This window comes from Nannobrachium achirus (assembly GCF_963921795.1).
Source record: "Nannobrachium achirus genome assembly, chromosome: 13".
Lineage (NCBI taxonomy): Eukaryota > Metazoa > Chordata > Actinopteri > Myctophiformes > Myctophidae > Nannobrachium > Nannobrachium achirus.
This window is the reverse complement of record NC_137833.1, coordinates 6,089,937-6,162,025: the sequence shown is the minus strand read 5'-3', so window position 1 is coordinate 6,162,025 and position 72,089 is coordinate 6,089,937. Positions and strand designations below refer to the sequence as shown.

Here is a 72,089-nt window from a genome sequence, read left to right as displayed (position 1 = left end):
TAACGTCCGTAGCAGTAAAACAGTTAACCACTTTCAACCTGGCGTCCCTGTTTATAATAGGCAAAGGTTTACAAAATAAAAAGCAGATTGACGAGCTCTTAAAGGAATAGTTCACCCCCAAAATGACATTTTTTCTATTGATTACTCACGCCATGGAGACTTGAGTTCAATAATATTTTTTCGTATTTGTCGCATTCTTAACTCATACAGTGCCATCCGGCCACAAGGGGCGCTAGAGTGCCAGACATTTCTCCATAGACCTTCTTTATAGCTTTCGTCGACCCTCTCCCAACTGGCTTGTGTTTTCACTCCAGTCAATGCTATGGGTGACGGGAGGAGGAAGCTAGCTGACACGTAGCCAAAATGCTAACCCATTTAGAAGCCCGATCTAAAGCTATTTCAGCCGCAAAAAACTTTCTCTTTGGGTCTGGGAACACAATCCGGAGAAAATCCTGTCTAAAGATGTGATTTATTATTGGAGTGGGCGGCGCGATGCGGCCGTTAGCGCGAATACGGCCCGTGGATGGCCGAGTCTAAGTCCCGGGCATGGATGGACGTCTAGACCGGGGCTTCGTTGAGGCCTCCGATTAAATAATTCATTTTATTAAATATCCCGGACATGTTCGGGATAGGCACCCTGGAATACGTCCCGGTACCGGTACCGAGGTTTTTTTTGGGGGGCTCTAAACTTTATTTTAAACCATTTTCAATGGAATAAATCGTCGGAGCATCTAGCGTCTCTCGTTGGTGAGCGCTGGGCGAGCCGGGACCACCCACGTTGCTCCAAGCAGCTCGGGGTAAGTAAAATAGCAAATAAAAAATTGTTTTTGATCCCGAATATCCCGAACATGTTCGGGATAGGCACTTAAAGGGTTAAGACAAAAAATTGATTATAGTAAATTTACCCCCATTGATTTCAGGATGGAGACCCGAATGTCTGCCTTAGAAAATGATTCTCCATTGGGTCTCTTTATGCTGTGTGTGTGTGTTCCTTCAGCCGGGTTAGCTTAGCACAAGCTAACGCTTAGTGACTACTCCTTTCCGCGTTTTGAGCTTGTAGATCAGCGATTTTCGCTTCTTGTCATACACTGTGATTTTTGCAAAGACACTTATTATTTACGACGCTAATTTCGTTGACTAAAACTATGACAAAAATGTCGGTCGACTACCTTTTTTCACTGGCGAAAAATAAAAATAAAAGCTAAGCTACGATGACTAAAACTAAGACTACAAAGATCACTAAAACTAAAATGGAATTTTATTCAAAAAACATCCAAGAACGTCAAGATTTGCTGTTAACCCATTTAGGCCTAGAATTATTGAATGCTTTAACCAGTGAAAAATAGCAGATATACAAGCTCACAGCGCGAGCTTGTAGATCTGCTATTTTTGAAAAAGTCGTGAAAATGTGTGCAAAATCTTTGAAAATATGTATTTTCAAAGCGAACGTTTGTAACTCAAATTTTGCTTCTGGGTGGTCCCTGGAACTAGATATTTTGAAATGGGGGTCCGTGGCCAAATAAATATCATTTTGGGGGCCCTTCACATGAAAAGGTTTGAGAACCACTGACATAGTAGTCTCTCAAGAACAGACTAACTGAGCTCCAGTTGAGTGAAAAGGACCTTTTCTTTGACGATGGCTGGCCAGATTGCTGACATAGAAACATGGGTTTTTTTCCAAAAATCTTAGAAGGATTCAAAAGAGACTTATAGAATCGGGTCAAAATTCAAATTTTCACGATTTTTCAAAAATAGCAGATCTACAAGCTCGCAGCGCGGTGTATATCTGCTATTTTTTTTATATTTAAAGCATAAAATATTGCGTCATAATGTGTTCAGGCCTAAATGGGTTAAAGATGAACACTGGATGCATACGGTACCTTCTCCGGTTCCTTGCCCTTGCAGTTGACGCTGACGCTGCTGCTGTTGGCTCGGAGCCAGTTGAACTCCTTGAGCATCTGGACGGCCTTGGGCCCGTGCTCGTAGGGCAGGTAGAACAGCTCGGCCAGCAGTGTCAGGTCCTCCAGGGTGAGGGGCTCCGTGGTGAACAGGGGCTTCTCGTCCGGCCCCGGCACGAACGGCTCCTGGGGGAGAAAGCGGGAGAAACCAGCCACAAACATCTAGCCGGGAGATGTTCCGCCGCTTGCGTCAGTCAGGACAGCGAAATAAAGGGTTGTTCACGAATGAACTGGCGTACATTATTTTTGCTTTGAATGAACAATTTCTGTTTAACTTTTAAGCTTTGTAAACTAAAAAAATCAAAGCCTATTGTTACTGAAATATACAGATCAATCTAAAGAAATTAGAATATTGTTTCTCTATTATAAATCCTAGTTTTGTGTGGTTTCGTGTAATATTGTAATTTTTTGAAATATGGACTTTTGATATTCATGACATGCCATAAAAATTCAAAATCTAAACAAAGAAGGTTTGGAATAATTCACTGCATATGCTGTGCAATGTATCTAGAACATGTGAAAGTTTCAAAAAAGATATGAAAGTTTCAAGAAAATATTCTTTTTTATATTTTTGTAGATTGATCTGTACTATAGCCAGTGAAAATAGCTGATCCACAAGCTTGCGACACGTTGCACTGTGGCGCGTCGTGAATTTGGAGATCGGCTATTAGGCCTATATACACACAAACGTCAGTAAAGCGTACCTGTTTGAGCTCCTCTTCGGTCTGCATGGGGGCCACGTCGCTGCCAGAGTCCTCCTGGATGGAGTCCTCAGGGGACTTGGACTCCTCCTTGTCCGTGGTGTCCATGGGCCGGGGGGCCACGGCCTGCTGGACCTCCGCCTCCGGGTCGGCCTTCTCCACCACCATCTCCATGGGCTCCTCGTCAGAGTCCTTCTTCTCAACCTCGCTCTGGGAAGAGGAGAACATGATGACACAAGTTGAAAACATTCACGTGAAGATCTTCAGTTTACAGTTTTTAGGCATTTAGCAGACGCTCTTAATCCAGAGCGATTTACAATAAGCAAGGTAATACATCAATACATCAATAGCATAGAAATATCAATCTAGAAAAAAATAACATCGGTAGACAAAGCACCTAATCAGTAAAAAAAAGTTTATATAAAACCGAAAAAGAATGCTATCTAGCTTTCATGTATTTTTTTTTTTACTATAATTTTTATCCCACAATTTTGCAACCCATTTTCACCCAGTGCCAATTGCCTATGTAATCCTGGGCTCTGCTCTCCCTCTGCCGCGCCTGGGGAGACAACGGACTAACCTCATGCTTCCTTCAGTGCATGGGTAGTCCTGATGACGCGGAGGGAGAAACACGCCCCCAGCACCCACAGCGTCCCCCGGCGGGAATCGAACCCAGGACCTTCTAGCTGTGAGGCGAAGCGCTAACCACTGCACCACCGTGCCCCCGATCTAGCTTTCATGTATGGTCATGCTATGGGCTTAGGTGGAGTCTGAAGAGGTGAGACTTCAGTCCATGGTGGAAGCTAGGGAGTGAGTCTGTCATTCTAAGAGCGACGGGGAGTTTATTCCACAGTTTGGGGGCCAGGAGGGCGAATTGTCTAGGACGAGTGGATTTTTGTCCTGGGGTTTTGGGGATTCCAGATGAATCCTCATGTTCTCAAATCAGAAGATATCATACGAATGACAGTCCTGTTCATAAGTTCTATTTATTATACACCTTGTTTGTAAATGTCGTTTGTGCCATTTTGTTCTCAAAGTAGGGTCCGGGGGAACCCATTGGGGTCACAATCACTTTTAAACATGTTATCCATTTATATGTTGGCTATTCAAACACTAGCAGATGTACAAGATCACAGCGCGTAACTCGTGCCGTGCATGGCTCTGGGTCTATACGTACCTCTTGGTGTCTCTTGGCCATGGGGTGGTTGTCTGGGTGTAAACGTACCTCTTGGTGTCTCTTGGCCATAGGGTGGTTGTCTGGGTCTAAACGTACCTCTTGGTGTCTCTTGGCCATAGGGTGGTTGTCTGGGTCTAAACGTACCTCTTGGTGTCTCTTGGCCATGGGGTGGTTGTCTGGGTGTAAACGTACCTCTTGGTGTCTCTTGGCCATAGGGTGGTTGTCTGGGTCTAAACGTACCTCTTGGTGTCTCTTGGCCATAGGGTGGTTGTCTGGGTCTAAACGTACCTCTTGGTGTCTCTTGGCCATAGGGTGGTTGTCTGGGTCTATACGTACCTCTTGGTGTCTCTTGGCCATGGGGTGGTTGTCTGGGTCTATACGTACCTCTTGGTGTCTCTTGGCCATGGGGTGGTTGTCTGGGTCTATACGTACCTCTTGGTGTCTCTTGGCCATAGGGTGGTTGTCTGGGTGTAAACGTACCTCTTGGTGTCTCTTGGCCATAGGGTGGTTGTCTGGGTCTAAACGTACCTCTTGGTGTCTCTTGGTCATAGGGTGGTTGTCTGGGTCTAAACGTACCTCTTGGTGTCTCTTGGCCATAGGGTGGTTGTCTGGGTCTAAACGTACCTCTTGGTGTCTCTTGGCCATAGGGTGGTTGTCTGGGTCTAAACGTACCTCTTGGTGTCTCTTGGCCATAGGGTGGTTGTCTGGGTCTAAACGTACCTCTTGGTGTCTCTTGGCCATAGGGTGGTTGTCTGGGTCTAAACGTACCTCTTGGTGTCTCTTGGCCATAGGGTGGTTGTCTGGGTCTAAACGTACCTCTTGGTGTCTCTTGGTCATAGGGTGGTTGTCTGGGTCTAAACGTACCTCTTGGTGTCTCTTGGCCATAGGGTGGTTGTCTGGGTCTAAACGTACCTCTTGGTGTCTCTTGGCCATAGGGTGGTTGTCTGGGTCTAAACGTACCTCTTGGTGTCTCTTGGCCATAGGGTGGTTGTCTGGGTCTAAACGTACCTCTTGGTGTCTCTTGGCCATGGGGTGGTTGTCTGGGTCTATACGTACCTCTTGGTGTCTCTTGGCCATGGGGTGGTTGTCTGGGTCTAAACGTACCTCTTGGTGTCTCTTGGCCATGGGGTGGTTGTGTGGGTCTAAACGTACCTCTTGGTGTCTCTTGGCCATGGGGTGGTTGTCTGGGTCTAAACGTACCTCTTGGTGTCTCTTGGCCATGGGGTGGTTGTGTGGGTCTAAACGTACCTCTTGGTGTCTCTTGGCCATGGGGTGGTTGTCTGGGTCTAAACGTACCTCTTGGTGTCTCTTGGCCATGGGGTGGTTGTGTGGGTCTAAACGTACCTCTTGGTGTCTCTTGGCCATGGGGTGGTTGTCTGGGTCTAAACGTACCTCTTGGTGTCTCTTGGCCATAGGGTGGTTGTGTGGGTCTAAACGTACCTCTTGGTGTCTCTTGGCCATAGGGTGGTTGTCTGGGTCTAAACGTACCTCTTGGTGTCTCTTGGCCATGGGGTGGTTGTGTGGGTCTAAACGTACCTCTTGGTGTCTCTTGGCCATGGGGTGGTTGTCTGGGTCTAAACGTACCTCTTGGTGTCTCTTGGCCATAGGGTGGTTGTCTGGGTGTAAACGTACCTCTTGGTGTCTCTTGGCCATAGGGTGGTTGTCTGGGTGTAAACGTACCTCTTGGTGTCTCTTGGCCATAGGGTGGTTGTCTGGGTGTAAACGTACCTCTTGGTGTCTCTTGGCCATAGGGTGGTTGTCTGGGTCTAAACGTACCTCTTGGTGTCTCTTGGCCATGGGGTGGTTGTCTGGGTCGGGGGCAGCAGACATGATTGGCTGCTGGAAGGCCCCGGTGACGGTGGTGGCGCTGCAGAGAGGAGGGCCACTCTGCGATGACGTGTCCACTGCAGAGGTCTTGGCAATGCTGTGAGGCACCTGTCGGCCTGAAGGAGAAGAAAAGCAGTGTTGATTTAGACAGCAAATTCCGGACGCTTCTTATCACCTGATGGGGGGGTAGTTTCCCCCGGTTGGACGTAGCTCGTGGAAGGAACACGCTATTTCAACTGGTTCTTTTCCCCTCCATCAGGCACCCCGGCTGGCCGGGGGGAGGCAGTATAGAGACCGGGATTACTGCATGTTTTCGTGAGGGTATCTATCTACCCTAGGGGACACAGGGAGAACATGCAAACTCCACACAGAAAAGGCCCTATCGCCAACCTCACCTAGGATGTGGGCCCCCGGCGGGAATCGAACCCAGGACATTCTATCTGTGTTCTATCTGTGAGGCGACAGCAATACCGCCTGCGCCCTAAAATGTATTTTGGCGGGCCTTGGTAGTGTCGTAATGGCTGATTTTACACTCGGTTGCATGCTGATGCGGATTTTAGTTCTACTGGATCTCTTCTCCACTAGTCCCCCCCTAACATTTTAGTCTATTTTTTTTTTTTGTTGTCAAAATTGTCAATATATTTTGTCTCAGTTTTAGTCATCATAGCTTAGTTTATATTTAGTTTTAGGCAACAAAATTGGCTGAAGACAAGCATAGCCTGCCTAACACGATGTTGCGTCATCGCTCTCTCATCTCAGCATAACAGAAAGGATAGCTGTAGGCTATTCAAGAAGAAACACATGTAAAGCCAAACTAAAGCAAGAGCTATGTGAACACAGCAGAAGCAACAGGTGGCACAGAATGTGGAACCACAGCTGTGTGGAAAGTAATAAACCTGACTTACTGTTAGGCCTGTCACAATAATAGTAATCTCAAATATTTGACATAATCGCAATAACTTTGTCATAATCGTCATTATTGTTTCCATGTTGAAAGAGGTTCGTATATTTTCAAAAATAGTGGAAATAGACAATCTACAAGCTCACAACGTGTCCCGATGCAATGTGAGCTTGTAGATCGGCTATTTCGATGTTCCTTTTTAAGTATAAAGTTGTCAAAATGTCAGTAATTTCTTTGTATGTTTAGGTTATGTGTCATATCTGCCATGTGCAACTTCAAAGCCTAAAAGCCAAAAGGAAATGTAATTGTCAACGACAAAAACACAATTAAATCGTTAATCGCAATTATTTGAGTGACAATTAATCGTAAAATGTCATAACAGTGACAGCTCTAACTTACTGTTGTACTGGTGGGGCAGACAGAACTCCCCCAGCCACTCGGTCAGAGCCAGCTTCAGGGCCAGCTGGGGGCTGTAGTGCATGTCCGTCTCCAGCTCCTCGTCACTGCCTTCGTTCTCCAGCTTGATCTGGATGGACACCGTGCTGTCCTCTCCGTCCGCTGGGCCAAGACAACAAGAGAAGAGAAGAGAAGAGGTCAGGAAGATATGGAGAGAGATGCAGCCCTTTACTGCTATACCACATGATCTATGTGAGCCTAATTATTGGTGCGGTGACCATTACTTTATCCACTTCAAGATGGTAACCCAGTGATGTCATTACGTGCGCATCCCACATCAAAAACTCATTCAAGTCACCCAGGGACTCATTCATGTCATGGTCCTGGGGTCCCGGGGATGCGCCTCCATTGGAGTCCATGTTAAATTAATTTACCGCGTTGCGGTAAAAGAAAAAAAAAAAGAAATTCCACAGACACCACCATTGTTCATGGGTGAAAGCATACTACTTTACCCTACGTTAACAAATAAAATCCACATAGAAAGTCTTAAACAGGCAATAGAAACGTCAATGTTTTGATTCCACCGACGTCCGACGCCATTTTGCACGCGTACACTTTATATTGAGGACTCATAAAACTTTTCTGGGACCCATTTGAATTACCACCTGTGGGTCCCGGGACCCATTACATTGAAAACCTAGTAACATCACTGGTAACCACATGAACCCTAGTCTTGCGTAGCCAGACAAACTATTTCACTATCTCCGAATGCAATATAAAGTCAGGAACTACACCTCCTGAAATCCGAGTAGCGGAAGCTGGCATTTCCGTTCACGAAAATATATTTTAAAATGTCATTTCTGCTAAGCAGCAAGCTATGTATGCTTAGATGATTTTGATTTATATTAGGATAAATTTTGCAAAACGATGGGATCCGCTTTATCGCTTAACCCCCGGCTCCACTGCGAGTGTCGCGTCAACCTCAACTCTGGAAACGCTCCCTTTTTAATCAATGAAGGGTGCTCCACTGCCGAGGTCAACGTCCGACGCCAAATTCGCCCCGGTTAATTTTTTGACGCCGTCACAACACAACACTCCCGGTGGAGCCCAAGCCTTACTCATGATCACAGCTTCCGTTCTCCAGACGGTATGACAGCGCGAATTGCGCGAATATGACAGCGTGAATTGGATATTCGTTAGACCAACCCCCACCCCCTGCGCTCATTGGAGAAGCCGCAATTTTGGATCGGTAAACTGCAGATTCGTTTACTCAACACCAGACCAGACCAGAGAAACAGTCCACTCTGAGAGTGGGCGTTTCTACGGGCTGGAACCAGGCTACAATGTCTCTAGAATATATGAAGGTTTCAAGAAATATATCTGAACGTTTCAAGAATATTTACTTTTATAAAATATTCTAATTTTCTATGAATGATCTGCATATAAGGTTTAAGAGGTTCAATTCACAGGTTTAAGAGCTTTTTCATCGTCGTACTCACTCATAACCACGTCCTTGCGCACTCCGTTCATGTTGGACTTGTACCAGGTGGCCAGAGTGTGGATGGCCACGAAGTTGGTCTCGAACTCGCAGTTGGGGTTGGTGAGGACCCCCTTCAGCCGGGGGATGAGCTCCGTGGAGCGGCCCTTGTAGGGGCCCAGGAACAGCCTCTTCTGGTCGTAGTCGTTGGCATGGATGTTGTCCCAGATCACCGGCGCTCTGCGGATGATCCTGGTCACCTCCTCGATGGACTCCACCGTGATGTCGTTGGACACCACCTTTGGACCTGGGGAGGAGTTATTAGATTAATATGCATCATCTGACCACGGTGGTTCTCAACCTCTTCAGGCCGCGACCCCCAAAATAATCATATTTTAACTGGGGACCCCCCCCACCCTGACGAGCACTAAGAGTTGAGGCATTACATTTTGTATAACATGGTTCTATCGTGAAAATAGCAGATCTACATGCTCACAACGCCTTGCGTTGGCCACTATATTTTTGACAATTTGGCCAATGTTTAACTTGTCATTTTAGAGGTATTAAAAAGTCCTTAAATTGTCACTTTTTTTTTGCTATTTTTGAATTGGAATCCTGAAAAGTTACATTTTCATTATGTTACATTCAACATAAAAAGACATGTAATTTTTTTTTAAATACTTGTCATTAAGCTGCGTCATCTTTGCTCTTTTGGAATTGTAACAGCTGAAATCAATAATATATCACTATTCCAATATTAACCAGCAGGCCGCATTAAGTGAAGGTGGCCCCTGGGGTGCCAGTTGCCCATGTATGCTCTATACACTTAAAACTTTATGTTGGTTTGTTTACTGTTGAGTGAGGAGACAACGTTGCACATTAAGCTAATCATCTGGGGACCCCCCCCATAGAGTTGTATGCATCCTGGGGATGCTTAGTTTAATGAGTCCTTTATTAAAAACATGAGTCAGGGACTCAGGATGCAGGGCTAGTAGCTTCACTGTAAGAAGATTAATGCGTTCCGTCTCAGTCAGCATTATGACGCTGCTCTAACTGAATTCCACAGTGTGATCCTCAGACTCACCGGTCCATAACACCTCCACTCCAGGCAGCAGCTTCTCCCCCACGGTGTGGAGGTAGGGCGACTGGGCCACGTTGGGGTAGCAGAACGTTCCACAGTACTCTGCATGTCAGGCAAAAAGGGAATACATTATTATTTAGTTTTAGGGCAAGGGGTCTTCAACGTTTTCAGGCCAAGGACCCCTTAGTTGAGAGAGACAGATGAAGCAGGGACCCCCACAACCTTTTCACAGATTCCATATAGTTTCATCGTTTGACAGCACAATCATCAGTGTATGTTGGATTCACGTCAATTTGTGTTTTCAGATATTTAACCACTTGAACCGTCAATACTTAAAGGATTACTTCACCACTTTTCAGCCTATGTTCATATAATAGGTCCTCACTAATGTTCATAATAAAATAGCAAAAAAAAAAAACTACTCTGTCCAAGTCTCTTAGGAGAGCTGTGTGAAGTTCAGAAATCCATAGTCTTGTGACATCATCAATGGGGAATCCAAGCTAATAGAAAAGGCAGGCTTTCTATTCCTGAAAAGTTGCAATGTTAAAGGGGAAGCTATTGTTCTCACGATAATAAAAATCTAAAATATATTTTCAAAAATATTGTTTAAAAAAAAAGATCTGTCAAACGATGATGTCACAAGACTATGGATTTCTGAACTTCACACAGCTCTCCTAAGAGACTTGGACTGAGTAGAATTTTTGTTTTGCAATTTTATTATGAACATTAGTGAGGACCTATTATATGAAGATGGGTTGAAAAGTGGCAAAGTCCTCCTTTAATAAACTTGACCTTTCACTCGGTAGTGCTCTTTTTTCCCCTCTACACCAAACCTCTTTGCCGAAAATAGCCGATCTACAAGCTCACAACGCCTCGAGGCGTTGTGAGCTTGTAGATCTGATATTTTTGTCTAACGTTCTCCAAATATGGACGTTAGGGTTCAAGTGGTTAATATAAAAAAGGAGAAAAAAAAGTTTCTATCTCACAAAGATTTGGAGGACCCCCTGTAGTAATTCTGAGGACCCCTTAGGGGTCCCGGACCCCCTGTTGAAGACCCCTGTTTTAGGGTTCAGGCCCAGCGTTGATTTGGTCCACAAAAACTGTTTCTCAAACTTTTACATTTTGATTTTAAGGTCTCCCCTTAACTCTGACAGGGTACAAATGGAACCAAATCCAAGGTCCCTGGAATCCACTTTGAGAACCACTGGACTAAAACTTTGTCAAATACCTTTTTTCATTGACGAAAACTAAATAAAAACTAAGCACTGATGACTAAAACTAAGACTGAATATATTGACACTTTCGTCAACAAATATAAACTAGACTCAAATGTTAGGGAGGGCCAAGTGGAGAAGAGATCCAGTAGAACTAAAAGACAAGACATTTCTTGTTTGGTTGCGCTCGGGTGTTGCACTCTGAAAATAGTTTATCTACAAGATAATTATTATCTACAAGCTCACAACGCATTGTGAGCTTGTAGATAACTGCTATTTATAGCTTGCAACTAGTGTAAAATCTGACATTACGATGCCATCGAGGCCCGCCAAAAAAAAACATTTTAGTCTACTAAATCAACTGTAGAATTAGTCGACTAAAATCTTATGTATATTTGGTCGACTAAAACTAAAAACCTTTCAGATGACTAAAATATGACTAAAAGACAGTTTTATTCAAAAGACCATGACTAAAACTCAATCAAAATTTGCTGTCAAAATCAACACTGTTCAGGCCAAACTAGGGCTGTCACGATTATGACATTTTACATGACGATTAATTGTCACTCAAATAATTGCGATTAACGATTTAATTGTGTTTTTGTTGTTGACAATTACATTTCTGACATATTTGACAACTTCATACTTAAAAAAATAACATTGATAGTGGAAATAGCCGATCTACAAGCTCACACCGCGTCACAACGAGATCTGCTATTTCCACTATTTTTTTTTTTACTTAAAAAAAATATATGAACATTTTTCAACATCGAAACGATTATGACGATTATGAAAAATAATCGCGATTATGTCAAATATTTGCGATTAGACGGTTATGTAATAATTGTGACAGCCCTAGGCCAAACGCTTAAGCCATTTAGAACGGGTACACATTTTGTGTTTCATTATTTTATGCTTTAACTATTGAAAAATAGCAGATCTACAAGCTCACAGCGCGGCACCGAGTGCCGCGCTGTGAGCTTGTAGATCTGCTATTTTGGAAAAATCGTGAAAATTTGAATTTAGACCTGATTCTATAAGTGTCTTTTGAATCCTTTTTGAAAACCCTATGTTTCTATGTCAGCAATCTGGCCAGCCATCGTCAAAGAAAAGGTCCTTTTCACTCAACTGGAGCTCAGTTAGTCTGTTCTTGAGAGACCGCTATGTCTGTGGTTCTCAAACCTTTTCATGTGAAGGACCCCCAAAATGATATTTATTTGGCCACGGACCCCGATCTCAAAATATCTAGTTCCAGGGACCCCCCAGAAGCAAAATTACAAAGTTACAAACGTTCACTTTGAAAATACATATATTCCAAGATTTGCACGACATTTTCACGACTTTTTAAAAAAAATAGCAGATCTACAAGCTCGCAGCGCGGCACTCGGTGCCGCGCTGTGAGCTTGTATATCTGCTATTTTTCACTGGTTAAAGCATTCAATAATTCTAGGCTAAACGCTTGAAGATCTGTAATAAGCACAGCCGAGGGCAGTGAGGTTCATACCTGTGGGACAGAAGAGGAAGTTGGGAGGTTCTCCCAGGTACTGGAAGATGTCGTTAGTGAGGGACACCTGGGCGTGGGCGAAGGAGCTGAACACCTCCCTGTCGGCCGGGCACATGTTGTGGTCGATGTCGTCGAACAATAAGGCAAATGACTTGCAGCCAAACTGAGAAACCTGAGAGAGAGAGACAAACGGGAGGTTGAGGATAAAGTAAATGGCAATAACAGAATTCCAATTTGCAATTTAGGCATTTAGCAAACTTGACATTTCACTCCTTAGTCTGCTGTTATTCCCCTCTACGCCAAACGTTTTTTGCTGCAAGGCGTTGTGAGCTTGTAGATCTGCTATGTTTGGCTAAAGTTCTCAGGATATGGACACTAGGATTCAAGTGGATAATATAAAAAAAAGGAGAAAAAGGTTTCTATCACACAAAGATTTGGAAGACCCCCTGTAGTAACTCTGAGGACCCCTAAGGGGTCCCGGACCCCCCGTTAACTGGCTATCTAAATTACATATCCTTTGCATAACCCTGTATTGTCATCAAGGCTAGGGTCAGTGCTATGTGGTAATCTGAAGAAGTGAGTCTTCAGACGATGGCGGAAGCTAGAGAGTGAGTCTGCAGTTCTAATTGCAATGGGGAGTTCATTCCACAGTTTGGGGAGCCAGGAGGAGGGAGAAGAGTCTGGGACGAGTGGAGCGTTGTCCTGGGTGTTTAATGAAGGTTCTGTCAGCTTCCCTGTGTTGGCTGATCTGAGCTATGTGTTAAATTACATATTTTTGAGCGGTGGTAAACCACTCCATAGAGTGGCTGTGCGTGTGTCTGTAGCCTTTTTCCTCAGCGTTTTGCCATAGCAAAACGTGTGTGTGTAGCATAGCCTGTTGTACATCCTAGACTCAAATCCTAGTCTGAAGACGTTATGCAAGCACGACCACTGCTCACTTCACATTGGGTGTGATTTTTATGATTATCATAAAATGCGGTCTTGCCTGGTCAAGTTTCCTCTTAAGGGTAGAAACCTCCTTCTGGTTAGAGAAGGTGATGTCCAGGCCTGGGGAGATGGCGTAGATGAACTCTATCCCATACTCCTTGGCGGCGGTGATTAGAGTCATGAGTTGCTCTAAAGACAGTTGAACAGATCAAATCAGTTATTGGAACTGCAGTTATAGCAGAGAATGACAGTGAAATCAAACAAATACAAAACGAAAACCGTTGCTTTAAAATGTGGTTGACTTTAAGACTCAAATAAGAAGAGAGAATCACCTGCTTCTTCGACCGAGTACAATTCTCTCCAGAACATTCTGTGTTTGTAATCGTCTTTAGGAGCATAAAGATATGTGTTCAGCCCCCATTTCTGTTGCCTGTGAGAAGAAAAAAAGGTGTCCAATGTCGATATAAAGCAGAGAAATCACCTGAGAGTCACTGTGGTGCAGTCAGTGTAATACAGGAAAAAGCACACGGTCACCATACCTTCTGAATAACTCCTTCCGCTGTTCCATCGTCCATGGCCGACCATAAAAGCCTGCGTCAAAACAAACAAAAGCGTCAATACAGTCTCTCTAGAGTCTGCTGACATTCATCAGTTGTCTGTTACCACTGGCCCTGTCTGGGGTATAATAAACTGGGCCCACTGGTCACACCTGCCCCAGAGTGTAAACTATTGCTTCTGGCTACTTGCCCCTGGGGTATTACTATTAACTGGAGCTGCTGGCCATTTGCCCCTGGGAATAAACTGAAACTGGGACTGCTGGACAGGACACTTGGGGGTGTAAACTGGGACTAACTGGCCACTTACTGTACTAGACTTACAGTCTAATAGGCCTGGACAAGGGGGCACAGCACTGCTGAAGAAGAAAGCTCCTCTCTGATATTCATATCCAAAACCGTTCGTTTTGCATTTATCATTTTTTTAAATGATTTAAACTAGTGAAAACAGCCGATCTACAAGCACACAACGCCTCGCACCGCGAGGCATTGTGTGCTTGTAGATCTGCTGTTTTCACTACTTTTGTTGCGTCGGCCTTGTCTGATGAAGCAGGGCTTTACTTCGCGGGAAAACGTACACATTTGAAACTTTGAGATACAAGGTTTTGGCCTGACAGTGACGATATAAAACATGGATTTTTATAATAATGATGATGAACAGTCCTATTGATTTGACGATTTAATTATTACTAATAAGGATTTACAGTACATTAATTCATTGAAGGATTTAATTAATGATTAACAAACACTGCTATCTCTCTCTCTCTCTCTCTCTCTATCTATCTATATATATATATTTTACATTAATTGCCTTTCATATCAGGTTCAGATTTACTCTCATCGCCATCTTCAAATAATAACCCACCTGTGACCTACTACCAAAAGCCACAAAGAGATTAATATTTGTTAACGGACCACTGACTGCGCCAGACAGTGATAGTGTCACACTGCAGTGTCTTTGTGCTGCCCACAGGAACAGATAGATCTACAAGCTGTCAACGTGTCTGACGTGTCGACAGCTTGCAGATCTGTTCTTGTATTATCGGCAATAAGCTCCACCTCCTCCAACAACAACAACAACAACAACAACACAAGTGTAGATTTGGATTTGATTGATTGAATACTTATTAAATAGCGTATATTGAATAGCAGTTTGCATAGTAAAAGCACATGCCAGTGCAATTCAGATAACAAAGTCCACTTATACAGTGGTTCTCAACCTGTGGGTCGGAGCCCCTAGGGGGGTCCCCAAATGATACTGTGGGGTACCAAGATGATTACATGTCTACTCTAAAGTGACAATTAAAGGACTTTTAAGACATTTTTAATACCTCTAAAATTAAAAATGTACAGGCAGAAATTGTGAAAATAGCCGACATGCTTGAGCATGTAGATCGGCTATTTTCACGATGGAACCGTGTTATACAAAATGTAATGCCTCAACTCTTAGTGCTCTTAGGTTTGATTTTTGATTGATTGAAGACTTTATTAGAAGTTTGCATAGGAAAAGGTACAGTTTCGTGACGGTACAGTTCACTGGTACAAGGTCTACTAAAAGGAGATCCTAGAAAAGACTAAGCTTATTTCCATAGGAAACCATTGAAGTATCTCATATAACAAATGAAAAAAAAGGGGAAACATTTTTTTTTTAAATAAAATAAAAATCACACTTGTGTGAACTGAGCGGTGGAGGCTGCGTGTGTGTGTGTGTGTGTGTGTGTGTGTGTGTGTGTGTGTGTGTGTGTGTGTGTGTGTGTGTGAATGTGAGTGTGAGTGTGCCTGGCCTGAACAACAGCGCCCCTCCCTTAACATGTGTGGTCAGAAAAGGTATTGCAGGCTACATACAGACTCAGGCTACATACAGACACACATACATACATACATACACGGTCGGCTACACACACGGCCACGCTATGGAGACGGTGTGACCACCGCTCAAAAACATACAGTAGGTAAATACAAAGAAGGGTCAGGGGAGGGTAGGGCTGGGCTATGTTTGTTTTTACCAGTTGCGCGGATGGCTGCTGCCTGTAAGTGGTTTTTCGGGGGGGGGGTCCCCAGTTAAAATATAATTGTTGGGGGTCCCCAGTTAAAATATTTTTGGGGGTCCCCAGTTAAAATATGATAATTTTGGGGGGGTTCCCACTTACAATATATTATTTTGGGTGATCCCCAGTTAGAATATGATCATTTTTGGGTGATCCCCAGTTAAAATATGATCATTTTTGGGTGGTCCCCAGTTAAAATATGATCATTTTGGGGGGTCGCAGCCTGAAAAGGTGGAGAGCCACTGCACTACTCCATGATAAATTGAATTATGTTCTCCTACCTTCCACCACTCCGCTGATGAAGGGCCTGTGCTGGCCGCTGATGGAGGTGTCATGATGCACCTCCCTCCCCTCCAGCGCGGAGCCCTGGAGCCCCGGGGCTCCTCCGGGTCCCCCTCCGTCCTCCTCCTCCAGCACGCAGCAAGCCTCGGGCACCGAGCAGGGTCCCTGCTCCACCTCCACCTGCTGCTGCTGCTGCTGCCCGGAGGATGGGGACTCCGCCACAGACTTGTCCTTCTGGACCATTGTTCTTGGTGTTGTCGTTATCTATAGAGATCCAAAACGAACCAACCCAAGCAGCGGAGATAAAGTGACACCGAACGGGCTTTGAACGTTGGAGGGTTTGTTTGATTCCGAGCACAGCCCCACCCGACCCGCCGCAGCTCAGCACTCAGCAGGAGGCCATTATAGAGGTGGAATTAATCCGCGGCGTCACTGTCTGGCCTGTTTTCTATGCTTTCTATCGTATGTTAGCGATTGTTATTACAACAGTTATTGCTGTTGAAAGACCGCCGCGCAGCGCGCTAGTGGTTCGGTGTCTCCTGTTAGCGCAGGTCGGTGCATAAAGCGGTGGTTTGGATGTGTTTTCTCTCCTCTGCGCTGTGGAGGTTTCCTTCTTCCTTTTTCCTTTTTCTGCTTCTAGTCGGTTCTTCCTGTTTACACCCAGTGCGCATGCGCACATGACCGGCTAGAACCGGTCCGATCTGGATCTGAGTGACATGAAAACAGCGCCAAGATGTTCACCTTGGAGAAGAGATGCGACACCTTTTTAGCCCTGAGACATCACATGACGGTCCGTCATGGGTCCGGGTTCACACGATTTTGGGCAGAGCGACTTATTTCGCCCTTTACAGCTACACAAACATTCAGAATTCACAAACAAAGGGCTTAATAAATTCTTACATGTGTCCAAATACGGTACGGTTTACTATAATTACCCGTATCCTCCGTGTTCTTTTACAAGAAGCCTTTTTATCTGATCGTTTTCGGTTATTCCTTGTATTTCCCCACGCGCACCAACCCCATCTATACGCGCTGAGATGTGGGCGTGGCCTTGCAAAAATCGCTCCGCAAATACATGGGAAACACATAAAACGATCTGATAAAAAGGCTTCTTATTAAAAGAATACGGAGGATACGGGTAATTATAGTAAGCCGTACCGTATTTAGACACGTGTGACACTTTATCAAGCACTTTGTTTGTGAAAGCTGGATGTTTGTGTCGTTGTAAGGGGCGAAATAATTTGCTCCGACCAGAACCATGCAACCCGGTGCCATGACGGAGTCATGTTTCAGGGCTACGATACTTTCACTCCTTTTACACACTTTCACACTGACTGGCCTCCACGTGTTGTGTTTTTTCTTTTCTTTTTTAATTATTAAATAAAGAAAAATACATATCACTTGAAATTATGCTACAAACTGCAGACCTACCCGTTTTGAGTTTGTAGTACAAAGTTTGTACTACAAACTCAAAACGGGTTGCAGTTCATGCCGTGTGACTGTGAGCTTGTCGGCTGTCGGCTATTCTCAATTAAATTGCCATAGTAAAGATAGTCCTACATTTAAATAGGGTGACCGACCAGACGTCCCGTTTTACCCGGGACAGTCCCGTTTTCAAGCTGCGTGTCCCGGTGTCCCGACAAATATATCTAAAACACTAATATGTCACTGCAAAATTGTCCCGGTTTTCGCCAGAATTAAAATAATAGTATCTGTTCTCAGTGGTTGCATAGACATTTATCATGTTCTTTTCATGAAAACATGCTCACCTAACCAACCAGAAAAAAGGAACAAAATTATTGTGTGTCTGAATTCAAGCTGAGGCTGTTTGTCAATCACTCGCTGCCTGTTTGCAACCCTGCGGTGCGTGTGTGCGCGTGCACGAACGTTAGAGAATGGGCACGCGCGTGCGCGGTAACGTGCGCATTGCTTTTAGGGTCCCAGTTTTAGGCAACAGTGTTTTGCGTCCCGGTTTGAGTGGCTGGAAATATGGTCACCCTACATTTAAATCATGTAGCATACAAATACACTCCTCACTATTTGACTGGAGCAAATTAAACCACTTTTGACATATTTTATAAATAATACAAAAAATACATTTAATTGTTTATGAGTCTGTTAACAGGGGGTATATTAATCATGTTGGCTTTTTGAGAAGAGAGAAAGACATTGATATCTAAACCATAACAGGCAGTTAATAAATAACTTTAACTGTCACACTGTCCTCAGATGCCCCTCATGCTAAACCACTAGGGCTGTGTTGAGCATCTCTTATTGTACATCTCTGCCCATATTAGGAATGGCAGTGGAACCTGAGCCGCCATGGTTCCAGCACAGTTCAAATGGAAGGAGGTTCTTCTCATTCATAAATTATGTCCGTGAGCCCTCTGTCTGTGTGCCAGCACAATCATATGGGGAAATAACCCTCTTATCTCTATAAACTTTATAGAAATAAGATTTCCCCTTTATAGTATACTATAAAGGGTTCCTGCGCAAATAAGCCATAAACCTTACTAGATTCTCCTTTTAGTTGACCGTGTACCAGTGAACTGAACTGTCATGAAACTGTACCTTTGCCTATGCAACCTTCTAATAAAGTCTTCAATCAATCAATCAATCAGGCCTAGGCCTACAATACTTTATATTTACGGTGGTTCTCAACCTGTGGGTTGGGACCCCCAGGGGTGTCCCCTAATGATTTTGGGGGGTCCCCAGATGATCAACTTGATGTGCAACATTGTTTTCTCTAACAGTAAACAATAAACCAACATAAAGTTTAAGTGTATAGAGGGTATCTGCACATTTCTAAAGTGACAATTAATAAGGACTTTTAAATACCTCTAAATTGACAAATTAAACACTGGACAAATATAAGAGGCAGAAATTGTGAAAGTAGCTGATCTACATCTACATGCTCAAATATGATTATTTTGGGGGTCGCGTCCGGAAAAGGTTGAGAACCACTGTTTTAGTTGACCGTGTACCAGTGAACTGTACTGTCAAGAAGCTGTACCTTTTCCTATGCAACCTTTTAATAAAGTCTTCAATCAATCAATCAATCAATCAATCAATCAATCAATCAATCAGGCCTCCAATACTTTATAATACAACCAGCGCAGGCCCTGGCTGTCCACAGCTGGGGGCCCTCAGCGGGTGTAGGCAACTCAGATTTAAGATTCCCCCAACTCTAATTTTTAAGACCAATTTATCAATAAGTTAACAAATAAGTGGTCAATGACTGCAATTACCGGTACTCAGATTTAGGATAAATCTGGTCCACATATATAGGCCAAAAATAGAGTTCACCATAATGGTTGAAAACAATACATATTTGGCATATATTTTAAATGCAAAAACACAATAAAATAAAATAGACCTAGGCCTATATATCAGTTATGCAACATAAGTTACACCGGGCGGCAGTGGCTCAGGGGGAGATAAACCGTCATTAGAACACAGAGGGTTCCCAGTTCAATACCGGGTTCCCCCCAAAGTTAGTGTGGAAGAGTCCTTGAGCAAGACTCTGAAGTCTGAACCCCTATAGTTGCTCCCAGTGAGCAGGTTGGTGCCTTGCATGGTTTCCTCTGCCATCGGTGTATGAATGTGTGTGTGAATGGGTGAATGTAATCCACAATCTCTGTAAAGCGCCTTGGATAAAGGCGCTATATGAATTAATGCACCATTTACACCCACCGTAAGGTTTTTAAAGGCTGTGTTTATAGGCTAGTCTTCGTCCAAAACACTTTACAATGTGCATCATTGTCTGTACTTGCACATAAAATTATTTATATTCTCAACCCATGCACCTACAGTATGTAGGCTATAATCGACATCGTCGTTTCTCCATTTATTTTTGTTAATGCAAAACATATGGGAGTTTGTACAATATGTTTTTAATCACCCAGTCTTCTACGTTAACTTGTAATTTAAAGCAGCATTATCTATGCAACTTTCCTCTTCTAGCCCGGATTAGGACCCCGTTTCCTGCGCAAGTGCTGAAATTTTTACCATTGAGCTAATAGAGCCGGCCTAGGGGGGAATCTTTTCTTGACTAGCAGGTCAAGTCATCGGGTCCTGTGTCTAGTCTAGGTGAGACAAACTTTGACACGATCCATGTCTCAATTGGGGCTGTTAAGTATGACATCATTTTGTAGGCAGAGGAGAATTTCTGCCCCCAGTTTCCATGAATCTTTTTACTACTTTTACTATTTACACATTTTTCTTCTCTTTGTTGTTGAAAGGAAAGTGTTAGAATTATACTTTAGTCTTATTTTTGTCTCGGATCTGTTGAAATAGCGAGGGACAGAAAATGCTCTGGGGGCAGAGTTCTCCTCTGCCTACAAAATGATGTCACGGCTTAAAAGCCCGAAGAGCAGGGAGAGAAACATGTAAATACAACCGTGCCAATTGTAGAAGTTATATTGTATTAACGTACTCTACCACATTTTATTCATTTAACACAAAGTTCATGAACTACACTACACAAGTATGGCTGTCTCCACTCTCAGACCACGGAACCTTTTCAGAAAGGTCCGGTTCAACTACAAAATGACGCCACTGGCAACTTCTGAAAAGCATTTCCCCGAATAGAGGGTATAATACAGTATCTGGCTTAAAGTCCTGTTTGCAATTTGGTGTTAGGGGAGTTTCTCACCTGAACTGAGTCAGTGGGTCCCTAGACATGAAAAATCACAGAGGTGCTCGTCCGCCATAGTGCCAGGAATGGCGCAATGGCCAAATCAAATATGGCTGCCATCGGCTATGATGAAAATCCAACTTTTCTGTTTCTGCGTGTATATGCACATGTAATACCTCTATTTGGACTAATTGTGGTGTGGGGAATTCATTTCTGATATTGTTTTGACCATTTTGGGCGATTTGGACCTCAAAAGGTCATGGTCAAGGTCATTTTGCTATTCCGAAGACCGTGGGCCATAACTTGGCCATTGTTAGGAGTAAAAACAGGTGCAGTAGGTCTAAATCAACTAATGCTGACATGTATAATTCATTTCTGACATTGTTTTGACCATTAAGGATCATCTTGTCTTTGAAATATCAATGTCAATGCCATTTTCTAAAAACGATTTTGTTCATTACTTGCACTTTTATAGTATTTTTTGTAAGTTTGTTACTATTTTATAGTAAGTTTGTTTTGTTTATAACAAAAGACATACTAGTGGGAAATACAACAAGTAAACATCCACATTTAACTTTAAAGGGGGGTTTTAAATGGGTGTTTAAATGAGCAAATAAGACTATTTACGAATAAAAGTGACAAATAAAATCACACAACAAAAGCACACACAAAATTAAATAACAATTTCCAAAGTGCACCATATTGGGATTGTGTGCATCCAAGTTAGTATGATGTGTTTTTACAGGATGTATTCAGCAAGGCAGCCATATCCTCGAGAGTCGAAGTGTTCCTTGCATCCGTCCATGTTCCATTGGTTCTAGTCTTTCCTCAGGTTCCTTGGCTGTTGCAAGCAGGTGGCAAGACATGCACTAGAAAGGTGCCTTGTTGGTCTCAGGCAGCAGTTGTAATTCTCTGCTACCAATGCTGTCTTGTTCTGTCAAGGTCTTTGCCTCTCCAAAGTTTGTTAGATATTGTATTCGGTCAGAAGCCATAGCTGCATGCTTAGTCCCCACCTGGCCCATGCAGTCATGTCCAGTTTCCAAGGCATATGTCCCCTGATCACTGTCTTGGCTAGTGGTGCTCCAAGATGAGAGACTGCTTGATGCTGTAGAAGCATGTGCCGCTGCACACCTAGTGCCATACTGCTACCAGATCTACTTAATCCCCAGTGCTTGGAAGTATCACTACGACAACTCTCTGGGGTCCTCTCATAATCCTGGCGACCCATTATTCCCTCCATTAGGTTAGGGTTATGGGTAGGTTTAGTTATAATAGGGCCAGTTGACTCCACATGTACCAGCAGCTTGGTGACAGCCTCCTCAATCTAGTTCAATCTTTGGGATCTCTTCACCTCCAGCCCCTTTTGCAGGGAGCCACTCATCATCATCAGAGATAACAGAGTCGATAGACGCACCCATCCCTCATCAACTTTACACATTCTGGGTGTCTGAGGTGAACAAACAGCTCTCCAGCTGTGTGTTCGGAATATGGTGGCCATTCAAGCTTGTGGCGATGTAGGAAGAACGGCTGCCTTGGAATCTGAAGGTTCCAGGGTCGATTTATGTCTCCTCCTGCTTATTTGTCGAAGTGTGCTTAAGCAAGACACTGAACCCCTAACTGCTCCCGATGAGCACCTTGCATGGTTTCTTGGTGTGAATGTATGTGTGAATGTGTGTGTTAATGGGTGAATGTGAAATACATTGTACAGCGCTTTGGAGAAGAGCGCTATATACTGTAAATGCAGTCCATTTACCATTATCAGCTCTGTTGTCTCTGTTGATGATGTCGCTAGTGGAGAAGAGATCCCAGACATCTTGAATAGGATTAAGGAGGCTGACACCTGGTGCATGTACAGCCTCCATTATAACTAAGCCTATCCCTAACCTTCACTAACCTAATGGTCAGAATAATGGGATGTCGGAACTATGAGCGGACCCCAGAGAGTTGTTGTCTCCTTCACATTACTGCTATACTACACCCCATATTTCCAAGCACTGGGGATGAAGGAGATCTGGCAGCAGTATGGCACTGGTGAGACTCACTTGCACTGCATCAAGCAGTCTCATCTTGGAGCACCACTAGCCAAGACAGTGATCAAGGCACATATGCCTTGGAGACAGGAGATGACTGCATGGGCCAGGTGAGGATTAAACATGTAGTTATGGCTTCTGACCGAGTACAATGTCTAACAAACTTTGGAGAGGCAAAGACCTTGACAGAACAAGACACAGTATTGGTAGCAGAGAAGTACAACTGCTGAGACCAACAAGGCACCTTTCTAGCGCATTTCTTGCCACCTGCTTGAACAGCCAAGGAACCTGAGGAAAGACTAGAACCAATGGAACATGGAACAGGGCATGACATAAAGGCTTGTCCTGTTGTCCGGGACAAGTGCCCATACTATGGAGTGGAGGGAGCAAGGGGGGTCATTAGCCGTCCTTTTGTTATTATTTCAATGTATGAAATTTTTATCCGGACAAGTGACTTTTGTCTCCGGACAAGTGAATGGGAAATATACTTGTCCAAAGGACAACTGCCTCAAAAAGTCAATGTCAAGCTCTGATGGATGGAAGGAGCACTTTGACTTTAGTACACTCCTGCCATGTCTGAAGCAAGACACTCGACACTGATGGAGTTCTGTGCATCATATTTTGCCATGGAACAATGCCAAATCAATCCTGTAAAAACACCTCATACTAACTTGCATGCACACAATCCCAATATGGTGCACTTTGAGGGAAATTGTTATTTAATTGTGTGTGTGATTTTGTTGTGTAATTTTATTTGTCACTTTTATTCGTAAATAGTCTTATTTGCTCATTTAAACACCCATTTTAAACCCCAATTTAAAGTTAAATGTGGATGCTTACTTGTTGTATTTCTCACTAGTATGTCTTTTGTTATAAACAAAACAAACTTACTATAAAATAGTAACAAACTTACACAAAATACTATAAAAGTGCAAGTAATGAACAAAATCGTTTTTGAAAAATGGCACTGACATTGATATTTCAAAGACAAGATGATCCTTAATGGTCAAAACAATGTCAGAAATGAATTATACATGTCAGCATTAGTTGATTTAGACCTACTGCACCTGTTTTTACTCCTAACAATGGCCAAGTTATGGCCCACGGTCTTCGGAATAGCAAAATGACCTTGACCATGACCTTTTGAGGTCCAAATCGCCCAAAATGGTCAAAACAATATCAGAAATGAATTCCCCACACCACAATTAGTCCAAATAGAGGTATTACATGTGCATATACACCCAGAAACAGAAAAGTTGGATTTTCATCATAGCCGATGGCAGCCATATTTGATTTGGCCATTGCGCCATTCCTGGCACTATGGCGGACGAGCACCTCTGTGATTCTTAATGTCTAGGGACCCACTGACTCAGTTCAGGTGAGAAACTCCCCTAACACCAAATTGCAAACAGGACTTTAAGGCAGATACTGGACTAGTATGCAAGTCCACCCGCCCCCACTCATCTAGACTGAGTGGCAAAACATTGAGCAGCATGGAGCATTGGAGTTTGGAAGTGCTAGTTGCAAATCACGCAACGGCCCGGCATACCACCAGTTTCTAAATTGCACATAATGCAGGAGGCAGCAGGATGTTGTGTTGTTGAAAACGAGTGCTTCCAAACTCTGACACTTGGAAAAATAAAAATCTGCACAGAATGTCTTGACAGAAAGTAGCTCATAACATACCTAAGGTGGATTTTTATGAAACAAAAACTTTGCAGATAGAAAGAGGATAATTCAAGCTTTCAGTACAGCCACAATGTTGGTGAGTTTAACTTTGTTTAATACAATCAGATAGGGCTTTACTGTTTGGATGTATGGGCTGTCAATGGCAGAAATGAGTTTTTTCTTCCAGCAACAGTGATGTCAGGCGCATAACCTCTATTAAGAGTTCAGAAAGCTGCACGCCGTAAAGTCGGAACTCTCAGACAAAAGGTTTGGTGGTCGGAGACAGTATGGACAGGCCTTTAGTAGTCTTTCTCAAAGACGGACACAAAAAAGGACCCAGGATTGGAATCGGGAACTACCGGTTCAATTACAGATGAGGAGTGGGTTATTCCATGCTGCCTGAAACTTGGATGAATTGAATACCCAGGACCATAATGGAAACGTTTTGTGTTATCCTTTTAACGATCATTGTAAAAATGTTACCACTGTACGGTTTAAATACTCAATTAAAACAAGAAAAAACACATCAATGTGTACAATCGTACATAAAGAACGAGAATCACAATCCACTCCAAGTATTGGTTTTTATTAAGGTCTGTCGTACATTTTTCATCAATGTATTACACCTTCTCCCAATCATAACTGAAAGCCATTCAACTTTTTTTTTTTTTTTTAAAGTTTTAGACATTTTCAAGTCTAATCATACATTTTAAATAAACTCCCTCTTAAAAAAAATTCTATGGTTTATTCCATTTAGATTTATTCTATTTCTTGTTTTCTTTTTTTTACTCTTTTACTCTTTTCATACAAATCTTCACTTCAATAGAAGGTGTTAGCTTGCAGAAATAAAATTTCAACACAAATAAAATAAAATGAAAAAAACAAACAAACGGGTAAACGCAAAAGGCAGCGTTAGGGGTTGAGGCGCCGAGTTGGCCAGCGGTTCTGAGGTAAGTGTGTTTCCTCTTCGTGTTCTGGTGGAGCGGAGGCCGTCGTTACCTCTTCAGACTCTTCTGGGCTTGCTTCAATAAAGTGTCAAAGTCTAGTGCACTGAAGTTGGCCTTCTTCGCCGGCGCCGGGTCGTATTCTCTGTTAGAATCTGTAACAAAGAGAGAGAGAGAGAGAGAGGGGAAGACGGATGTCAGCGACGTCAGGAACAATGTCCATGTTCACGTTAGGGCATTAACGAAAAAGTCGACAAGTCGACTTCATTACACAAGTCGACTCCCACCAGAGAAACTCGAACTTGGAAAAAAAAAAAACTTTCTATTGTGAAAATAGCAGATCTACATGCTCAACGCCTCGCATCGGCATGTAGATCTGCTATTTTCACAATTTCTGCCTCTATATATTTGACAATTTGAACAATGTTTAATTTGCCATTTTAGAGGTATTAAAAAGTCCTTAAATTGGCACTTTAGAAATGTGAAGATACCCTCTACAGTCTACACACTTAAACTTTATGTTGGTTTGTTTAAGAAAACAATGTTTCACATTAAGTTAATCGTTAGTTTTTGAGTATAGACAAAGCACTTCTGTGAAGTTCTGTCTAATACTACGGTAACCTTTAGCAACTAAAACCCTAATATACAGATCCTTCTCAAATCTTTTTTAAATTGTGTAAAAAAACAGAAGTTGCCATTAGCACCCCAAATCCTCACTTGACTGCGGAAACTTCACACTGGACTTCAAGCAACTCTGACTTCAGAAGATCTGAAAATAGCCGATCTACAAGCTCTACAACGTGTCAGAGCACAACTAAAAATAAAATGACTTGTCTTTTAGTTCTACTGGATCTCTTCTCCCTCCCTAACATTTTAGGCTAGTTTTTATTTGTTGACGAAATTGTCACTATATTTAGTCATCATAGCTTCTTACTTTTAGTCATCATAGCTTAGTCCTTGTTCAGTTTTCGGCAGTTAACTCTTTGAGCGCCAGCGCCCTCTAGGGGCCAAGGAATGCCAGCGCATCTCTCATAGGCGAGCGCTTTAGCTTCCAGGACTTCAGCTTCCAGGACCTGACGTGCTCACGTTCCTGCACGGCATGGAAATGTCCCGGATGAAGATGCTAACAGAATGGCTATTCCCATTTTGTCATCTAAAAGATCATTTTTGGGCGATTTCGCCGTAAATAAACCTCGCGCCGCTTTCCTAAAACACAAAAAAGAGATATAAGCCTTTAAAGATGCGGCCTTTCATTGGATTAGGCGGAGATTGGCGATTGCGTTCGCAAATTACGGCCGGCCGGGACGTTGTTAGCTTTCGGCTAGTAGCTACAAAAATCAAGCCAGGCTTCAGAAGGCCTCTTATCATTTTATTCATTTAATTAAATAAAGCCGAACTACTTCGGGATCGGCACACTCGTGTACTCATCGGAAGCGGCGCCGAACATCGGGTGAACATTGGGGAGCTCAAAAATGTATTTTAAACCATTTTTAATGGAATATATCGTCGGACAGAGTAGAATGGCTAGCTGGCTAGCGCCTAGCGAGCCAGGACCACCCACGACTCTACAAGCAGCTCGGGGTAAGTGAATTAATAAAAAAAAGATTGTATTGGATTGAAATAAAGCCGAACTAGTTCGGGATCGGCACCAGATGAGTTAAGAAAGGTAGTCTACAAAAAAATGTCTTCCTAGTTTCAGTCCATGAAATCAACACTACAGCGAACCACTTTTATTGTACATCTCTGCCCATATTAGGATGGAGTAACAGATTAAAGCTTTAGCGGCAACGCCAGACTAACCAAGGTCAGCATAGCTGGTCTGGCAGAACTGTCTCCTTCCCCCGAAACAGAGATCAAACGGCAGCTCGTCAGGTCGGCGCAGCTTGCCCCCGTTCTCGATGGCCGTGAAGGCGTCCTTCGTGTCATAGTAAGTCACAAACCCGTAGTTGTCCCTGTCAGGAAGAAGAAAAACTTCATGAGAAAGTGTTTCAAGAATCAATCTTTATTGTCACATGTGGAAATCTCGCTGACGTTCTTTCGACAAGTCATTCTTTCGACTATGAGCGTCGGCAGGTCAGCTACTCACCCGCGTTACGGAGGTTAGGCTCAGGGTTATGTTTAGGCATAGAGGTTAACATTCACTCATGTTGACAGGTTAGCTACTCACCAGGTTAACATTCACGCGTGTCGAATGAATGAACCGTCAAATAGATGCTATGTCGCAATATCCACACGCTCCCTTGTCACATCACTTTACAAGTGGGTGAAATTCTTTGTTGTGTAGGCTCGTCATCATTGCAGTTAGATAAAGATAGTTCTCATAGAGAGGAGAGGAGAGCATAAAGTGCATAATATGACTAATCTGCATGATACAATAATGTGACTGAAGTGCATAATAAACATAAGCACATAAATGTGCCTCTATAAAGAGAGTCCATTTAAAACACATTGCGGTTCAGTCTGTGCAGTGTCACCAGACTGTTCAGCAGTCTCATTGCTGTTGGTTAAAAACGGTTCAACAGCAATGAGACCGCTGTGTTTGATTATGAGCGACAGAATGGCGGTATTGTGTGAACAGACTGGTTTTACAGAGTGTCCATTGCTTTTAAAAGAGCAGCATGGGGGAGTTGCCAGGGGGCTCCAGTTATGAGCAAAGGGTTGCTTTAGCACCGTTGTTGGCCCAGGAGGTCACACACAGAGCAGCCCAGGTTCAAAGACAGTGCAGAAGAACTCAACAACATGGGCTTTGTTAAAAACAAATGCCACCGACTGGTAACACATACAAATAACTCCTCGTTTCTCTAGAACACTACGACGACCACAAAATACACACAATACAGCAGGGGTCTTCAACGTTTTCAGGCCAAGGACCACTTAGTTGAGAGAGAGATGAAGCAGGGACCCCCACAACCTTTTCATAGATTCCATATGGTTTCATGATCGTTTGACAGCACAATCATCAATGTATTTTGGATTCATGTCAATTTGTGTTTCCAGATATTTAACCACTTAAACCGTCAATACTTATAAACTTGACCTTTCACTCTTTCTGCTCTTTTTACCCTCTATACCAAACCTTGTTGCCGAAAATAGCTGATCTACAAGGTCACAGCGCCTCGGAGTTGTGAGCTTGTAGATCGGCTATTTTTGGCAAAAGTTCTAAGAATATTGACACTAGTTCAAATATATATATTTTTTTTATCACTCAAAGATTTCAAGGACCCCCTGTAGTAACTCTGAGGACCCCCTAGGGGTCACAGACCCCCTGTTGAAGACCCTTGCAATACAGAGTTTGGAGTCTCAACGAATGATCCTTCACTCACCCATGATCTCTAAAGTGCAGAGTGCATTCCTCGATCTCCCCGTATAAAGAGAAGCGCTCTCTCAGCTCCTTACGGGTCATCGTGGCCCGAATTCTGCCAACGTAAACAACTCTGCGCTCCTCCTGAGAGAGAGAGAGAGAGAGAGAGAGAGAGAGAGAGAGAGAGAGAGAGAGAGAGAGAGAGAGAGAGAGAGAGAGAGAGAGAGCACATAGATGTTAAAATATGTTGAAGAATGTTAAGATAATGATTTCATGTTTGTGTGGCTAGGGCTGTCACAATTATTACATAATCTAATCGTGATTATTTGACATTATCGCAATTATTTTGTCATAATCGTCATAATCGTGAATGTTGAAAAATTTCAGAAATAGTGGAAATAGCCGATCTACAAGCTCACAACGCGTCGCGATGCTTGTAGATCGGCTATTTCCACTATCAATGTTATTTTTTAAGTAGTAAGTTGTCAAATATGTCAGTAATGTATTTGTATATTTAGGTTATGTGTCATATCTACCATATGCAACTTCAAAGCATAAAAGCCAAACAGAAATGTAATTATCAACGACAAATACACAATTAAATTGTTAATCGCCAATTATTTGAGTGACAATTAATCGTCATGTAAAATGTCATATTGTGACAGCCCTATGTGTGGCTGAGGAGGATCTCATAGTAAACACAAACTCACGATGGCTTTCTCCTTGCGTCGCTTCACGTCTTCGGAGCTCTCTCTTACACTGGGTCTCTCTCTATAGCCTGGCCTATAAGATGCACCAATGGAAACACAAGGAAATTAGCCTTTCATTATTTACAGCATTTCATAGTAATTACTATGGAACTGAACATTAAATGTTCAGTTTGTGCATAGAATGCTTATTCATTTGCTTGTCCATTGCTTTTAAAAGAGCCACCTGGGGGTGTTGCCAGGGGGCTCCAGTTATGAGCAAAGGGTTGCTTTAGCACCGTTGCATTGCCTAGGAGGTCACACACAGACCCTCCCAGGTTCAAATACAGTGCATACTACAAAATAAACCTTTAAATATCAAAGGGTTCCAAGTTCATTTATTTTGATCCATGCATTTATTTGTTTGCTAAATGTTCACAAATAGAAAACTTGATAAAAACCTCCAAGAATTCGGACTCTCTTTTTTTTTAAAGATTTGTTTTTGGGCTTTTTATGCCTTTATTTGATAGGACAGTAGGCTGACAGGAAATGGGGAGAGAGATGGGAAATGACATGTGGCAAAGGTCGTCCGGATCGGGAATCGAACCGGCGACGCCAGCAGGCATCATAGCCTAGTATGTGGTATGCGCCTTGACCACCAGGCCAGCGGGCGCCCCAAGAATTCGGACTCTTATCGGTCAAAACATCATTAATCCGAGAGTCTAGGACTCTCCATAGATCCCAAAAGCTCAAGGAATAGGGTTGAACATTTTGCACATCTTTGAATATATATATTCTTTTTAAGCTAAATTATTTTAAACTAAAATCTTTGCTTCTGGGGGGGGGGGGGTCTCTGGAATAAAATATTCTGAGATGGGGGTCTGCGGTCAAATACATATAATTCTAGGGGTCCTTGATATGAAAAGGTTTGAGAACCACTGACGTAGAAATATGCATTTTTCAAAAACCTTAGAAGGATTTAGAAGACATTTAATAGAATCGGGTCAAAGATATTCAAAGACTTTGTCATGCTCCTTCAAAAATAGATGTACAACTCCACACAGATGCGTTCCATAGACCTAAACCCAAGGACACAGCTCTACCATACAGTGTGACGTAGGGCATTCACCAATAGTGATTTTTAGTATTCAAATTATTCGACCTCAAAGTATTCGAATAGTCGAATATTCGACAGGACTGGCCAAACTGTCAAATATTAAGTAAGCAAGAGGCGAACTTTGTGAAAATAGCAGATCTACAAGCTCGCAACGCGAGGCGTTGTGAGCATGTAGATCTGCTATTTTAGCAATATTTATCTGCGGAACCGAGTCACATTAAAATTCCAAGTGCTTGTCAGAGTGGGGGGTCCCCAGATCAAATATGTTTATTTTGGGGGTCGCAGCCAAAAAAAGGTTTGAGAAACCCTGGTATAGAGCATTAACAAATTCATCCACCAGGGGCATTGACAACTCATTCTTATGACTTCCTATCTAGCCAAGTTTTATAAGCTATATATTCTTTTAAAGAGAAAACAATAAACAAATAAAAATAAGAGAATATTCGACTTCGGTGAACAACGTCGAATAGTGACTTTGATATTCGAATATTCAAATATTTGGTCTGGAGCCGCAAAACGATATAAAAGCCTTATATATCGTCGTTGTCGGGTGGAAACCTTGTATGTCCAAAACTTCGTTTTGTATTTATCATTTACAAAATGAACTAAACTAGTGAAAACAGACGATCTACAAGCACACAACGCCTCGCGGTTGTTGTGTGCTTGTAGATCTGCTGTTTTCACTACTTTTGTGCGTCAGTATTGTATGATGAAGCAGGGCTTTACTTTGCGGGGGGAAAAAAACATACAAATTTGAAACTTGGAGATACAAGGTTTCTGCCCGACAGTGACAACATATTAAGTCTATATTAGCTATTAGCCTACTGTCAAAATGCCTACTGTCAAAATGTTACAGCATTGGAATGCGTTAAGAATGTTTGTGTCATGTTTGTCCTCCTACAGAAACCATATTAAAACAAAAAAATATATTTTTCCCCCTATCATTTTCCCTTTTGAAAAAGCTCCAGGGAGCCACTAGGGTGGTGCTAAAGAGCCGCATGCGGCTCTAGAGCCGCGGGTTGCTGACCCCCGCGACGTAAAGTTTGCCTTCAGGCCAGATGAAGGTGGTTTACCTGCTCGTCCTCCTTCCTCTGCTCCAGTGGCGCCCTTGCATCCAGGGGGAGCGCGAGCGGGAGCGCGAGCGGCTCCACGACCCCGAGCGGGACGAGGAGTACGAGTACCTCCGTCTCCGGGGAGGGGAGCGGGAGACGGAGCGGGAAGACGAGCTGGACCCCGACCTCGCAGAGCCACGGCGATATCTGCCAGGAGAGAAATAAGACGGTGAACGACGAGAGCAAGTTAGAAACTGTGACATATAAAGAGAAGACTGAACTTGGAAGTTCAAAACGTGTCTAGAGCCCGACTGATATGTCGGCTTTTTATGCGACATCGGCATTGGCAATTATGCGGCCGATTATATGTTCACAAATAGCAGATCTACATGTTCCCATATACATGTCATGAGACACTGCGCAAGCTTGAAGAAAGCTCTTTTTAAGAATTTACAAATATTGTCTTATGTGGTTAGATAAAATAAATGTTCACTTTGTGCATAGAATGCTTATTCATTTGCTTGTCCATTGCTTTTAAAAGAGCAGCCTGGGGGTGTTGCCAGGGGGCTCCAGTTATGAGCAAGGGTTGCTTTAGCACCGTTGCATTGCCTAGGAGGTCACACACAGAGCCCCCCAGGTTCAAATACAGTGCATACTACAAAATAAACCTTTAAATATCAAAGCGTTCCAAGTTCATTTATTTTGATCCATGCATTTATTTGTTTGCTAAATGTTCACAAATAGAAACCCTTATAAAAACTTCCAAAAAATCTGACTCTTTTCGGTCAAAACATCATTAATCCGAGAGTCTAGGACTCTCCAAAAATCAGGATCAGACGCAAGGCGTCGGTGGGATTCTCCGACGTGTCGCTGTGACTTTTGAGGGCCTCACCTTTTCCTGGGTGGAGAGCGAGATCTGGACTGAGAGGAGGAGCTGGAGTCTGAGTCTGACTCCGACTCCGAGCTGCTGGATGTGGGGGTGGGGGAGCGGTGGTGGGACCCTCTCCTGCTTGATGTGGGGGTGGGGGAGCGGTGGTGGGACCCTCTCCTGCTGGATGTGGGGGAGCGGTGGTGGGACCCTCTCCTGCTGGACCGACCCCTCTTCCGGTCTCTGGAGACCGGATCTCTCGGGGGGCTGGGGGAGCGAGACTCGGCGGCGACGTGTCGGCGGTAGGAGCGCGCGGACCCCCGCTCCCGCCTCGCCGGACTGTGATGCTCGTCATCATCGGCGGATGACGCCTCCCGCCTAACAGGGGAGGCGTCGGGCGTCTCTAGAACAGAGCTCGCCGTACCGGCGTCAGTCCTGTGATCCAGAGGATCTCTCTGTGAAGAAGAAGAACCAGGCGGTTTCGTGTCCAGAGCAGGAGGTGCGGTCGTCTCGACCCTCTGGGAGAGCTCAGTAGTGGTCGTGGTGGTTGAGGGCCGCTTGATGGTCTTGATTGTGATCAAAGGCTGTTGTAGCTTGACGTTCCAGCGTTGGCCCTGCTCGCCGGCGGCGGCCGCCTTGTCGGGGAGGCAGTAGTCGTGGTCCATGGATGCCAGCTCGGCTGACACGGCAGGGGCGGGAGGCGTGGGTTTGCTGCGGAGCTTGGCTGCGGGCAGGGGCCGGGCGTCGATCTGGATCACCTTGGAAGGGGAGGGCTTGTTGGGGGCCTCGGTGGTGGGGGCCCGGCCCTTCGCCAGGAGGGCCACGGGAACCAGGGGCTTCCACATCTGGTGAGGAGGAGTGGCCGGTGGAGTCAGAGCTGCAACGGAGAGCAAAAAGCTCCATGAATTACAACGATATGAGACAAAGACAAATGATACGATGACAACCTCCTGTATTCTAAGAAAATCGTTTTTACAACAATACACACAGAATATATGACTGAAGGTCCTTGTAAAACGTATTTTCTGTGACTAAATTATATCCAATTACAGAGGCTGAAATTTACATCTAGTGAGGAAGAGTAAAATTGCTTTTAAGGCCCATCAAAATATATACATTAGTCCACATGGTTAATTTCCTTCCTTATATCCCAGTCTACATCGTAACCAGTGACACATCCAGTGCTACTGGACAGGCTGACTATTTATTTTAGGCCAGACTTTAAACATCGGTTTGAGTTGTTATTGTCTCAATGGTCCCTTAAAAGCACTCAGCACCACCCAGCTGAGTTCATACACAACCACAGAGTCACTGTCTGCAGCTCTTTGCACACCAGAATCGCACCACAGCAAGACTGGCCACCAGATTAATAAGCTGCAGGTAAACCCTTTTTATTTGACTATGCAAACAACCAGAAGACAAACAGTATTATTTGGCTAGACTGTTTTCAGTTTAATCCTCGAGGCTTTTATCAATAAAACATTGTGGTTGTCAGGGCAGCACTTGGATCAATGTTGGCAAAGTTTAAAAGAATTACCTGCAATACTGGAGAGGTCATTGGCTCTCACACGCTCCACAGCGCTCCTCTCTGCAGTCAATGCACTGGAAAAACAAGTGCAAGGCTTCGTCAGCAAACATCTATAAAGGCCTGCCCAGTAGACCCGCAGAGGAGTCTTCACTCGTATTAGCCCTCATCTCAGGAACAGACTAAAGGAGTAGTTCACCCCCAAAATGACTTTCTATCGATACGATTACTCACCCATGGAGACTTGAATTCATGGATCTTTTTTGGTCACATTCCTACAGTAAGCCAATATTTAGATGATAATAATAAAGACCTAATGTATCGGGTAGGAAACACAAAGGAGACTCTTTGTGTCTCCTAGCGGAACCACGTGGTGGTAATCAAACTATTGGAATGGGACAAAAACTAAAAACATATTGATGAATTCAAGTCAAAAAGTGTGGGTGAATTCAAGTCAAAAAGTGTGGGTGAAATACATGGGAATCGTGTCAATTGGGACATTCAGATCCATACCAGACCAGGCCATTACCAGGGCCGGTCAAACAACTGTGTATGATGATGATCGCGGTAGGTCTTGGCAAAACGTGGCTACGGGCCACCATCACGCACGCACACACACACACAATACCCACTTCAAAATGTTGCCAGGAGATTTCCTCCAGCACACACACACACTCACACCCTCCCAGAGCAGCATGGGGGCTGTAGGGTAACTCACCTAGAGTTTCCTACAGCAGCTGCTCTACCAGAGACCTCCGGAACAAGCTGCTCCACTTTGGCTGAAGAGAGAGGGAGGGAAAGAACAGGAGGAGAGCGGATGAGTGCAGGGAACGCTGGGACCCGGTAGGGAACAGGAACAGGGCACATGAAGAAGGGAGGAGGACTTTGCGAGATGAGATGAAAAAAAGAATGGAGCCTACAAACCCAGGTTGGGCATTTATACATAAGTTTGAGTTATTATTGTCTCAATGGTCCCTTAAAAGCACTCAGCACCACCCAGCTGAGTTCATACACAACCAGAGAGTCACTGTCTGCAGCTCTTAAACACCAGAATCGCACCACAGCAAGACTGGCCACCAGATTAATAAGCTGCAGGAAAACTGTTTATTTTACTTGACCATGCAATTATCTCATTTGCTGCCAAGCCCGAAAATCCCGTAAAAATCCCATTGTACCTCCCTGCCAAGCCCGTAAATCCCGAAAATAAAAAAAATAAAAAAATATATATTTTTTTTTTTTTATTTTTTTTTTAATTTTGACCCCAAAAAATGTTGTAGGCATGATAGCAATCGCGAAATCGCATGTTTAACCCCCATAGCAACCCCATCTTTCAGGCATGGCAGCCATCTTTGTTTACATTTTAGGAAAACATAATGGCTGTTATCTCATGAATGCCTCAACGGATTTCCATTCGGATTTTTTTGTTTGAAAGCTGTGAGCAATGTGGACACACGTGGTGCATGATCTAGGCATGGGTGTGCATGATCACTATGAATTACATGGAAGTCTATGGAGACTTATGGCAGGTGGGAGTACGAAGGTATTGTTAAATGGCAGCAGATGAGTTATTATCCAAGGCATGGTATGAACCTAATCTGACCCACTTTTGTTACCATATTGCCCCTTCAATTGTAGCTGGTCTTCATAACGACATGAATAGGAAGAGCACTGAAGAACATTGGTGACTTGTCTGTAAACTATCCATTTATCTGTACCGTCCAACACAAGCGGTGAGAAACAGGCCATGCTCATTTGAGGACGATATGCAAGCGTTCTTATAATAAAAATGAAATAGGTGTGGTTTCTCCAATTTATTTAACTCATTGACTGCCAAGGCCCGAGTTTCCCGAGTTATTACAGTAGTCCCAGGCTGCCACAGCCCGAGTTTCCCGAGTTGGAAGCCATTTTTTTTTATAAAACAATTTCTAAAAATGCCTCAAATGTATTAGGCATGATCGCAATTGCGAAATTGCATATTTAGCCCCATAACAAACACATCTTTCAAAATGTAAAAAATGGCTGTTTTGTCTGACTTTGAAGGCTTGTATCTCATGAATGCCTGAACGGATTTCCAAGCAGATTTTTTTGTTTGAAAGCATGATCTAGGCATGGGCATGCACGATCCGTGCACAAAAAATTGATCCGTGCACTAGATATTTAGGAAGGTGGCAGTGTTTGTTTTGTCTGACTTTGAAGGCTTCTATCTCATGAATGCCTGAACGGATTTCCAAGCGGACTTTTTTGTTTGAAAGCTGTTAAAAAGTACTACACATATGGTGCATATATGGTGCATGGGCGTGCACGATCCGTGCACTAAAAATTGATCCGTGCACTAGAAATTTAAGAACGTGGCATCCTGGTACTTGGCGGCCATCTTGAAAAGGGCATTCAATGAGTTAAGTAAGGGGCAGTGAAAGCAATACGTTACTGTATTGAATTACTTTGGTGCAAGGGGGATGACAATCCCCCTTACATAAGTAATAGTGTAAAGTAAATCACTGCTTCAATTAAGAGGATTCAGTTCTAGAGGAGCTGCATAAACAGGTTGAATTGTGCACTACATATTCAGAAAGAGGGGGCCACGAAAGTAATATGGCAACGACAAATAATATTACTTTGGAAAGAAGCAATAAGTAAAGTGTAACTTATTACGCTTCCTTAGTAACTCAAAACCAGAGCGAGACAAACTCCACTGAACGAGAGCAGAGGTGCAAACTGCCTGAGAGTGGGGCCTACATGTATACGTTGGTCCAGACAATGAGCGCAGAGGGAGAGAGTTAAATGGATTTGCAGACAGGGCAGAATTCCAACAGCTGAGCCGACAAGAACACAAAGCAGCAGCTCTGCATCCCCCAGCCACGCACGCACGCACACATCCTGGTCTTTAAGTGGAGATACCAAGAATTTTATACCAATATGTGTAGTGTGGGAGAGATGTCGCGATGCAATGACGATTCTCTGAACAATCAGTCAGTAGGTCTGGAGTGTTTTCACGTTACTTTTTGACATCGCCTCGGCTCACTTGGAACATCGATGGGAGGGAGGGTTAGGAGGACAAAATATCTAATATATAATAGGAGGAAAATGTCCATATATCGATATCATAACTCTGTGTTAAAATAGTACTTAACCCAATTAGAACGGGTACACATTTTGTGTTTCATTATTTTATGCTTTAACTATTGAAAAATAGCAGATATACAAGCTCACAGCGCGGCACCGAGTGCCGCGCTGCAAGCTTGTAGATCTGCTATTTTTGAGAAATCGTGAAAATTTCAATTTTGACCCGATTCTATAAGTGTCTTTTGAACCCTTCTAAGATTTTTTGAAAAACCTATGTTTCTATGTCAGCAATCTGGCCAGCCATCGTCAAAGAAAAGGTCATTTTCACTTAACTGGAGCTCAGTTATTCTGTTATTGAGAGACTACTATGTCAGTGGTTCTCAAACCTTTTCATGTGAAGGACCCCCAAAATGATATTTATTTGGCCACGGACCCCTGTCTCAAAATATCTAGTTCCAGGGACCACCCAGAAGCAAAATTTGAGTTAGACATTCGCTTTAAAAATACATATATTCAAAGATTTGCACACATTTTCACGACTTTTTCAAAAATAGCAGATCTACAAGCTGTGAGCTTGTAGATCTGCTATTTTTCAACAGTTAAAGCATTCAATAATCCTAGGCCTAAATGGGTTAATAGTCCCCTCTCCTTCTGAGTATTATTGTTGTCACAAAACTCACAACTGAAAAGTGTCCTTGCATTTAAACCATCCGAAATATAAGGAGCAGTGCATTTGATATATTTGATGTTGATGTATTACCTTGCTGTATTGCAAGTTGCTCTGGATTAACACATTCCCCGCCATTTAACAATACCTTCGTACTCTCCCCTGCCCCTGTCTCCATAGACTTCCATGTAATTCATAGTAGGGATGTCACCGAATAATCGATTTTCGAATATTCGTTCCATTAATCAATATTCGATTTTAATATTTCATAATCGAAAATCGATTTTTTTTTTTTTTTTTTTTATACTATTTTTTGGCTTAGTTAGTTAGTTTAAACCAAAATATAGAATATAGGCTAACAATAGTATTAATGATAATAGTAAATGGCCATTGATTTATTATTCACACCAGCACCAACTGTAAACTGTGTAGAGTGAAGGAGCACAGCAGAGTGGCAGCTGCCTGCTACACACTCTCCTCCCCCCCTGTCTCAGACACAGGTGTGATTGCTTCAGTCTTGATTGTTTGGTACTTGGTGGCCATCATCAAAGAAAAGGGAAAACAGCATAGCGGGGGCGGCATAGCTCAGGGGTAGAGAAACTGGTATTAGAGCACGAAGGGTATAAATCCCGAAGGGTTCCCAGTTCGAATCCGGGCTCCCCCTGAGTTAATGTCGAAGGGTCCTTGGGCAAGACTCTGAACCCCTAATTGCCTCCGGTGAGTACGTTGGTGCCTTGCATGGCTTCCTCCGCCACCGGTGTATGAATGTGTGTGTGAATGGGTGAATGTAATGCACAATCTATGTAAAGCGCTTTGGATTAAAAGCGCTATATAAATGCACCATTTACCATTTTTACCATTTAACAGCGCCCTCTGTATTGTAAAGCATCACAAAATCTGTTCTTGAGAGATTAGGTGAACAGTACACTGGCACACTAAAAAGAAAGATGAAGAGTAGTAGTTAGGCTACCAATTACCTGAAGAGCCATGTTGTACATATGTAAATGTGCATTGAAATCCAGTAAAAAAAAAAAACGAAAAACAGAAGAATTTTTTTTTTTTTTTTTTTTTTAGAAAATAATAATAATAATAATTAATTATCGATTTTCGAATAATATTCGAATATTGCTATAGAATAATCGATTTTGATAAAGGTCCATTTTTGACATCCCTAATTCATAGTGCACGGATCATGCACACCCATGCCTAGATAATGCACCACGTGTGTCCACATTGCTCACAGCTTTCAAACAAAAAAATCCGAATGGAAATCCGTTCAGGCATTCATGAGATAGCAGCCATTGTGTTTTCCTAAAATGTAAACAAAGATGGCTGCCATGTTTGAAAGATGGGGTTGCTATGGGGGTTAAACATGCAATTTCGCGATTGCTATCATGCCTACTACATTTTTTGGGGTCAAAACATTTTTTTGATTTTTTTCTTTTTTTTTCTTCTCGGGATTATCGGGCCTGGCGGGGAAAGACATTGAAATAATTTGCACACAGGACAGTTGCGTTTTTATCGTTTGCTGCATTAATAAAACTCATTGGATTTGGTGTGCAATGCTGTGCGGAATCGGCGCTGCGGATCCCAAAAGGAGTGATGAGTTTTTTTACCGCATGCGACAAGACGCACAAATCGAACTGGGTTCGATCGAGAAAAAAACGCACGGCCGCAGCCACTCGTCGCACGGCTAATTCGGATCCGGTGTGCATGAGGTCGTAGAGATTAGAGAATCATTGTTTTCTTTTTAAAAAATTAAATTGTCTGTTTTATCCGTGCGGATAAACGTGCCTGTGTGCAAAGGGCTTATGAGTCTGCTAAATGCCTAAATTGTGAATTGAGCAGTGGGTGCCATCAATACAGCGGCCAGTGAACAGTTAAGTGTCTTGCTCAGAAACACTTCCGACACATATTCCCGTGGGTGAACTAGATTCCTAGACGTCCTCTCTCTACCCAGTCAGCCATGGCTGCCCTTAAAACCTACTGATGACCCGCTTTAAACATTCTACCCTACAGACAACTGGTAGCAATATGGGGGGGGGGGCCTCAGGTGTCCATTTACAGAACCCCACAAGCCTATTCCAAGTCCCTCCCCACTATTCCTGTCCAAAGATAGAGTGCTGCAACGTAACGCCGCCACTTCCCTCCATTACAAAATCAGGAAAGTGATCCTAGGGGACCACCACGTGTACGTCGTACTCCACTATGTGACCTACAGAAGCAGTTGGCCAAGTTTACAGTTGGCAAAACAGCATGGGCACTATGACAGGGCGGGGGAAATAAAAACACCACCTTAGGGCAGTCGTTTTAAAACCTTTGTGCCCAAACCAAAATCTCAAGGCACACATGTATATATTCACAGCCACGCTCACAACTCAACACGTTTTGAGTTTATAACTATTTGCTATTATTTTTTAATGTGGGGGAAAGTTCATTTACATTTTTAAATTTTCACCTATAATGCCACGCCCAAAATAGTGACACTTGGTTGAAAGTGGTTAAAATATATTTCTTTAGAGGAAAGACATTTACTCTGTATTGGTAAACAACTTTAACTTTGCTAATGATAACTTTGCTAATGATATTCATATGATATTCATAACTTTTTGTATAGTTACTTGTAAAACATGTACATTGTAAGGTCCCAAAAACCCAGGACACACCTGGACTTGTCTCGCGGGAGGAATAGAGATTTCCCTTCAGTTGAAAAGGCATAGATGAGGAATGGAGGGTAAACATGTACTGTGAAATCAGGAGAGAACCCCTTCTTTACACGTCACTCACCTTGAGTCTCCTCAAACTGTTCCAGCAAGCTGGTCAGATCTGCAGCTTCAATACCTGAGAAACACGTTTAAAACACAATTTAATTACCTTCACATTAAAGTCCATTAGCATTTCCTCAGTGAATACGCCAGGTTCAAATTTTAAAATGGATTTGTTATCCGATTCCAAGCTCACCCATTTCACTGGTAAAGGCCTCGACCAGCTCCTGTGTGCGACTCTTTGTCCGAAGTGCTGGGGGTACCGCGGTGGGACGAGCTTCAGCTCTGAGTGCGACGGGGTTGCTTTCCTTCAGGATTACAGAAGAGCTAGACGTTGGTTTCACCTGAAACGGGGCGGTGTGGGGACCAGGGACCACAGGTCTGGAAGGCCTGGCTGGGGCAGCAACAGCAGCGATGGGCAGAGGCACGTTGTGGATGATTGCAGTGCTGGTGGTGGTGGGCGTCTGGGCAGACACGGTAGCAGCGGTCGTTCTGAGGGAACTCGTAGTGGTTTTGGTTTTAGACGAGCCTTCGTCGGCTAACACAGGTTTGGCAGAATCGAGGTGCTGAGGAGGAGGGCAGGGCCTTTCCCCGGCTCCGCCCTCGACGTTTTTTGAGGGCGCAGCGGAGAAAGAGCGCGTCTTCTCTGCTGCAGGCGTGAGCTCGGGGACCGACGACTGCAGGGCAGGCGGAGACCCAGAGTTGTGAGGCACAAGAGGCTTAGCAGCAGGCGGAGGCGAGGGTGAGGTGGGCACAGGGTGTCTGGGTTTAGAGTGCTGAGGCGGGGCGGGGTTCGGTTGAGGTTTAGGGTCGGGCTGAGGTTTAGGGGCCGAAGCAGCAGCAGTGCTGGCAACCTTCCTGGAGGACGCGGCCACCATGTAAGCCGGGGGCACCAGCAGCGCCTCGGGGGTGGGCGGCGCGCCCGGTCCCATGGGCTGCCAGGCCGTCCTCACCTCCTCCGCCTCCCTGGCGGGCGGCGTGTGGTGGTGGGGGCGGCGGGCGTCCCGGGCGGGACCGGGGTCCGGCAGGCAGGGGATGATGGGAGGAAGCTCTTTGGGGGCCTCGGGGAGACTGGGCCACTTGGTGCTGTGGTCCTCCGCCTTCTGCACGGGAACGGGCTTCTTCTGCTGGCGGAGTCGCCGGTACTCCGCCAGGCTGAGGGACTTGGGTTTGGGCTCTGCTGGGGCAGGGGGAGGAGGGGCCGGATCATCAGTCTTGTCGGTGACAGAGGGAGGAGTAGAGGACTCGCTTAAGGGCAGCGGGTTTTGGGGTTTTAAGACTTCGAGTGTAGCTGTGGAATCCTCTGAAGGAGGTGTTGCTGACTGGGGGACAGCAGGGGGGACAGCAGGGGGGATCGCAGCGGTAACCGCTGCTGACAAGACGGGAAGCTGCTCAGCTGCCGGAGCTGACGGTTTGGACGTTTCCTTGGACTGAGAGGAAACGATGGGTGTGGGGGGGGTACTTCTCTCTGGGCTTGCGTTCCCCAGAGACGGGTCTGTAGTGGCTGGCGAGGGCTCGGCGCCTTTCTGGATGCTTTCAGGCGGTAGTGTTAGGGTGGTGACTCCATTGTTACGTCCTCTGGGCTTCGGAGGAGAAGCAGGCGGACTCGAGGGACACGGAGGAGGAGCCACGGATTCTTTCCTTTTCTTCACTTCCTTGACAGTCTTTTTTACTGTTTTACGGGGCGGCGCTTCCGCGGGCCATCTCGACGAGGAGCTCCGAAGGACCCTTCCTTCGGCGGGAGGAGGAGCGGACTCCTCCTGCTGCTCCTGCTTGAGCCCTTTCTTACTTTTCTTTTTCTTTCTTCTCCGAGACGGGCTTTTCTCCCGTATCTCTTCTCTGGGTCTTCTCACGACCACTTCATCCTTCACCTGGGAGCTGGCTGGTTTGGCCACTAGCTGGCGCTCACACTCCGCCAAGGCCTCGTTGGCCATGGTGTCGCCGTAGTCGTCATCGTCGTCGACGACTATGTGCTCGGAAGCGTCGGAGGCGGCGGCGGCGTCCTCTTCGTCATCATCATCATGGGGAACTCTCTGCCTCATCTCTGGGGCATTCTGTGGCCCGGGGAGGGAAGAAAGATCCAGGTCCTGGACGGCCAGGATGGGCTCTCCGTGTTCCCCCTGGTCTACCACTTCAAGTAGGATGCCTCCTTCGGGCAACATCTGCTCCTCCGAGCCGTCGTCCACGCACAGCGTCAACATCTGCTCCTCCGAGCCGTCGTCCACGCACAGCGTCATGCAGTAAGGGTGCATGTGCTTGACCAGGTCGCCCAGGCTGACCGAGATGCAGTCGTAGTCCTGGCCCTCCTGCTCCAGGGTGATGGAGGGCAGGGTCCGGTCCATCCAGTCGGGTGAAGGCAGCTCCAGGTCCGGGGACGAAGGCTGCCTGGCCGGGCTGGGGGTGAGGGAGCCGTAGGAGTCCTCCTCCTCGCCGTCGCTGCGCTGGACAGAAGCAGCCAGGGATCTGGAGAGGCTCTGCATGCAAGGAAGAAAGAAAAGAAGAAAAAAAATAACATTATATTTTCTGGAAATCTAACAACATACATTGTCTACAGGGCTGTCACAATATGACATTTTGTCACTCAAATAATTGTCGATTAACGATTTAATTGTGTTTTTGGCGTTGATAATTACATTTCTGTTTGGCTTTTAGGCTTTGAAGTTGCACATGGTAGATATGACACATAACCTAAATATACAAAGAAATTACTGACATATTTGACAACTTACTACTTAAAAAATTACTTTGATAGTGGAAATAGCCGATCTACAAGCTCACAACGCGTCGCGATGCGACGCGTTGTGAGCTTGTAGATCTGCTATTTCCACTATTTCTGACATTTTTCAACGTTCACGATTATGACGATTATGACAAAATAATTGCGATAATGTCAAAAAATCACGATTAGACGATTATGTAATAATTGTGACAGCCCTAATTGTCTATAGACCAAGGGTGTTCAACAGGGGGTCCTCAGAGTTACTACAGGGGGGTCCTCCAAATCTTTGTGAACTTTTTTCCTCCTTTTTCATATTAACCACCTTAACCCTAGCGTCCATATTCTGAGAACTTTAGCCAAAGATAGCAGATCTACTTAAGCTCACAAGCTTGTGAGAGCAGACTAAGTACAGAGTGAAAGGTCAGGTTTACTAAGTATTGACCGTTCAAGTGGTTAAGTATCTGAAAACAAACTGACATGAATCTAAAATACACTGATGATTGTGCTGTCAAACAATGAAACTATATGGAATTCATGAATAGGTTGTGGGGGTCCCTGCTTCATCTCTCTCTCTCAACTAAGGGGTCCTTAGACTGAAAACATTTAAGAACTCTGCTATAAACTGTTAACAGACATCCATCTACCTTTCCAGTTGAGAAGGGTCTTATGCTGCAGAAAGGGTCCTTCTCTGGAGGGGATCGCGACAGACACAGCAACCTCCTCAACTAAAAAGCAGAAGAAAAGATGATTATTTTTTAAATAGAAGAAAATCACACAAATGTATTTGACTCAATAAAGTCTAAATCTGTGACTTCTACAGTTTGGCTAGAATAGTAATCAGCTGGGTGGTCTGTGTTTTTGATACTCAGTACAATTGGGGATATATGTTGTATTCTCTACAAAATGTGGAGGCAAGTTATACAGTATATTGAAAGAAGCATAAAGGCTGAATTAATTACAGTCAAAACTGAACATCTACCAGGAAACTTACTTTAGATGCACACCAAAACACCAACACCAAGCATTACAAACTAAAACTGCAGTGAATGTGCTGCGCTCTACTGGGCAGCAGGTGAAACTAATCAGGTACATTGATCATGATTAGGTGAGAGAGATCAAGCCATCAGGTCATACCGACATGGGCCGCCATGGAGACTAGAGTTCAATAATATTTTTTGTTTTTTGTTGCATTCCTAAGACAAAAATGTGATAACAATAAATTTACCCCCATTGATTCCGGATGGGAATCAATGGGGGTAAATTTACTCGAATCAAATTTTTGTCTTAGGAATGTGACAAAAACCCAAAAATATTATTGAACTCTACTCTCCATGGCATGAGTAATCAATAGAAAAAAAATCATTTTGGAGGTGAACTACTCCTTTAATTGAGCACTTTTAGTGACATCATCTGAATGACTCAGCTCTCAAATGGACATTAAAAAAGTTCTCCTCTAAGCTGTGCGTTTCTCTGTTTCTTTCCAAGTCTGTTCTTGGCTCCGCCTCCCCCCTGTGTGTCTGTTATTTTAAATGTTACTCTCCATTTATTGAGTACCTCAGTGGCTCAAGACTCTCCTCTCCCTAGCCCTGGTCGAGCCTCTGAATCCTCTAAACCAGTGGTCCTCAACCTTTTCAGGCTGTGACCCCCAAAATAATCATATTTTAACTAGGGACCCCCCCCACCCTGACAAGCATTAAGAGTTGAGGCATTACATTTTGTATAACTCGGTTATATTGTGAAAATAGCAGATCTACATGCTCACAACGCCTCGCAACGCGAGGCGTTGTGAGCATGTAGATCTGCTATTTTCACAATTTCTGCGTCTAATATATGCCAATTTGGCCAATGTTTAATTTGTCATTTTAGAAGTATTAAAAAGTCCTTAAATTGTCACTTTAGAAATGTGCAGATATCCTCTATAGTCTATACACTTAAACTTTATGTTGGTTTGTTTACTGTTGAGTGAGAAAACAGTGTTGCACATTAACACAATTAGTGCCTCTTAATCTGAAAGTTGCTTGGTGCCTCGGTGCCACGCCGTTTCCTCCATAGGCCGCCGCTATTATTTTGAAGGGCCGGAAGGGGTTTGTTTTTGTTTTTTTGGATTATCACTTGACGGCAACGATTACGTCATCTAGTCACATGACAGTGTGAGCCCAGAAGAGAACATGGCTGCGCCCAGCGTTTGTGTACAGTATGGAAGAGTGGAGACCATCCTTTGTATAAGAATGTCCCTTTTGGAGAAAATGAGGTCTCTTTATGGGCCTCTCAATGGATTTACTATGGAGGACGTTAACTTCGCGTGCACGCCCGACGTGCGTTGTAAACAAATCGCGGACATTGCCGATGCGGGCGGGACCGGAGCGACGTACAGTAAGTAATAATATCTTTACTGTATATACAGTAAGATTCACAGTCCTCACCGTCAACGGCGCCATGGTATTAACCCTTTCAATGACGGTGAGCACCGTCAACAGCAGCAGAACAGTTAAGCTAATCTTCTGGACCGACCCTCAGGTTGAGAACCACTGCTCTAAACAAACAACGGTCTGAGCGGTCAGAGAGGGCCCTGCAGGAAATTAAGTGGGGCGACACATAAAATGTCCGGTTTCAAATTGAGAAACGTGAACAGACAGCAGAATCCCATTTGTCTCTTTATAACCCACTGTGTGTGTGGTCAGCCATTTGGTTCCAAATTACACTCCTTACACTCCCCAAAGTTATGGGGGTCCGTGACTTAATACATATCAAACCAGGGGGTCCATTGAATTAAAAGGTTTGAGAACCACAGACTTACTGTGGTTTTGTTCGAGGGTTGTGTCTCTCTACAAGCGTAATGGCTGTTGTACAAAGCCCTGAGCCCTGTTGCCATGACTACACAGGCATTATCACTGTATGTATACAGGACTGTGATTACACTCCACTGCTGCTGCCCTTGCACTATCACTTATATGTATACACTTACATGTTTGATATATGCTGCTACAGTAAGTGGAGTCTATCGGCTGCACAAGACGCTGGCGTTCTATATCTGCTGAAAATGTCACCAATACCTATATTTCTATTTAGTTGTGTCTCTTGTTATGTTACTTTTTTTGGTTACATGTCTCCTTTCTGACATTTCCAAGTAAACAACAACTATTTTCCGAGGAATGTGCAGAATTATTCCAAAAATAAAGAGCTACTTCTCTTGCTGGGATGTTGTGTGCAGGTCTCTTTCCAAAGTGTTGCCAGCTGTTGATTTATCTCTGATCAGCCAATTAGCTGTCAGCTGTTGCTTGTTATTGAACCACTTTCAAACTGGTATCCCCATTTAATAGGCAACAATATGGGATACAAGCTCAAGAAGCTGATGTACAAGTTGTGAGCTTGTACATCAGCAAAGTCCAGTTAATTTTATCGTCTCAACGATATTTATCACCATATCGCCACCCCTATGTGAGAGTGAAGGAGGTGAGAAAGGGAGCGGCGTTAAGGGCTCAGAGAGAGTGAAGGAGGTGCTAAAGGGAGCGTCGTTAAGGGCTCAGAGAGAGTGAAGGAGGTGCTAAAGGGAGCGTCGTTAAGGGCTCAGAGAGAGTGAAGGAGGTGCTAAAGGGAGTGTCGTTAAGGGCTCAGAGAGAGTGAAGGAGGTGCTAAAGGGAGCGTCGTTAAGGGCTCAGAGAGAGTGAAGGAGGTGCTAAAGGGAGCGGCGTTAAGGGCTCAGAGAGAGTGAAGGAGGTGCTAAAGGGAGCGTCGTTAAGGGCTCAGAGAGAGTGAAGGAGGTGCTAAAGGGAGCGTCGTTAAGGGCTCAGAGAGAGTGAAGGAGGTGCTAAAGGGAGCGTCGTTAAGGGCTCAGAGAGAGTGAAGGAGGTGCTAAAGGGAGCGTCGTTAAGGGCTCAGAGAGAGTGAAGGAGGTGCTAAAGGGAGCGTCGTTAAGGGCTCAGAGAGAGTGAAGGAGGTGCTAAAGGGAGCGTCGTTAAGGGCTCAGAGAGAGTGAAGGAGGTGCTAAAGGGAGCGTCGTTAAGGGCTCAGAGAGAGTGAAGGAGGTGCTAAAGGGAGCGTCGTTAAGGGCTCAGAGAGAGTGAAGGAGGTGCTAAAGGGAGCGTCGTTAAGGGCTCAGAGAGAGTGAAGGAGGTGCTAAAGGGAGCGTCGTTAAGGGCTCAGAGAGAGTGAAGGAGGTGCTAAAGGGAGCGTCGTTAAGGGCTCAGAGAGAGTGAAGGAGGTGCTAAAGGGAGCGTCGTTAAGGGCTCAGAGAGAGTGAAGGAGGTGCTAAAGGGAGCGTCGTTAAGGGCTCAGAGAGAGTGAAGGAGGTGAGAAAGGGAGCGTCGTTAAGGGCTCAGAGAGAGTGAAGGAGGTGCTAAAGGGAGCGTCGTTAAGGGCTCAGAGAGAGTGAAGGAGGTGCTAAAGGGAGCGTCGTTAAGGGCTCAGAGAGAGTGAAGGAGGTGCTAAAGGGAGCGTCGTTAAGGGCTCAGAGAGAGTGAAGGAGGTGCTAAAGGGAGCGTCGTTAAGGGCTCAGAGAGAGTGAAGGAGGTGCTAAAGGGAGCGTCGTTAAGGGCTCAGAGAGAGTGAAGGAGGTGCTAAAGGGAGCGTCGTTAAGGGCTCAGAGAGAGTGAAGGAGGTGCTAAAGGGAGCGTCGTTAAGGGCTCAGAGAGAGTGAAGGAGGTGCTAAAGGGAGCGTCGTTAAGGGCTCAGAGAGAGTGAAGGAGGTGAGAAAGGGAGCGTCGTTAAGGGCTCAGAGAGAGTGAAGGAGGTGCTAAAGGGAGCGTCGTTAAGGGCTCAGAGAGAGTGAAGGAGGTGAGAAAGGGAGCGTCGTTAAGGGCTCAGAGAGAGTGAAGGAGGTGCTAAAGGGAGCGTCGTTAAGGGCTCAGAGAGTGAAGGAGGTGCTAAAGGGAGCGTCGTTAAGGGCTCAGAGAGTTCAACAGCTGTGCTCACTAACCGGGGAGTGCTCCCTGGCCTTCTGACCAGACAGCAGGTCAGAGTCGGGCAGCATGTCGAACGGAGACAGGTTCTCATCGTCCACGTTGTCCAGGATCTCCGTCAGGGCCGTCAGCAGCGTAGCCTCGCTCTCCTCGTCCAGCCCTTCTTTAGTCTGAGGAAAACAAACAGACATGCAACGTTACATTAAGTATGCACAGCACACACGACAAGGGCAAGTAGACCACATGAACCCTAGTACTACTGTCCCCTATCCGGGGGTGAACAGTCAGTGATTCTTGGTGTAGATATTTGGTGTAAATCAGGGGTCTTCAAGGTTTTCAGGCCGAGGACCCCTTAGTTGCGCGAGAGATGATACAGAGAAGGTGTGGGACAACCCCACAACCTTTTCATAGATTCCATATAGTTTCATCGTTTCGTCAATTTGTGTTTTCAGATATTTAACCACTTGAACCGTCAATACTTAATAAACTTGACCTTTCACTCTGTACTTAGTCTGCCCTTTTCCCCCCCTCTACACCAAACCTCTTTGCCAAAAATAGCCGATCTACAAGCTCACAACGGGTAGATCTGCTCTCAGAATATGGACGCTAAGGTTCAAGTGGTTAATATAAAAAAGGAGAAAAAAAGTTTCTATCACACAAAGATATGGAGGACACCCTGTACCTGTAGTAACTCTGAGGACCCCCTAGGGGTCCCAGACCCCCTGTTGAAGACCCTTGGTGTAAAGGGAAAAAAAGGAGCATGCCTAGGATAGAACCGTGGGGTCAACAAATTATATTGAGTGGTTGACAAACAATAGATCGACTTAAACGTCTGTGTGTACAGTCAGGTGAAATCATGATATTTTGACGTCCCATTAGTCCGACTAAGGCTTCAGGTTAGGTTTAGGCATAGTTTTACTGAGATTAGGGTTTAGGCATAGTAGCATTCACCAGGTTAGCATTCACCAGCGTCGGACTAATGTGACGTCGATCTATCTAACTGAATACAAATTGAGGGTGAGATGACGGTTACCTCTCCTGTGTGGGGGTCCTCAAACATGGAGAGGATGGAGGGGTCCAGGGTGCTCTGAAACACCTCCATAGTTTCACCAGAGCTCAGCCCATCAGTCTAAGAGGAGAAGAACACACACAAAACAGCTCTTTAACCTTTGGTTAACAGAAATGAACTGCATGTAGAAATAATCTCGTAAACAAAATTCAGGTTCAGGAGACAGATACAATTGCTCATATAATGTGTCAATTCCTCTTAAGTTTAATGTGCAACTAAATTTTCTACAGTTTCACATATTGTCTGTATTTAACTTTTTTCTTCAGGTCAGGTGTCATTTTGTTATTAAAAAAAGGTACCAGATGTCATGTATTAATTTTAATGTAGGCCTGCTCTACTGTCTGTGACTGACAGGCTGGGTTACAATAACAAAAACAAACCTACAGTAAGCCTCAACATCCTTGGGAATGTTAAGTTATGCAAATAATGCATGGTTCCCCCAGCAACCCACAGAGTACATCCTTTAATTAATCCTCGTCCCAATTAAAAACAAAACACTAATGAAGTCCTCCTTTAATCCTCCTCCCAGTGACAAAACAAAACAGCAACTCATGCGTTCATAAATTCATTCCTATACAAAACAATCCTAAGGAATGTGGCCACACAGACCAAGTTACAGAACCTAACCCTCAGACCAGTCGAGGAAGTGATTCATTACACTGCTATCTATGAGTTACTGTACTGTACCAATGAATGAAGCCCCTTTTCAGCTGTGCTGTACAAAGCAACAATGTGGCAACACTTCAAAACAAGTCGATACAATACATGGTTTATCAAATAACTGTTAACAAAAAACTACAACTTGAGAGATCAATAACAACAACAGAATGGGTGGAGGGTAGGGCTGTCACAATTATTACATAATCGTCTAATCGTGATTATTTGACATTATCGCAATTATTTTGTCATAATCGTCATAATCGTGAATGTTGAAAAATGTCCGAAATAGTGGAAATAGCAGATCTACAAGCTCACAACGCGTCACATCGCGACGCGTTGTGAGCTTGTAGATCGGCTATTTCCACTATCAAAGTTATTTTTTAAGTAGTAAGTTGTCAAATATGTCAGTAATTTCTTTGTATATTTAGGTTATGTGTCATATCTACCATGTACAACTTCAAAGCCTAAAAGCCAAACAGAAATGTAATTATCAACGACAAAAACACAATTAAATCGTTAATCGGCAATTATTTGAGTGACAATTAATCGTCATGTAAAATGTCATATCGTGACAGCCCTAGTGGAGGGAGGCTCAGAAACTATGCAGTACTGTTGTACTGTCATGAAACTGTACCTTTTCCTATGCACACTTCTAATAAAGTCATCAATCAATTTAAAAAACATTATTTTGTATCGCCAAGATATACAACAACATGCCTAGATCAAGAACAATAAAGTATCCAACTTAAATAAAACCATGCGCTATAATAAACAGATAGTAGCACATTACACTGCTATCTATGAGTTACTGTAAGAATGAATTAAGCCATTTTCAGCCGTGTTGTACAAAGCAACAATGTGGCAAAACTTCAAAACAAATCAATACAATATTACATGGTTTATAAAATAACTGTTAGCCACTACAAATGAGAAGAGACTGTGTGGAGGAGGGCTCACAGTATCCTTTTTTGTGTATCCAAGATTATACAAAAACATGCCTAGCTCAAGAACAATAAAGTATCCAACTTAATATATGGTTTATAAAATGACTGTCTACAACTTGACTTGAGAGATCATGAAATGCAGAAAATGACAACAGAATGTGTGAGGAGGGCTCACACACTATGCAGTATCATTTTAATTCTAACAACATGCCTAGATCAAGACACAATAAATTAAATATAATCATGCACTATTGTTAACTTCAAAACAAGTCAATACAATATTACGTGGTTTATAACATAACTGTTAACCACTACAAATTGAGAGATCATGAAATGCAGAAAATGACAACAAAGTGTGGAGGGCTCACACACTATGCAGTATCATTTTAATTAAGATATACAACAAAATGTCTAGATCAAGAATAAATAAAGAATTAATCAAGATCAAGTATCCAACTTAAACAGAACCATGCACTAATAAACAGATAGCAGAGCTGGCCACAGTCTCTACACAGACTGTAATGCATTGTGGAACCCACGTGTGTCCAGTATGGAGAGGCACAGGGGCGCAGACATGTTGGAATTCTCGTCCACCTCGCGAGACGTGTCAAAAAAAAAAAGAGCAGAGCTACAAGCTCACAACGCGTCGCACCGCGACGCGTGGTGAGCTTGTAGATCTGCTCTTTTTTTGAACGAGGCTCCCCCCTCACACAACCCACGTGTTGCACTACAACAAACACGCTGGCAGCACACCGCCACCACAGACTCCACCATGTTGGTCATTCATCAAACACACATTTACAGTTATAACTGTACATTAATAAGAAGTGGTTTTAATAAAAGGACATGCATAGAAAACAAGTGGGAAATAAACACATTAACACCATAGGAGACTGATTATTATGTCAAATGTGTCTGTTTTTGGTGACTTTAATCTTTTGATCAGCTCTGTTTTTATACAATGCTGTACCCTCTCCAACTGTATTATGTTACCCCTTTTCAACCGTTCTTTGTTATTATATTATGACACTTGCTTGCTTTGCCTTTGGCACTGTAAACGTATACTGTTTTCTCGTGAAGCCATCAAAGCTCCTTTGAATCGAGTTGATTGGACAATTTCTTTATTAAAGCCACCAAACTTCGTGATTCAGCCACATTTTGAAGATATATTTGTTGTTGTTATTGTACAACAAATAGACACAATGACACTTGACTTCCAAATCGATGCCATTGATTGATTGTCACTGATCACACACAGGTTGGGTCAGGGTGACATCAGTGGGACAGCCAGTGCCTCATCATCAATGTGGTGACCACGTTTTGCTGCAGCAATGAATGCTGCTGGCTGCACCCTCTCTATACCCAAACTTTCACATTTCAAGGTCTCCCCTTAACTCTGACAGTGTACAAATGGAACTGTGGTTCCATTTGTACACTGTCAAGAGTTAACAGACTTTTATGGGTCAATTTAGACCCCCATAAAGGAACCCACAAAGTCCCTGAAATCCACTTTGAGAAACACTGATCTATACAAGTGTTTAAAGACAAAAAGTAGACCTATAGGCCTACACGTGACAATATAAACAATCAAGGTTCGTATTTTTTTATGAATCGAGTACAGTGTCAACAAGCAATAGTGCCTTCTTCATGTGGTTTAAAATCCTATAGTAGACCCTTGAATCTGAACTGTACTGTCCTACCTGTACTTGTCCTATGCAAACTTCTAATAAAGTGTTCAAAATCAAATGTAAACGGCACAGTGTCTACATTATTTGAACGGTTACTCACTCACAAAACGTGAGTACAGTCACAAGGGTGCGCCATGATGCGTTATAATAGATAGGCTACTAGTAGTACTACTGCCACCACGTGTGTCAATGAATGCAGTTTGGGAGCAGAGTGGTGGTGGAACAGCTTCTTTGCACGTCAACAAATCCCACGAGGATTCAATCTGAACCGTTATAATACAATATACCACCATGGCAGGTCCTTGGCTAACACGAAAGGCCGCTGTCACGTTACCGATCACCGGGAATCCACCCCAAACCACGCGTAAAAAGCAGCCGGATGGCTGCTAGCAATGTGGCCACACCACCGGCACTGGGACAACAGGATCAGCTAACATCCTGTTATCATCATTCATCACCACGACTAAAAGCACAAATACACAAGTTACCAACATTAATCACATTTAACAAAGACTACAGATGACGAGCAACAGTCATCCACCCTCCACAACAATAAGTGATCAATTCCAAACAGCTTTTACAAGTTCAGATAGAGCCCTAGGTCGCATCCACGTGTCACTTTTCCCCCATGCGCAGCGGTGCAGTTTGTGTACACAATCACCTCAAGAAAAGGCACCGTGCGCGTCTTTTTTACTATAAACACCGCGATCACGCGTGAACATCGCTTGTGTCCACGGATCATCAGTCTCCTCACCTCATCCAGAGTGTTAGTGGAGAATAGATCCATGGTGGAGATGGTTAGGGTCTCGTCGCCTCCTGCACCCCAGCGCGACGCCATCTTCCTTCTTACTAACTAACTTACTGCTGCTGCTGTGTGCGTAATGCTGCGTGCACGCTGCTCTCTATGGAAGTATATGAACATGAATCACCACGCACTCTGTCTGCTCCGCACCGCATTGGTGGAGCGGAGCCGGCGAGGAAACCACGTGGTACCGGCGTTCCCGGCAAAATGACGCAGGATGACGCGCCCGAGTTCGGAGGTCGCGCCGCCGTGCAGCGTGCACACCGTGCGCTGCCCACACCCGTTAAATGTCCACATCATGGAGTTTGGATTGGATTTTAGAGTATGCACGAATTATGGAACCAAATGGAACCATTCCTTTCCTTTCCTACGCTGTCTCTCAGAGTTACATATTATATCCATAAAGGACCATTTGGTGACATATAGGCCTGCTACAGTTAAATAAACAGTAAAGATTTTACTGAGTGTCCATGTGGAAACCACCCATAGTGTTTTATTGGGTTTAATTCATCTTTATAGCAGATATTGAACTGTACTTTTCTGCGCTTTCCCCCCTGCAAACTGATAATAAAGTAATCAATCAGTCCACGTTATCCACTTTTTTTTGCTAAATTGCACAATAATTAGACTACTTTTTCTTTAATTGTATCTGACTGACTATTAATGACCGTGGTTGTTATAGGCTATGTTTTATTTGTATACAAATATTTTTATGTTTTAATTTTATGCTTTTAAGCTGTGTGAGTGGAGTTAAGTTTTAATGTGCAATTACATTAAAGCATTTCATCTTTCTCTTATTTTACTAGTGAAGATCAGTCCTACAGTCAGGATTTGACAGTGCTCTGTGAAGTCAAACTCATTGTGTTATATTGCAATGCTAAATCCTTTAATTAGGACTGATTAGTTAGCGAAGTTTTCTTGACAACAGGGCTTTCAGAAGTGCTAGTCAGGATCCGATAGAGGCAGGAGCAGCATTTGTGTGTGAAACATTTGACATCATTTATTGTCCATCAAAGTAGCCTAGTGTGGTTGTGCTTGTACTTTGTAGTAGACTAGTAGTTATTTTAAAATTACAGTCCAATGTCCTTGATTGACATCGTAAATGAGTAGCCTTATTCCCCTTGGCTGGTACTTATAACTCCAACTTCTATGCCATACAAGCACTTTACAAATCCATTGTTCTCATTGTGTCAGTTGTGTAGTTATGTCCTGAAATCTGAGACTTTCACACGCCCTCCGTTAACCCGAAAGGTATTTGGCACCATCTGGTGGTGGTTAGGTGAACTGCAAACTCTGCAGATCAAGTGGTTCTCATTTCATTTCAAAGACCCCCAGTTTGACCTGCATGCATTAAACCACACACCTCCACAAGGGTCCATTTGGTTCCATTTGTACACTCTTAGAGTTACAGACACCTAAATGGTCCATTTGGTTCAGATCAGTCATTTAGCTGGGGGACCCCTTGTGACACCATCCGAGTAAAATGAACACTGTGGATTTTAGATTGAGAGTGAGATTAAAATACAATCTATAAAATGGAGGTCTGTGGCCTAATCTTGTATGAGAAGTAATGAATATAGCAATCTACAAGCTCTCGATGTGGCGCGAAGGAACACTGTGAGCTTGCCTTGTAGATCTGCTGTTTTCACTTGTTTGGGTCCCAGGGTAAATGTATACATTTCTCTAAAATGAAAATTAAACATTGGCCAAATTGTCAAATATTAGAGGCAGAAATTGTGAAATAACAGATCTACATGCTCACAACACCCTGCGTTGTGAGCATGTAGATCTGCTATTTTCACAATAGAACCGTGTTATACAAAATGTAATGCCTCAACTCTTAGTGCTCGTCAGGATGGAGGGGTCCCCAGTTAAACTATGATTATTTTGGGGGGTTTTATCAATTACACACCTTGAATTCAAGGATATTTCATTGTTTTTGTCACATTCTTTTGTCACATCTAGCAAGAGAATTAGGTTGATCAACACATACAGGCTCAGAAATGCCCTCTGACTTTTGTTTGTTTCTTCTGCTGTGGCTGTCAGTCAGTAATATTTTGTTAAACACCTCAATAATGATTCAGTGGTTATTTTTGGATTACCGGTGGTGGTATGAACTGAACTGTTTCTGAACTGCCCACATCCCTATTCCCTCCTCAGAGACACACAAGTAGATGTTTCCTCCCATCGTATCATATTGAGGAGGTCCAATTGAAAATGGGCAGGGGCGTCACACCAAATTCTGGGCCCTGGGTACAAGGATTCACTGCGGGCCCCCCATGAATGTTAACTATTGAAAAATAGCAGATATACAAGCTCACAGCGCGGCACCGAGTGCCGCGCTGCGAGCTTGTAGATCTGCTATTTTTGAAAGATTGTGAAAATGTGTGCAAGAAACCTATGTTTCCATGTCAGTGGTGCTCAAACTTTTTCATGTCAAGGACCCCCAAGATGATATGTATTTGGCCACGGACCCCCATCTCAAAATATTTAGCTCCAGGGACCCCCCCAGAAGCAACATTTGAGTTACAAATGTTCGCTTAAAAAATACATATATTCAAGATTTTCACAGACGACTTTTCAAAAACAGGCTAACAGCAGATCTACAAGCTGGCAGTGTGGCACTCGGTGCCACGCTGTGAGCTTGTATATCTGCTATTTTTCAATAGCTAAAGTTACTAGGGCTCCTCCACCTTGGGCCCTAGTAACTCAGTCCCACTCCCCCTCCCCCCTTGTGGCACCCCTGAAAATGGGTAATGTTGTCCTTTAACTTGGTTTCCTTTTTAAGATTTGTATTGTTATTAATAATAATGTTATCATCATCATCCTTGTAGGATTATTTGTCCAATTGTTTGTTTTCAATTTGAACTTATCTTCAGTAAAATCCTACCAACTAGTCACCACATCACATGGCCTGTTCTTTGGAGAACAAAAACAAGGAGTTTAGCTTGTTATTAATTCAGTTCCTACACAATAGTATAATAAAAGGTCATCATATGTTATTTCATAGAAGGATGTCATGCAATACTTTTTTTGTTTTTTTGTTTAGATTAGTTTTTTGGGCTTTTATGCCTTTATTGATGATAGATGGGGAGAGGGAAATCATAGCCTAGTATGTGGTATGCGCCTGGACCAATACAGTAGGCCTAGCTGTTAAAAGGCCATAAACTTGTTATTCACAGCACAGCTATCTGTTTTTGTATTTCATTCTGGAAGTGGTTGGATTCAATTTAGATAATGTGTTATCCCTGAGTCACTAGAATAACTGAAAACCAGAGAGAATGCATTTCACAAGTAAAGTGCTCAGCCTATAATTGATTACTGATTTGATTGATATGCCGCATGCCATGAGGATATGGTCATGACTCATAATACATCACTGAGAAACTAGATGTAAACTGTATGCCCATAGTTTATATTTTGTAACGGTCCAAACTTAAGTGAGAACAGCAAATGTACTTGATTTAACAAAACAAAACAAAAAGGAGAAGTTTTGATTAAAACTGCAACCATTTTGATCATCTATGTATGAATTTTAATTACATTACTAAGACTAAAATGAAGCATCTCTCTCTGTTTGCTGTCAATGAAAGTGTCAATCTGGGTGCAGAGTAAATCAATTCTAACCGATGGTTTTAAACCAGCGCTATTCAACATCTGGCCCGTGGGCCTCATGTGGCCCCTGCGTCATGTCTATGCGGCCCGTCATGATAAATACCAATACAAATATATTTTGTCTACTTTCAGTGTGGACAAATAATTTCTGAAGTATTTTTTCACCACTAGAAACTATTTTTGTCTTGTTTTATACAATACGTTGTTGCTATCTTGTTTGTTCCAAAAGAAGAAACTTTTCATCATCATTCCATGACAATCTTTTTGTTCAACGAGGTTTGGCCTTACAGATGGAAATGTGTCTGTTTTCTGTGTGTTTCCTTAATCTTTAGACTACTCATGAAGTGTGTTACAAAACAGTCTAAACGTCCAAAATAGGATGGTCATTTTCAGCTTGTGGCCCTTGGACTTATTTATTCCGAGTGGCCCCTGAGACATCTTAAGTTGAGTAGCCCTGTTTTAAACAATAACCTAAATCTCAGCAGTGTCATAATGAACCCTGATCATCAGAGGGTTTACCAGTGGACTGTATGTACTGTAGATTCAGTATGTGTTTGCCGGGGGTTTTCATATTTTGACCTGCCAGGCCACATCTCCCTTGGTAAATATAAAGTTGAACATGACGTCAGCCTGTGCAGGAGTGAAGGCTTCACAAGTTGAAGGTTGTGGTTTTGAATCTTGTTCCTGGTAAAGCTTCATTGTGGGTCTTTGTAAGGTAAAGATAGTGTGAGGAGTAGGCTTTCTTCCGAGGTGGAAAGACTAGTGACGCGAGGTTAATAAGATAGTGTGAGGAGTGAGTACAACGGGCCATCTAGCTGATTCGGTCTAGGCTTGGCCTAAACGGGCAACAGGCTTGGCTTTGTTTTGGTCCCACCTGTTTGTTTCCCCAATTCCTATTTAAATGCTAGAGAAGTGTAGTCTTTTAGTCTACTCTATACCAAATCTCTTTGCCAAAAATAGACAATCTACTATATCCACGCATTGTCAGATTGTAGATCTGATATTTTTTTGTTTTGTATGTTTCTATGGAGTTAAGCTTACTCTAATAGACCACCTGTTGGGGTTATAATGTGCAAATTGGCCTTCTCTGTGTATTTTTGGTTTCTTCCTGAAAGCTGAAAGCCTCTGAGTCAAAAGGCCCAACTGAAAAACACTGAATTAATGACATCATAAACTCATCACTGTGGGTGTGGCTAACTTCAGCTGGTCACTCACCACCCACCTGACAACCAGGCATACTTAATGAACTGGTGGGTGTGGCCACTTAAAAAAACATAATTTTAACTCTTTCTGTACACTTTTTTGGAACAAATCTTCCTCCTAGTATAATCATAATACCTGATCATCATGTTTTAGGGGGGGGGGGGGGGGGGGGGGGGAATAATGGCACCCCATCTTTAAGTGGTTAAGTGAAAAATCTGAGTACTTTTTCAACACAGCTGAAGAGCTTGGAATTTAATTTAGATTTTTGAATGTGTGTGTGTGGCGTGCACGTGTGTGCTCGCTTGCATGCTTGCATGCGTGTGTGTGTGTGTGTGTGTATGTGTCTATTTTACCACTCTGGATTCCCAACAACACGACTCCTTTGGTGTTTTGGCACAGATTTCAAAGGCATTAATTTATCACATCAAAGTATACCGGCAGTCTGTGTGATTGATTGATGATCAGCACCTCTGTGTGTCCATACATGCATAGTGTGTGTGTGTGTGTGTGTGTGTGTGTGTGTGTGTGTGTGTGTGTGTGTGTGTGTGTGTGTGTGTGTGTGTGTGTGTGTGTGTGTGTGTGTGTGCGTGCGTGCGTGCGTGCGTGCGTGCGTGCGTGCGTGCGTGCGTGCGTGCGTGCGTGCGTGCGTGTGTGTGTGTGTGTGTGTGTGTGTGTCAGGCTTGTCAACTCTCCTGGATTTCCCAGTCCTGGATTTTGAACCCCTCTCCTGGGAGTCTCCTGGATTGGCAAATCTCCTGGATTTCTCCTGGATTTTGTATCAAACTCCCCAAATTCACCAGAACACAGGAAATGACATCTACTATGTAAAAAAAAAAAAAAACTTAAGTAATGACTGTGTGTGTGTGTGTGTGTGTGTGTGTGTGTGTGTGTGTGTGTGTGTGTGTGTGTGTGTGTGTGTGTGTGTGTGTGTGTGTGTGTATGTGTGCGCGCGCGCGCTGCAGTGTCCGGAAGTTTAGGCGTTAGGCCTATATGAATTCCCCTAAAACTTCACACAACATGTGGCATTACAGACAGACAGAGAGGTCCAGGTTTTATGTGAATTCTCAGCTGAACTGTGGGATTATAAAAGCAGCAGCTATACTGTATACTGAAAAACAGCCTGGCTGGAACTCAAATGCATAATGCAGGGGCAGATAAGATTGATGCACACTGACACTGCACTGGCTCTCCATGGACATGTTCCTAATCCCTGCCACTAGGTGGCCCTAGACACCATCTGGGGGAAAATTCACTAATCCAGGGCTCTTCAACGTTTTCAAGCCAAGGAGGCAAGGACCCCTTAGTTGAGAAAGAGATGATAAGCAGGGACCCCCACAACCTTTTCATAGATTCCATATGGTAGTTTGACAGCACAATCATCAGTGTATTTTGATTCATGTCAATTTGTGACGCCTGTGCGAGGCGTTGTGTGCTTGTAGATCTGCTGTTTTCACTACTGTCGTGCGACAGCCTCGTATGATGAAGCAGGGCTTTACCTTGCGAAGAAACGTACACATTTGAAACTTGTAGATACAAGGTTTCTTCCTGACAGTGACGATATTTACACCCCCGTATTATGTTGGTGTGCCATGCATGGATTCTTGGGACATGAAGACTGAGTGTGCCCATGCAGAAAAAAGGTTGAGAAACACTGACCTAGAGAAACCAATGAGAAGTGACCAGCTGACAGATGAACAGGGTGCAAAGTGCACCTCATTCTTCCTTCTAGTAGGATTCTCTGTTCCTGTTTATTCTGCAGTGATGGTGTGTGTCATTGCAGTGCAGGAGCAGCCACCTAACCCATCTTTTCATCAGCCGGGTGATCAGATAGGCTAAGGCAGGGGTAGGCAACCTTAGGCACGGGTGCCAACATTGGCACAGGGGAGGGTGATCACTGGCACACTGGCAGATGTGTGAGAGAAAGAGGATTTATATTTTAAAATCAAATATTGTTTTAAACATGGTCAATTAAATCACCTAAGTCATCTATGCAGCAAATTACATCCTGCAAAATTCTGAACTTTGACTGGGGAGGGTCGGGGAGATGGGTGAGTCTAATGATCATTAATCAAATGTTGACATGGCACACTGACTATTTAGAAACTAACCTGACCCCTGGGCTAAGGTAATCTATTGAGTTGAAAACAGCTATTATTATTAATATAAACTATTATTGTTTGTGCTTAAAACATTTCTCCCGTTTTGATATACTGTCATGATACTGAGTACTGACCATGATACTGACCTGGTCTCCCTCACAAGGCCTGTAGAGAGAAGACCTGCAGTCCTGCACCTTTCATGACTAATGTGTTACAGATAACACAACAACATGCAACACCTGCTTGTGTGTGTGTGTGTGTGTGTGTGTGTGTGTGTGTGTGTGTGTGTCTGTGTGTGTGTGTGTGTGTGTGTGTGTGTGTGTGTGTGTGTGTGTGTGTGTGTGTGTGTGTGTGGTGTGTGTGTGTGCGTGCGTGCGTGCGGTGCGCGTGTGTGTGTGTGTGTGTGGTGCCAACTGTAACTGCCATCCCCAACCCTTGGGTTAAGCATATATAAACAGCAGCTGCACAACAGCTGACAGTTCCCCTCTCTCTCTCTCTCTCTCTCTCTCTCTCTCTCTCTCTCTCTCTCTCTCTCTCTCTCTCTCTCCCTCCCTCCCTCCCTCTTTCTCTCTCTCTCTCTCTCTCTCTCCCTCTCTCTTTCTCTCTCTCTCTCTCTCTCTCCCTCTCTCTCTCTCTCTCTCTCTCTCTCTCCCTCCCTCTCTCTCTCTCTCTCTCTCTCTCCCTCCCTCTCTCTCTCATGCACACACACAACCTCAAACACACAGGCCCTGCTGCAGGCACAGGCGTGTCGTACCCGTACTGTACATACTGTATAGAGAGCCAGAGAAACACCTGCCACAACACTGCACAGCTGTCATGTGCATCATCCTTCTTTACCCTGCATGTAACCCCCTCTAACACACACACACACACACACGCACGCACGCACACACACACACACACACACACACGCGCGCGCGCGCACACACACACACACACACACACACACACACACACACACACACACACACACACAGAGGACCTACTTTAGCACACAAAACCTAACTGGCCTATGGTTCGCTGACACCTGAGCACACACACATACATTCACACCACCTGAGCACACACACATACATTCACACAACAGGATGTGACTGGTCCACCGCGGCTAACACATCCTTTCCAACAAGCGCTCAATGCAGCCTACGTACCAGAATGAATTACTGTACACTGTAAAACTGCTCTCTCGTTTATACAAACCCTTCTCGCAATGAATCACTGCACAGTAATATGTAACACTGTAGGCCAGGGGTGCCCACACTTTTTTGACGTAAGATCTACATTTAAAATGACTAGCTCAACATGATCTACCCATCCAAAATGTTTTAGCTGAGGGCCTGAGGGGGGCTTTGGAATAGCAGCACTGGCGTTACGTTTTAGGCAAACGCACTAAGGGGAAAATACATGGGAAATACTGGGGGAAATGTCTTCATCCCATTCTGTATGGAAGTGGTAGGTTTTGGGGTTCTTTGTAATGCTACTGAGTACTGACTCTTGAACAAAGTAGTATAAAGTATTGCACTTTAGAAGCCATGAAGGGGGATGACAGGCTCTTCTTGATGTCATATTGACATATTCTTTTTATATTTTAATTATATATATTTAGAGGCATGTCATGTGGTCTACCTGCACACCCTTGGTGATCTACTGGTAGATCACAATCTACCTTTTGGGCACCCCTGCTGTAGGCTTTCAGTTTCACTTTGAGGTATACTGGACTGGAGTAATACTCCACACTGACTCCACTACATCTCAGAGATGTAGTGGAGTCAAATATATACTTTTACTACTTGAAAACTTTGTAGCTACTAATTACTATGTAGATTGTGATTATTATTACAAGCCACATTAACTACACAGCTCTATAGCCTACACATGTTGGCCATTTGAAAATAGCCTATCAAAATGTGTGAGCTTGTAGATCTGCTATTTTCAAAAGAGTGACATTCTGCATAATGTGTACTGTACTTTTGGTACTTTACAGTATGTACATTTTGATACTTTTACTGAGGTAAATGTAGAATTCTGGACTTTTACTTGTAACAGAGTAGCCTATAGCGGGTATGCACAGCACGTGACATCATCATCATACCAGGAAGTTATGCGGGAAGCGAGGAACACCTACTGAGTGGCAAAAAAAAAAACTTCTTTCTAGCCTTGACAGCCCATACATCCAGACAGAAATGTCCTACCTGATCGCATTAAACAACATAAAACAACGATGTAGTACCTTTTACACCACTGCTGATTTTCCAGTTCAGGTTAGAAACTACAGGAGATGAACAACATGGAAGGCTATGGTCAGAAACAGAGCTGCCACTCATCAAATGAATAATGGGTGAGTTAGATTTAGGTGAAGGCTACCCAGAAGCAGTACCAGTAGAGACAGTATTATTTCTGAGAGTGTAGAGACAGTATATTCCACCTACGGTACATCTAACATGTTGGTTCTCAAAGTGGGGTCAGGGGACCCCCAGGGGTCCTTGAGGGAGTTCCAGGGGGTCCCCAGGTAAATGATAGTTTGGCAAAAATGGCCATTATGGGTCTGTAACTCTGAGAGTGTACAAATGGAACCACATGGGTCCATTTGTACAATCTCAGAGTTAAATTAACATTGATTTAGCCATAAAAATCTTCTCTTGTGCGTGGGGGCCCCTGGCATATCTTTTCAAATGGGGGTCCGTGGGCTAATAAGTATCAATTTGGGGGTCCTTGACATGAACCACTGATCTAATACACCCAATTAATTTGATTATCTGCAGCTTATCATTGCTTACATCACAGTATGCAGCCTTCCTCCATGTTTTCAATCACATGATGCAGTTTTCCCTGAAACAGTGGCAGGTGAAAGATGAGGCCGTATCAGAATGCATTTAATGAATGACACAGTTCAAATGAACCGTGTGTGTGTGTGTGTGTGTGTGTGTGTGTGTGTGTGTGTGTGTGTGTGTGTGTGTGTGTGTGTGTGTGTGTGTGCGTGTGCGTGCGGCATCCGTCAGAATATTCCTGGCTATATGTTTTATTAATAACACACACACACACACACACACACACACACACACACACACACGCGCACACACACACACACACACACACACACACACACACACACACACACACACACACACACACACACACACACACACACACAGAGGGGGATGGGGGATGCTAATAAGCTGTGCACACACACACACACACACACACACACACACACACAGACACACACACACACACATGCACACAAATACAATACATGTGGTAACGATGCAATACTCCTCGCGCTTCCAAACCTAAACTCCTCATCCTCAATGTTTCAGAGCAAAAGGGGAGCAGCAACATATGCCAGCTGAAAGGTTCATTTACCTCCTCCCATGATTACCTTTAAGATAACAAAGCCCATATTTAAAATAGTTCACAACACGTTGCGATGTGTTCAACTTGTGAGCTTGTAGATCTGCTATTTTTGCATAATGATGTATAAAGGGCCATAGTTAACAAACACTGCGTGCACTCGTTCAGAGCAGCAGCAAAGATGAGCCTCAACAAATCCCCAAAGGTTCATGACAAGAAGATAGATAGATAGATAGATAGATAGATAGATAGACAGACAGACAGACAGACAGACAGACAGACATACAGACAGACAGACAGACAGACAGACAGACAGGCAGGCAGGCAGGCAGGCAGGCAGGCAGGCAGGCAGGCAGGCAGGCAGGCAGGCAGATAGATAGATAGATAGATAGATAGATAGATAGATAGATATCTTTATTATCCCAAGGGGGAAACTTAGTAAAGAACCACAATAAGAACTGCATAATAGCACTTTAACCCAAAATGGACAACTGCTTTGGCTTTCATTTTACCATGTCATGTCAGAAAACAGCGTCAGTTGATAAGATGGACAACATAAGGCTCCAATGAAAGACAGAAGTTATCAAGTATCATTAATGTTGTCATTTTATCAACTGGCCCCTTGACATTGTTGTAATGTGGCCCCCAGGCTCAGCTGTTTGAGTATCCGTGGGCTAAAGGACTATTCAGCGACGGGCAGAGGCGTCATTTCAGAAAGACAGGCAAAACATAAGTTACCATAGCCGCATTTCTAAAATAGCAAACATTGTAGATCGATAAGCTAGATCAGCTATTTTCTCTATTGGTTTGGGGGTGAAAAGAGAAAATGTTTGAAAATAAAAACAGGGATTTGCCACGTTGAAAGGTGTTCGTGGTTGCATTCAGTGTAAAGGAGCATGAAACCCTATACTAGGGGTCTTCAACGTTTTCAGGCCAAGGACCCCTTATTTGAGAGAGAGATGGAGCAGGGACCCCCACAACCTGTTCATAGATTCCATATCGTTTCATTGTTTGACAGCACAATCATCAGTGTATGTTGGATTCATGTCAATTTGTGTTTTCAGATATTTAACCACTTGAACTGTCAATAGTTGATCAACTTGACCTTTCACTCTGTACTTAGACTGCTCTTTTCCCCCCTCTACACCAAAGCTCTTTGCCGAAAATAGCCGATCTACAAGCTCACAACGCCTCGCACCGCGAGGCGTTGTGAGCTTGTAGATCTGCTATTTTTGGCAAAAGTTCTCCGAATATGGACGCTAGGGTTCAAGTGGTTAATATAACAAAGGAGAAAAAAAGGTTTCTATCACACAAAGATTAGGAGGGCCCCCTGTAGTAACTCTGAGGAGCCCCTGTTGAAGACCCCTGCCCTATAGCCTGAGCTTGTACTTTATTATCCAGCCCAGGTTAAGGTTATAAAAACTACCGCAGATTATAAACATGGCAGAGCAGACTGTAGTCAGTCGGTGAAACGGCTTATTAAATGAATAATGGCTGCGATAGATCTATCATCATGGCAAGCATGAGGCGGTTGACAATGTGCAAGCATTGACATGTCTAAATCCAACTCCCACCGTTCATTTGATTCGCTGCACGGCTGTGCTGTTGCTTACATCACATTGTACTATAAGGTCAGCCTTACACGCTAATGGTGTGAGTTATAGATTTACGTGTACCCTGAAGCAATAGTCCTCCTAAATCTAACACAGCCAATTAATGTGATTATAAGCTGCAGCTGTGCAGCTTACATCGTGGCCGACTATAAGGTCAGCTTTTACACGCTATGGTGTGTGAGTTAGATTTAGGTGTACCAGGGACGTGCTGGGCCCCTGATTCAGCCCGGGAAAAAGAGTTGTAGAGGCCCTCATTGCGTGCTATAGAGAGAGATCACTCTCTATAGAGCTGCTGCTACTCAAAGATTGCTGCCATTTCAGATCATGACAAGTGACAAGCCAGTGGGACATGAGTTATATTTCGTCATTGTCGGGTGGAAACCTTGTACGTCCAAAACCATTTTAAAAATGATTTAAACTAGTGAAAACAGCCGATCTACAAGCACACAACGTCATACAACGCCTCGCGGTGTGAGGCGTTGTGTGCTTGTAGATCTGCCGTTTTCTCTACTTTTGTGCGACACCCTTGTATGATGAAGCAGGGCTTTGCAAATTTGAAACTTGGAGATACGAGGTTTTCTGCCCGACAGTGACGATTGACTTTGTTGGCCGCCCAGCCCCCAAAATGGAACGAAGGCCGACATTTTATTTTAATTTCTTTCCTAATGGCCGGCCTGGACCAGCCGGGAATGAACTGGCCGTTCGGGAGTTGTCCCGCTTTTCCCAATGGCCAGCACGTCCCTGAGGTGTACCCAGAAGCAATACGATCAGTGACTGTGACAGTAGTCAGCAGTGATTAGCTGCAGCTTATCATTGTTTTCATCAGCGGTTCTCAACCTTTTTCAGGCCGCGACCATAGAAAGGTAGACTCCCTCCCATCTGGGGCGATTGTATCTATTCTGCATCTAGCATTTGGCAAGGCCGAGTAAACATTTTTAACTCAAATATCTCTGCTTCTGGGGGTCCCTGGAACTAAATATTTTGAGATGGGGGGTCTGCAGCCAAATCATTTTGACATGACAAAGTTTGAGAACCACTGATACAAATCTTTGCTTGTGGGGGGTCCCTGGAACAAAATTTAGATGGTGGTCCGCGGCCAAATACATTATCATTTTGGGCTTTGGGGGTCCTTGACAAGTTTGAGAACACTCAGAAAACTGTTAGGATTTAGAAGACATTTTGTAGACTCAGTGGTTCTCAAACTTTGAGTCAAAAATGTCAGTTCCGTGACCACAAGAGCAAAGGTCCGTTTCTCAATGGATTTGTCATCTAGGAGGGTTATTAAACAAATTTGGTCAGGGTGTATTTTTTTAAATGGCCGGGAAAATGTTTGACAGCTAGGGTAATTTTCAGTCTCATTCACTTACTATACACTACACTATAAAGGAAAAAATTACTCCCAAAAAAAACTGCTTTAAGTGGGATGTGAGGGGTCAAACTAGGTTTTTTTTTTATTATTCTGAATCCATTGTAGGCATTTGTTTTGCATGAAAAACATTCCTTGGGCTAAAAACTGACCCCAAAAGACTGTGAAAATTGATGACTCATCACTAAACCATAGTTTTGTTGGCCGTTTTTTAGCCCAAGGAATGTTTTTCATGTAAAACAAATGCTTGCAATGCTTCAGAATAATTAAAACCCCTAGTTTGACCCCTCACATCCCACTTAAAGCAGATTTTTTGAATGAGACTGAAAATTACCCTAGCTGTCAAACATTTTCCCAGCCATTTTAAAAAATACACCCCGGCCAAATGTGTTTAATAACCCTCCTAGATGACAAATCCATTGAGAAACGGACCTTTGCTCTCGTGGTCACGGAACTGAAATATTTTACCTAACTATCTGAGGTGCCTGTATTGTAACTGAGGGGGTCCCGACCCACAGGTTGAGAACCACTGGCTTACATCACAGTGTACTATAAGGTCAGCCTTACGCTGATGGGTGAGTAGATTTAGGTGTAACCAGAGGTAGTTGCAGCAGAGACAGTAAGCCTAGTCTGCCTAACTAGATCTATCACACCCAATTCATTTGATTAGCTTTATCACTGCTTACATCAGAGCAGGGGTGGGCAACTTTGATGATGGCGAGGGCCACTATATTTCCACCTTCACTCCAGAGGGCCACATTGCATATTGCTACATCCTATTTTGTCATTCTAGTATATCTCATACAAAAGAAGCAAAAATAGCAGATCTACAAGCTCAAAACGCATCACAGTTTTGCTTCTTTTAAATAGGAATCCTGAATTATTTTTTGTTGTTTTTGAATTGGAATCCTGAAATGTAACATTTTTTTTTATCTAATTTCAAATGCATTTAGTTATATAGTCATGTTAACTTTATGAACCTAAATACAAATACATTGGACATAAACAAATAATAATAATAATAATACTATACTAGTCATTAAGCTACTAATATTGACTGACAGAATTAAAGCAGGTCATGTTTGGAATTGTAACAGCTGAAATCAGTAATATATCAGTGTTCCGGTATTAACCTGTGGGCCACATTAAGTGAAGGTGGGGGCCGCATGTGGCCCCCGGGCCGCCAGTTGCCCATGTATGCATCAGAGTATAGGCTAGCTTTATGCAGCCTTCCAAGGTTTTACCCTGGTGTAGTTGTAGTTTTTTACAGGAAACACTTTATGTAGGGTCAGAATCAAACATAATGATGTGTAGCCTGTCATGGGGGTCGTTCCTTATTAGGGCTGATTTCTACACACCCAAAATAGCGGATCTACAAGCTCAAACCTCTTGATTTCATGGACCCTTCACGACAAAAAAAAAAAGAAAACATTTGAAACAAGCTCAAACAAGTCTTATAGATCTGAGCTATTTTCGGTATACACGGCGACACGCAATCAAGTGTAAACTCGGGCGTTATAAAGGGTAACACAGAACAAGAATACAACTAATGAGTAGCACCCACCCGCGCGTGCGCACGCACGCACGCACGCACGCACGCACGCACGCACGCACGCACGCACGCACGCACGCACACACACACACCCCTCTTTCTCCAGGGGTATCATTTGGCGTGTCTCGCCTGGGTCTCAGAACAGAGGAGGAGGAGGAGGAGGAGGGGGGGAGGAGGAGGGGGGAGGGGGGGAGAATGATATATAAGCACACAGAGCTTTCTAATGAGACCCGGGAGAAAGGATGCTATATTATATTCATCCACTTATCTGTCACTCATCCTGCTTTCATCCTTAACAATCCCCCTCTCCACCTCCCCCTCCCCCTTTTAGATAAGGAATGAAATGGGGGGAGGGTGGGGGGGGGGGGGGGGGTGGAAGGAGGAGTGAAGACAAAAGAAAGGTGAGCGGTTATAAGAAAGGAGGACATCCAGGGAGACGCACTGTAAAGATGTCTGTTTGGTTCACGCTTCCAGAATTAAAGGGAGATGAAACCATAATAGGCCTCCTAGACTGATTTTGTAGTTTTGTTCTCCAGAAATCAGCCCTAATGAGGAACGACCCCCATGACAGGGCGGCTAGACATCATTGTGTTTGATTCTGACCCTACATAAAGTGTTTCCTGTAAAAAAATAAATATAACATTTACAGTAACGGGATTCCATGATTGACAAATTCCAAATTGACCCTTAAAGCCTTGTGTGTAGCTACAAATGGACCCTTACTGGTCCACTTGGTTCCGTTTGTTCACACTCAGAGTTATGAAGGGTCCTTGAGATGAAAAGGTCTAATCTCTGCCTCTAATATTTGACAATTTGGTCAATGTTTCATTTTAGAGGTATTGAAAAGTCCTTAAAGGGGAAGACCACCCAATTTCAATATTGAACTATGTCATTAATATATACCTTAGAGGAGTGTGGAAATAAAATAAAAAGTTCCCCCTCTTCTGTGTTGCCTAGAACTGGAGGATTGATGTTGGGGTTTGTATTGTAAAGTACAATGTGTGATGTCATCAAGTTGTAATTTGCAATACAAACCCCAAAATCAATCCTCCAGTTATAGGCAACACAGAAGAGGGGTAACTTTTTTTTTTTCCCACACAACTCCTCTAAGGTATATTAATGACACAGTTCAATATTGAAAATGGGTGGTCTTCCCCTTTAAACTGTTGCTTTAGAAATGTGCAGATACCCTCGTCTATACACTTAAACTTTATGTTGGTTTGACTTTGTTTACTGTTGAGTGAGAAAACAATGTTGCACATTAAGTTAATCATCTGGGGACCCCCCCCAAAAAAATCTTTTGGGGACCCCCCTGGGGGTCCACGGGCCACTGGTTGAGAACCAGTGATCTACAGAGTGTGGAGGAGTTTTTCTTTCCGTGGCGCAGCACAGCTCAGCTCCTCAGAGCCGTCGCAAGGTTTCCAACATCCTGTTTTTTATGAGCCTCGCAGCGCCTTATGACACAGCCTATGAATAGACCTGTGGGCCAGTAGTCACTGCTGCTGGGTGTGGTTCTGAATTAGTCGGGGACCCACAAGCCCAAAAGCTCAAGGAATAGGGTTGAACATGTGATTTTCTGCCGTACTTTTTATTTCTGTTTTATCTGAAAGCCTTACCGAAGGCCATAAAGGAGTGTGGATCACTAGCATCCTTTAAAATTGCCCTGAAAAACCACTTACAGGCAGCAGCCGTTCGCAACTGGTAAAAAAACTAACCTAGCCCAACCCTACCCTCCCCTGCCCCTTCATTGTATATACTTACTGTTTGTTTAGACTCTTTTTTTTGTTCTCTCATTTTTATTTTCTTTACATATCTACTGCATAGTACTGTGTTCTATTCGTCTGTCATTCAATGTTATATGAGATACTTAAATGGTTTCCTGTGGAAATAAGCTTAGTCTTTTCATGGATCTCCTTTTAGTAGACCTTGTACCAGTGAACTGTACCGTCATGAAACTGTAGGGGGAAGATGGACGACAACCTTCACGTGGTCTTCTCTGTGAGTAGCAAGGTCAGGGTGAGAGACCCGCTTGTGAAACCAATGTCGCCAACTAGTCATCACCGATGATGACACACGAAAGAAGAAGAAGAAGATGAAACTGTACCTTTTCCTATGCAAACTTCTAATAAAGTCTTCAATCAATCAATCAATGGTCACTAAGGTCCACAGAATGAGAGGTCTGCTCTGCCGGAAACATCGCTACAAAAGGTTATGGACATTTGTATATTTACTGTCCCATTGAGTCCACTAGAAATATATAAAAAAAGAAAAAAACATCTGCTTTAAGTAGCATGTGAGGGGTCAAACTAGGGGTTCTTCATGATTCTGAATCCATTGCAAGCATTTGTTTTGCATGAAAAACATTCCTTGGGCAACATTGCAGCCACCCAAAACTGTGAAAAGTGAAATGTTTTTGGGGGACGAAAGTTTGCCCAAAAGGAATGTTTTTCACGCAAAAGAAATGCTTGCAATGGATTCAGAATGATGAAGAACCCCTAGTTTGACCCCTCACATGCTAATTAAAGAAGATTTATTTTCTTTTTTTATATATATTTCTAGTGGAGTCAACAATGGGACTTTTTTTCACGATGTTTCCGGCAGAGCAGGCCTCTCATTCTGTGGACCTTAGTGACCAAACTAATAGATAAAACAGAAATAAAAAGTATGACAGAACATCACAGGTCCTCTCCCATTTTGGTGACTATGGGTTCCCTGGCTAAATAGACTGGTGGGCCAGTAGTCACTGCCAGGGGCGTCACACCAAATTCTGGGCCCTGGGTACAAGGATTCACTGCGGGCCCCCCATGAATGTTAACTACTGAAAAATAGCAGATATACAAGCTCACTTGTAGATCTGCTATTTTTGAAAAATCGTGAAAATGTGTGCCAAGAAACCTATGTTTCCATGTCAGTGATGCTCAAACTTTTTCATGTGAAGGACCCCCTCCATCTCAAAATATTTAGTTCCAGGGACCCCCCCAGAAGCCAAATTTGAGTTACAAATGTTCACTTAAAAAATACATATATTCAAAGATGTGCGCACATTTTCACGACTTTTCAAAAATAGCAGATCTACAAGCTCGCAGCGCGGCACTCGGTGCCGCGCTGTGAGCTTGTATATCTGCTATTTTTCAATAGCTAAAGTTACTATAGGGCCCCTCCACCTTGGGCCCTGGTAACTCAGTCCCACTTTCCTACCCCTTGTGACGCCCCTGGTCACTGCTGCTGGGTGTGGCTCTGCTACATTGCAATATGATGACACTTTTCTTTCCCTCGCTCTTCTTCTTTTCACAGGAAGCTTAAAGACATTTCAGAGATGTGACCTCCGGGGCTCCAGTCAGAGGCAGACTGTTGTTGTCCAAACTGCAAAACCCTTAACTCCTCGGCAGGGACGTGCAGAGAATGTTAGAGAGGCAGGGGCTGACATTTCTAAAAAGGGCCTTTTGTTGAAAATATTGAAAATATGGCAGACCTCCAAGTGCTGAGGTTGGAGGTCGGCTATTCTCGGTGCTTGATACCACACTGACTGAACCAAGCATAATCAAGTGAATACTGGAGATGTGGCGTAACGGTATGGATTTCTACACAGAGAGGGCAATTCTTTCAACATAGGATGCTGCGTTCAAGTTCAGGAGAGTTCGGACAAGGCAATTTGATTCTCTTTAATGCTGCCTTCAGGTATGGCATGGAAAGAGGGGCATTTGCATTTCCTTCACCGTAGTGAAAACTGCATTCATGGTTCTGGAGAGGGCACTTTTTACAGACGGATAAAGAGGCAGGGGCTCAAGCCCCCTTTGATGTCTATGTGTGCACGTGCCTGCCCGAGTCTGTTGTCCAAACTGCCAAAAACATTACTCCTCTGAGCTCCTTGGAAGAAGAAACCACAGCTACTAGCTACTAGCTACTAGCTACTAGCTACTAGCTACTGGAAGTGATTTTTAAATCAGAAAATGAAATAATTTGAGGGTGGTTTCCAGGGGCGTCACAAGGGGTAGGAAAGTGGGACTGAGTTACCAGGGCCCAAGGTGGTGGAGGGGCCCTAGTAACTTTAGCTATTGAAAAATAGCAGATCTACAAGCTCACAGCGCAGCACCGAGTGCCGCGCTGCGAGCTTGTAGATCTGCTATTTTTGAAAAAGTCG

The 72,089-nt window shown here is 43.7% G+C and overlaps 2 protein-coding genes across 2 annotated transcripts in view; both read right to left on the bottom strand.

The window, feature by feature from the left end:
• Positions 1–16,662, bottom strand: part of oga (O-GlcNAcase) — a 45,867-nt gene extending 29,205 nt beyond the window's left edge. The window contains exons 1-11 of the mRNA XM_080741031.1: positions 16,047–16,662; positions 13,703–13,754; positions 13,496–13,593; positions 13,222–13,352; positions 12,237–12,408; positions 9,522–9,620; positions 8,460–8,744; positions 6,964–7,122; positions 5,613–5,779; positions 2,663–2,869; positions 1,881–2,120 (exon numbers count right to left, since the gene is read on the bottom strand). Of these exons, the coding sequence (XP_080597157.1) occupies positions 1,881–2,120; positions 2,663–2,869; positions 5,613–5,779; positions 6,964–7,122; positions 8,460–8,744; positions 9,522–9,620; positions 12,237–12,408; positions 13,222–13,352; positions 13,496–13,593; positions 13,703–13,754; positions 16,047–16,290 (1,854 nt within the window). The 5' untranslated portion in view covers positions 16,291–16,662. The remainder of the gene's footprint in view (positions 1–1,880; positions 2,121–2,662; positions 2,870–5,612; positions 5,780–6,963; positions 7,123–8,459; positions 8,745–9,521; positions 9,621–12,236; positions 12,409–13,221; positions 13,353–13,495; positions 13,594–13,702; positions 13,755–16,046) is intronic.
• An 8,714-nt stretch (positions 16,663–25,376) lies between these two features.
• On the bottom strand, positions 25,377–53,191 carry pprc1 (PPARG related coactivator 1; the record flags this gene model as incomplete). The annotated part of the gene is made up of 14 exons (XM_080740093.1): positions 53,102–53,191; positions 49,020–49,115; positions 48,004–48,156; positions 43,733–43,813; positions 40,566–42,843; positions 40,392–40,445; positions 34,593–34,653; positions 33,887–33,951; positions 32,374–33,226; positions 31,503–31,688; positions 29,337–29,409; positions 28,649–28,770; positions 27,126–27,277; positions 25,377–25,480 (listed from the first exon to the last, which is right to left on the bottom strand). Exons 1-14 carry the CDS (start codon positions 53,183–53,185, stop codon positions 25,377–25,379), a joined length of 4,362 nt encoding a protein of 1,453 aa, XP_080596219.1. The 5' UTR covers positions 53,186–53,191.
• Between the last annotated feature and the right edge of the window lie 18,898 nt (positions 53,192–72,089).